The sequence below is a fragment of the Quercus lobata genome, chromosome 6 (genome assembly GCF_001633185.2).
Source record: "Quercus lobata isolate SW786 chromosome 6, ValleyOak3.0 Primary Assembly, whole genome shotgun sequence".
NCBI classification, from domain to species: Eukaryota; Viridiplantae; Streptophyta; class Magnoliopsida; order Fagales; family Fagaceae; genus Quercus; species Quercus lobata.
This window is the reverse complement of record NC_044909.1, coordinates 27,376,717-27,448,805: the sequence shown is the minus strand read 5'-3', so window position 1 is coordinate 27,448,805 and position 72,089 is coordinate 27,376,717. Positions and strand designations below refer to the sequence as shown.

Here is a 72,089-nt window from a genome sequence, read left to right as displayed (position 1 = left end):
AGAGTTCATCAAAGAAAAGTGATAGTTTACCCCATCAAGCTAGGTAAGAAAAAAACCCATCAATAAGAGATAAGATTTTGAGAAAGCACCAAACTGTGAGAAAAAAGAGAAGGCCATCAAGCTAGAAAAGACTTCAACCAAAAAAAAAAAAAACAGAGAGAGAGAAGTGAATGCAAGAATTTTCATCAAGTTGTGAGAGAATATTGATTCATCAAAAGACACAAAAGACATGAGATTCCATGAAAGATCATTCAAGTTGAGAAGGATGAGCAAAAATGAAGATTTATCAAAAGCAAAATTCAATCAAATTGAGGAAGATGAGGAAAAGAAAAAGTAAGATACACTTCATCCAAAAAGTGTGTTCAGTCAAGTCAAGAAAAATGAAGGTGCATTAGAAAGGATAAGTGGGTATCTAGGAGAAATGCAAATTCATCCAAGAAAGATGGAAGTCTGTCAAATTGAAAGAACTAAAAAAAATGCAATTGAGTGAAAGCTAATAAAATTCCAAAATAAAAAAAAAAATAAAAAATAAAAAAAAATAAAAAAAAAACCTCGCTAGGCTAAAAACTCGAAAGGGTGGTCTAGGCAAAAATTAGAGCAAAAGAAAAATAAAAAAGAGAAAAGCTCGCTAGGTTGAAAACTCGGAAGGGCGGTCTAGGTAAAAATTAGAGCAAAAAAAAATCTTTCAAACAATGAGAGAAACAAAAGTGAGAGTGAGTGATCCGACCACAAGATAAGATGCTAAGAAGACCAAAAAGAGGAAGTTGTCAAGCTAAAAAAAATCAAGACCAAATGAAAGGAATCAATGAAGATCAATGAGAAGATGATGAACATGACAAGGATTTTAGCACAAGAGTCTGTACGTTATTAGACCCCTTAAACACAACCAGATTAACCTAGTTATATAGCCTAGTGATTAACTTAGGTAAATTATGCAGATCTAGGTTAACACATATAAATCATATCATTGACAAGTGTGGAAAATAAAGAACACAACGATATGATAATCTAGGAAAACCAAACCAATAAAAAATCTGGGAAGGATTTAACCTAACTATCCTCAAGGCAAAACAAATCCACTATGAAAGAATTGAAGTTTACATAATAGCAACTTAGACCACTAACATCCTATTACTACATCGAGTAGGAAACTTACTACCGACCACGTGACAGCTCCGAGTCCACGGACTACTTCTTTCTTGGATTCACAGCAAGCACAAGCACTCCCACTTGTATATCTTTAAGCTCTTGAAGTAGCAACTGAATTGATCACCAAGCTCTCGACAACAATCTTGAGTTTGGAAACCCTAAGTGTGTATGAAGGCAAACAACTCTAGATCTCACAAGAGATTCACACACATAGCATAAAGAGCAACCTCAAAACGTGGCTAGGGTTTTCCCTTTTATACTTAAGGCAAAACATAAAACCCTACACGTTAAAATGGGTTAGGGCTGAGTTGGAAAATTTTGCAGAAAAACAATCTACACGAGCTTCGATCGATTGAGTCTAATTCTTGATCGATCGAGCCAGGCAGATTTACACAGTAAATCCTGCAGTACACTTGATTCCAACTTTACACTTAAACATACTTTGAGCAAGTCTAAAACAATACTAAACGTTTTGATCATGGTTTGCCAACATTACAAAGTGAAGTTCTAATACATTTAAACCTAAAGTCTTAGAACCCAACATAGTCAATGATGGAAGATGTGGAAAAATCTTCCAATGCTTGAATTCAAAGTGTTCATTTTTAGACCCCTTAAAACCACAACCAGATTAACTTAGGTAATTAGCCAAGTGATTACTTAGTCAAATTATCAAATCTAGGTTAACACACATATATCATATTATTGTAAAGTGCGGAAAATAAAGAACATAACAATATGTAAACCCAAGAAAACCAAACCAGAAAAAACTTGGGGAGGATTTAACCTAGCTATCCTCAAGGTAAAACTGAATCCACTATGAAAGAATTGAAGTTTATACAATAGCGACTTAGACCACTAACATCCTATTGCTACCTCGAGTAGGAAACTTACTACCACGACCACGTGACAGCTCCGAGTCCACAGACTACTTCTTTCTTGGATTCCCAGCAAGTACAAGCACTCCCGCTTGTGTATCATTAAGCTTTTGAATCAGCAACTGAATTGATCACCAAGTTCTTGACATAATCTTGAATCTTGGAAACCCTAAGTGTATGTGAAGGCAACCACCTCTTGATCTCACAAAAGATTCACACACACAGCATAAAGAGTAACCTAAAACGTGGCTAGGGTTTTCCCTTTTATATCTAGGGCAAAACATAAAACCCTACAATCTGCATGACTTTCAACCGATCTAGTCTAATTCTCTATCGATTGAGCCAGGCAGATTTACACAATAAATCCTGTAGCAACTCGATTTCAACTTTACATAAAAAGCATATACTTTGAGCAAGTCTAAACAAGACTAAAACGTTTTGATCATGGTTTGTCAACATTACAAAATAGAGTTCTACTACATTAGTTCTTAATTCCTTAGAACCTAACAAACTCCCCTTTTGGCAATTTGTGACAAAACACAAACTTAAAGAAAATGCTCAAAGTTTACAAAAAACAGCCCATTACAAAAATATTGCCTATCACAAAAAAAAAAAAAAAAATCCAACCTAACTACTATCTATCAGTTGCAAGTGTAGATAGCAGCACGATTTAATCAACTTGTATATTTCCTAAAACACTCAACAAACGCATAAACAAATGTGTGGAAAATACAAGTAAAACATAAATAACTTCTTGATTTCACATAACACAAAATAAAGACATATATCATGAATAACCTCATAAATATAAATCAATAAGTAATGTGAAACAAGAAACATACACAATCAATGTATCTCCCCCTATCATGAATAACCCAATCAAAACAAAGAATACATCATGAGCCAAAAATGTAAATACATGATGAAGTACCTAGATACAATCTAAAGCTCCACAAATACAAAAAATCTCCCCCTAACCCAAAAATCTCCTCTACATATGTACTCCCCCTTTTTGTGACGAATTTCCAAAGGTCAATCACTTATCATTGAAAGGAGGTGGCGGAGGGGATCGTCTAATATGCTCGAGATCCACTCACAAAGCACGAAACTCATCAAGCATGTCCACCAAAAGCTGACCATGAGCCGCCTGAACGGTCATGATAGTCTCCAACATATATCGAATGTCTAAATCATCCAAAGTAAAAGGTGGAGGAATAGCAATAGCAACAGCAGCAGGATCAATAGACTCCTCAGCTGTAGTATCACCTGTAGAAAAGGGAGGAGGAGGTGCGACACCAGAAGACTCAACCCTAGGACGTTTAGAGCTAGCTCTCATCTGAGCAGCCCTCTACCTAAGAAAGGTGGCACCTATAGGAGCGATAATATGGACAGGCTCAGAAGCCGGAAACTCATCTAAACTTAGATGTAACAAAATACGGTGAATAAAAACAGGGAAGAAAAGAGCATGAGCAGTAGAACTACACCTATGAACCTCAATCAAAGAACGAATAAAAAGATGAGGAGAGCTTATAGGAGCATCACAAACAAGGGCATACAAAAACGTACATCTCTCTAAAGGAATGGTGTGCAAATAAGAGATAGGCCAGATGGAATGGCAAAAATCTGAAAGAAAAGATAATGAGTCTCGATCAGCTCGTGAGAGGTGATCCGAGGATTGGACCCCACTGGATAGAAGTACCAATAATAAATGACATAATGCCATCAAGGGGCGGAGACTTATCGTATGGGTAGACAGGATGCTGGACCACTAGTACCCCAAGAGCAACAGCCACTACTGAAGGAGTAATGGTGTACTCATTACCCCGTATCCAACTTCTCACAAGAGTGTTGGAATCATAGGAGTGGACAAAGAGGTTCGAATAGAACTCTCTAATTAAGGTAGTCAGAGGAAAATGATCAACATCCAACAAAGGTAACCAGCCCCTACGCTCAAAGTTTCTCCTAATCTCACCATCTAGCTCATCTAACAGAACCTTTCTCTCAGCCCAAATAATCGTCTTAAGGTTAAGCTTCTCATATGCTTCCTGGTTTTTCTCACTCAGGAACCTCTCACTATCAAAAGTGGGGGAAGAAGAAGAAAAGGGTTTCCTATTGGCTCTAGTCTTCCTAGACATGATGCTAAGGAAAGGACAAGACAAACAGAAAAGAACCAAAACGGAAACAAGAAAAACCAAGGGCAGATTGCAAGTTAGCACAAAACAATATAAAAAATAACAATCTATATGATGCATAAACAGTATAATCAAATGATGCATGCTCTAATGCAGTGAGAATAAGTTCAATTTAACTTTAAAATCATAAAATTGGCTTGAGCATAGAGTTTATATCAAAAACCCAAAAATTTTTGAAAGACCACTTGTACAATTTTCAAGAAATTGACCAATTGATCATTACACAAGATAGATAACACATTATATGATCATATGAATCAATCCAACAAGCCAATTTCATCAAATTAAACCCAATTGAACAAAATCCCCAATTTGGGTAGTTTTAAGCCCTAGAAATTCCAAATTTACCCAGTTCAACAAATTGATCAAATTAATTCACATAGAACAGTTGTATATCATCCCACAACAAAAACCCATTGATCAATTGTGAAAGAAAAGGCTTAAATCATCAAAATCCCCAAATTTTCATAGTTTCGAAATTATCCCCAAAATACATGAAAAAAAATGCATGAAACTTGAAAATAAATGAAAAAGGAAGGGTATAAAGGTCTTACTGGCCTTAGACCGATATGATAACCCAGAAAAACCAAACCGGTAAAAACCTGGGGAGGATTTAACCTAGCTATCGTCAAGGTAAAACTGAATCCACTATGAAAGAATTGAAGTTTACACAACAGCAACTTAGACCACTAACATCCTATTGCTACCTCGAGTAGGAAACTTACTACCACGACCACGTGACAGCTCCGAGTCCATGGACTACTTCTTTCTTGGATTCCTAGCAAGTACAAGCACTTCCGCTTGTGTACCATTAAGCTCTTGAATCAGTAGCTGAATTGATCACCAAGTTCTTGACATAATCTTGAATCTTGGAAACCCTAAGTGTATGTGAAGGCAACCACCTCTTGATCTCACAAAAGATTCACACACATAGCATAAAGAGCAACCTAAAACATGGCTAGGGTTTTCCCTTTTATACCTAGGGTAAAACATAAAACCCTACACGTCAAACGAGCTTGGGTTAAGTTGGAAATTCTGTAGAAAAAACAATCTGCATGACTTTCGACCGATCGAGTCTAATTCTCGATCGATCGAGCTAGGCAGATTTACATAGTAAATCCTACAGCAACTCGATTTCAACTTTACATAAAAAGCATATACTTTGAGCAAGGCTAAACAAGACTAAAATGTTTTGATCATGGTTTGCCAACATTACAAAATAGAGTTCTAATACATTAGTTCCTAATTCCTTAGAACCTAACAAACTCCCCCTTTGGCAATCCATGACAAAACACAAACTTAAACAAAATGCTCAAAGTTTACAAAAAATAGCCCATTACAAAAATATTGCCCATCACAAAAAAATCCAACCTAACTACTATCTATTAGTTGCAAGTGTAGACAGCAGCACGACTGAATTAACTTGTATATTTCCTGAAACACCCAACAAATACATAAACACGTGTGGAAAATATAAGTAAAACATAAATAACTTCTTGATTTCACATAACACAAAATAAAGACATATATCATGAATAATCTCATAAATATAAATCAATAAGCAATGTGAAACAAGAAACATACACAATCAATGTATCTCTCCCTATCATGAATAACCCAATCAAAATAAAGAATACATCATGAGCCAAAAATGTAAATACATGATGAAGCACCTAGATACAATCTAAAGCTCCGCAAGCTCCACAAATACAAAAAAGAGAAAGACTCATTTCAAAAAAAAATCCATTTTTCAAAACTTTTTTTTTTTTTTTGAACTATGTCTAGACCTAATCCTCTATGAGAAAGGTACGTAGGCAACCTTTTCAAATGCCCGGTCACAATCACCCAAAAAGAAACTTCATTTCAAAAAAGAATATTTTTCAAAACTTCATTTTTCAAAAAAAAAATTCGAATTACATTTGGACTTGATCCTCTATGAGAGAGGTACGTAGGCAGCCTTTCTAAAGGCCCGGTCACAATCACTAAAAGAAAAAATTCAAATGCTTAAAATCAAGACATTTCTTTGTGTGAATTTAGGCTAGGAGCATTTGTAGTGCATTAAGCATATTATCAATTTTCTATGCAAGCATGTCTAAACTAGGGGCATTGGCCTAAAACATTTTTATAATAACTGATTTCTAACCAGCTTATGGAAAGAATCTTTTGCAGGAGGTGGACATGTATCTTTCATCTACTCAAAGTTCACCATCAATCTTCAGTTTAGATACTACCATATGTCCTAGAAAAAAGGCTGAAAACACGACAACTGGATAAGGTTCAAGATGTGCCAACTGCACTCCAACAGTGCTGATTGGCCCATCATTCCAGCAATCTTTGTTTTACCCAGTTTTGTACTTTTGATCTAGTTTTGCTCAAATTTTTCTCCATTTATGGTTCATTTACAATAAGATTTTTTAAAATTAACACTGATTGTTGAACTAGGGGCATTCGGCCATGCCTAATTTATTTTCTATAAAATAAAATAAAAGAAGATCATCATCATCATCTTTTCAAAAAAAAAAATCAAGATTTCCAAAAATCGTTCATCCATTTCTAAACTATGGGCATTCAGCCATGCCTCATCCATTTTTTTAAAAAAAATCATATTTTCCTTAAATATCAAGGTTTTCAAATTTCATGCATCAATTTGCAAACTAGGGGCATTTGGCCATGCCTCATTCATTTTCAAAAAAAGAGAAAATCATCATCATCTTTTAAAAAAAAAAATCAAGATTTCCAAAAGTCATGCATCCATTTCTAAATTAGGGGCATTCGGCCATGCCTCATCCATTTTGGGAAAAAAAATAGAAAAGAAAAGAAATAATATTTTCCTCAAAAGTCAAGATTTTTAAAATCATGCTTCAATTTGTAGACTAGGGGCATTCAGCTATGCCACATTCAAGTAAGATAGAAAAGCCTCTCAACTGTCCCAGGTTCCAAGGTAGAGAAGCCCCTTGGTTACCTTCCATTCAAATCAAGGTAGAGAAGCCCCTTGGTTACCACAATTCAAGATTGAGATAGAGAAGCCTTTCAATCGCCCTAGGCTCCAAGGTAGAAAAGCCCCTTGGTTACCTTCCAATCAGATCAAGGTAGAGAAGCCCCATGGTCGTTGCAATTCAAGATTGGGATAAAGACGCCTCTCAATCATCCCAAGTTCCGAGGTAGGGAAGCCCCTTGGTTATGTTCCATTTAGATCAAGGTAGAGAAGCCCCTTGGTCCCCACAATTCAAATTGAGATAAAGAAGCCTCTCAATTGTCCCAGGTTCCAAGGTAGAGAAGCCCCTTGGATACCACAATTCAAGATTGAGATAGAAAAGCTTCTTAATCACCCTAGGTTCCAAGGTAGAGAAGCCCTTTGATTACCTTCCAATCTGATCGAGGTAGAGAAGCCCCTTGGTCACCTCAATTCAAGATTGAGATAGAGAAGCCTCTCAATTGTCCCAAGTTCCGAGGTAGAGAAGCTCTTTGGTTATCTTCCATTCAGATCGAGGTAGAGAAGCCCTTTAGTCGCCGCAATTCAAGATTGAGATAGAGAAACCTCTCAATCATTCTAGGTTCTGAGGTAGAGAAACCCCTTGGTTACCTTCCATTAAGATCAAGGTATAGAAGCCCCTTGGTTGCCACAATTCAAGATTGAGATAGAGAAGCCTCTTAATCACCCATTCACCCCAGGTTCCAAGACAGAGAAGCCCCTTGGTTACCTTTCATTCAGATCGAGGTAGAGAAGCCTCTTGGTCACCACAATTCAAGATTGAGATAGAGAAGCCTCTCAATCATATCAGGTTCCAAGGTAGAGAAGCCCCTTGGTTACCTTCCATTCAAATCGAGGTAGAGAAGCCCCTTGATCGACCCCCACAAGTGGATTGAGATAGAGAAGCCTCTCAATTCACCCCAAATTCACACTAAGATAGAGTAGCCTCTTAGTCACCTCAGATTTCAAGATTCATTTCAAATTTATTAGTTATCAAGTAGGTTGAGTATTCACAATTTTAATTTTGTCAAAATAGCAAAACACTAGTTCTGTGTTCCAAGTTTTTAGGTTCTAGGGCTAGGTAATCTTTGAAAAGTCAACCTCGATTAAATCACGGCCGCTAAAATCAGTGTCTTTTTTTTTACATTGACATTCGCTTTACAAGCTCTGTTAATGAGGGGTATTCTATAGACACTCGATTTTGCACCTATAATTTAATCTAGGAAGATAACTAGAGTGATTATTCATATACCCAAAATTTAGAGATGCATTACATGCATTAATTCATTCATTGCATATCATAAAAACGATCTTGAGGTTCTAACGATCATGATGGTGTGTCCGATTTTCAAATTGGACCGTCGGATTGAAAGATATCACATGATCAAATTTGCACGGTCAACATGCATTTTTTTTTGGTGGAACCAACCGTGCATAATTAATTTAAATTAATTCTGATTGGTTGAACAATTAAAATTAATTAAATAATTTTGTGATTGGTTGTAGGTCATTGTCAAAAATAGACTTGCTTGTATGGGAATAAAGTGGATAATTTGATAACAAAGAAATTGTGGATAATTAAGACTTTTTTGGAGTGTTTATCTACAAGATAATTATCATTTTAAAAACCTGAATATCTAGAAAAGGGGATTAATTTTTAGAATACGAATTAAAAATGCGTCTAAGTGCAATTCCCGGCTAAAAAATCCTCAAAAAAGGAGTCCAAATTGGACCAAAATTCAAACGTTGGTTCGGTACCCAAGAGGACCATTCGGCACTCTTAAAGTGCCGATCAGCTGAAAAGTGCCGATTAGCCCAAATTGTCGGCTCAGCCCGAGGGCTCCAGGATTAAGATAAACCCTACCCTTTTCGATTTTTTAGAGATAAGGACGCGTCCCAGTTTGTATCTGATCATTCAGCTAATTTTTTGAAGCATTCCAACCTCTATAAATAAAGGATACCTCTCAAAATTCAGCAGACTTTTTCTGACCCCCCCCCCCTTTTCTGGCTCTTCTCTTCTGATTTTTCATATCCCCTTACGTTAAAGACATTCTGGAGGCTCTTGCCTTAGGAATTTCTTTTTTATAAGTAAAGTATTTTAGGCGTCAAAGAGTTGAAAAAATTTCTTTGAATCTTAAAATATTCTTTCGACTAGAAGAGCACGCTCATGTAAGAGATCTGAATTTTCTTGAAAAAGAGGACACATCCATAAGGTAAATTTATTTAAATTAATTTTGCCAAGTGTACGTCATGTGTGTTCAACATATCATTTAACATCATGCAAAAATGGTATATTGGTCATTAGAGTCTTGAAGACCAGACTCTGTTTGGGCGAAATTGGTGCCTAATACCATCCCATTCCATAACCTAGCTCCCAAGTTTAGGATTTTTGGATAGGTAGATTAGTGTTTTGTCTTTCTTTAATTTTGGTAGATTGTAACTAAGACCAAAAGCTTTGTATTCTTTTGCATAGATTGTAACTAGGACCTAAAGCCTTGTAAGGTTTAATTTACCAAAATTCTACTATTCTTTATTCAATCAATAACATTCAAAGTATTCTAAATATGTATTTTTTATTTTTTTTATTTCTTATTTTTTTGCATAAAAATAGGCATAAATGCAATTTTAGTCCCTACATTTTGTCATTTTTCCATTTTGGTCCCTACATTTTAATTTCACCACTTTTAATCCCTAAATCAATTAACGCATGTTATATTGGTCCTTTCCGTCAATCAACAAACGGAAATATCTGAAGTGGCTGATGGAAGACATATATTATTAAAAATCCACCATGGCACTCATCACCCATGCAACATCAGATTATAATTTTTAAAAATTAAAATCTCAATTTTAACAAAAGAAAAAGTATGAGTTAAAATAATAATTTCTCAATTTAACAAAATAAAAAATAGAATTAAAAATGAAAAGTAACATGAATTAAGATCAAAATAAGTTCTTCCCAAAGAACTTTCATATGTTCTCTCTCTCTCTCTCCCACAAAAGCCGATTTTCATTTATGGAATTTTAGTTTTCTGGGTTTTTTGGTGGTTGGTTTGGGTCTATGGATTTATGGGTCTTTGATCTTTCTCTTTTCCTTAACTGATTGAGTGCTTGAGAATGGGACTTCGTCTAGATCGAATCTCAAACTCGGGCTCACTTCAACCACATCGAAATCGAAGACTTCGACACCTCCACTCGAAGACTCGGCTTCTCAGGTTCAAAATGTCAGATCTTCGGTCATGGTTTTAGTTTTATATGGGTTTGGGTTCTCAGTTTCATATGGGTTTGTTTGTATTGGAAAGTTACAAGGATCGGTTGGGTTTGAAGGGATCTTGCTCTAATGGTCTTTGTTTGTTTCGAATTTTTAGTTATGAAATTTATAGGTTAATTTGTTTTCTAGGTTTGATATTTGTGGGTTTGCTCTAGATCTGTTGTTGGGTTTATGTTTGTGTTCTTGCTGGAGATCGGTTTGTGTTTGGTTTAAGTTGATTTTGTGTTGGTTTCTCGGAAAGATGACAAAAACTGGGTTTTGTGGTTTGAGAAAGAGAAAGAGAAATGAGGTTGAAGGAGACGGTACAGGGTCAACACCATTGGTGGGTGTGGAAGCTATGGCTTTGAGCTTCATCAAAAGCTTAGCTCTGGTTTGTGAAGGATTGGAGCTGAATTTTGGGACTGAATTGTCGTAGAGAACTAAGAGTGAGAGTGAGTTACACACCACCATTTCTTTTGTTCCGTACTTTTTTATATTTGACTGTTTGGCTGCCGAGAAAACAATGGGAGAAACTTTTAGATCTAAGTTGGTGTTCTTGTTCAAGAAACTTTTAGATCTTAATTCATGTGAATTTTAGTTTTTAATTCTGTTTTTATTTTTTTATTTAGTTAAAATTAATAAATTAATTTTTAAAATTTATATGCTAACGTGTCATGGGTGATGTGGATTTTTAATAATATTTAAGTCCTCCGTTTGACACCTCAGATATTTTCGTCTGTTGATTGACGAAAAAGACCAAAATAACACGCATTAATTGATTTAGGGACTAAAAGTGGTGAAATTAAAATGTAGGGACCAAAATGGAAAAAAGCTAAAATGTAAGGACTAAAAGTGCATTTATGCCAAAAAAAATAAGTGGCGACTCCATCACTTACCCAAAAAGATGGTGCCCTTAAAAGCACGCAAATCTCTCTTTTTTTTAGAGCACCCAAGTTTGCGGTCTCTCACAGAAACTCTTGTTTGTCAAGAGAGGAAATTCAAATGCTTGGTTTTTTTGTAAATTTAAAAATAAAAAATTACATATTAAAAAAAGGAAAAGAAGTAGGAGGAGGATTTTGAACCTCTTGTCTATCAAAAGTGGAGGTAATATTTTGGAGATGTCAATCATTTAATGTTATTTTCAAAATTTTCAACCATTTAGGGCATGTTTGGTATGTGAGGTTAAACAATAATTTTTAGTGTTTAAACATTGAAAACTTTGAGCCCAAAAAAAAGTGTGTTTGGTAGGAGTGTTTCAATTTATTTTGAACCTTTTCTCTATCAAAAGGGGAGGTAATATTTTGGAGATGTCAATCATTTAAAGTTATTTTCAAAAAAATTCAACCATTTAGTTCTTGTTTGGTATGCAAGCTCAAATAATAATTTTCAATGTTTAAACACTGAAAACTGTGGCTCAAAAAAGAAAAGAAAAACAGTGTTTGAGTTACAGTTCTCAATTTAGGGTGTCTAAACACTGTTTTTTGAGAACACATGAGGAATAGTTTTTAGTTTTTGAGTAACAATGTTGAGTGGCATTGTTGTAAATATATTGAAAACCATGGGACACACAAAGTTGGCATATGATTGATAGCACCTAACGATACACACGCGCACACACACACACACACACACACACACACACACACTCTCTCTCTCTCTCTCTCTCTCTCTCATTTACAACCTTTTCTCTCCTCTCTGATTACTTCACCTCATCTCTCTCTCTCTTCATGTCATTGTATTTGTTCTTTCTCTAAAATCAGATGAACCAATACCATTGTTACCAACAATAACAACAAAAGAAATTCAAACCCAAAAAGCTTGCACCTACTTGTAAGTTCCACGATTTGTACCCCTTCTAGATGACATATCGGCATGTCGATTCATTCTCACAAAAGCGGGGTGTGCGGTACTTTATCTCCCTAAAAACGGTTTTAGACTCAAACCGACGTGAGCCAAAGAGTACACAGCACCTCTTAAAAAGAAGCAAAGGAGTTGCCACCTGGTTATAGGTCCAGGAACCAAAGAATTGACTCTATGAAGGTCTTCCTACCAAACAAGGCCCAGAGTTAGTGTACAAAATGGGAAGAGGTTAGGCACCCCAAGCTTGCCCAACCATAGCTGGCCTTCATATATCATTACTTGATTTGCACAAGAGATTAGGTAGATTTATCATAGAGGTTCAAACGTTTACGCTTGCATCTAAACCAAGGTGTAGTCTACGGGTTATGTGAGACAAATAGGGAAAGCCACGTAGACATATGAGCATATATACATACAAGGAATCATGGAAGGAGCATCTGATTCATGGTAATGAACTCAAAGAAACAAGGCATGGCATGAAAGACAACATGGTATGGGCATGATAAGACATTCAAGTGGGCACATGCATGTGGATACCAAACGGAGTTACAAGTCTTACTCCAAAGAATGCTTAAGTCTTATGATGAGGGATTATTATTTGAAGTGGAATCTTCATTAATTGATGTGTGTTTTCCATTAATTTTGACTTGAGTTGTCTTGATTTGACATTAAGGATCTTGCACCTTTTGAGGTATAGAAAGATTCGATTAATTGGAATTCGATTGACTTCACTTCTGCTGTTACCACTTAAATTCAAATCAATTACCTTGATTACATGAAGATTCTCTTTATAATACTTTTCTTATATTTGAATAGCCAATTATCCTCAAATGAATTGAATACTAATTAGCTATTGACTTTAAGTTTAGAAAGTATTTAAGCCTTCTAAAGTTGGAATGTTTCCTTACATGTTTCTAAGACTTTTAGTTACCTTATTAAATTTGAATCAGAATTAAAGACTAGATGAGAGAGAAGAGAGAGAGAGTGAATTAGGGTTTTGAAATAGAAAAGGAAAGAAATAAGGTATTTTTGGTATTTTGCAATTAATATCAAACATAAAATAAAATGAAATAAGTCAGAGTATACACATTAAAATAAGATAAAAATAAATAAGGAAAGATAATAAAACATTACATTAATGATGATAAGACAAAAAAAAGGCAAGAAATCTGGCTGGGGCCCGAATTGGCTTACACCGTAAGAAAGGTGCGTACGCATTCTTCTATTGGTGTATTCACTTGAGATTCAAAGCAAATTTCCTTTAAAAAAAATAAAAAAAAACAACAACAACAACAACAACAACAACCCTAACCATCTAAAAAGTGTGTATGCATAGGATATGGACATATATGCATCTTAAGTTTGATTAGGGTTCTTAAATGTTCTCAGCACAAACAAGGGAAATGAGCAAAACCAAAGGCACATAACAAATTATGTACATGTAAAACAACATATTAAAGCTTAAAAACAACAAGAAACATCAAGGGAAATAAGAATCGAGGAGGAGAGTTTGGATCATGGAAGGATCCATATCTCTTCCTCATAGCACTTACAGTGTTGTTGTTTTTTAACTGCCCCTCTGCTGAAATTGACTACCGCAGGTGTGTGTGGGAGAATGTGTTGAACTACTTGATTTAAGTTGGATTGGGATGCCCTAAATGATTGTGTTTGCAAGTTTGGACCAATTAGAATTTCAACATGGATGAGAAAGAGATTACCTTCAAACCAAGAGGCCTAAAAATCAATCTAATACTCAACCTTTCTGCCCTTCTAGCCTTAAAACTCTAGGTTTAGGTATTTTAGGGGAATTTTGACAGAGTTTTGGTAAGGTATAATTTTCTGACCCTTTGGATGTTGAAAATTGAGGTATTTATAGGGGAAATGGTTGGCTAGGGTTTGATGACATGTTTGGGCAGCCAGTTGATCAGACCGGTTGCCCTAATAGTTTATCAAAATGAAAATTGAGTGATTTTAGTCTTTATGTCCGAAGAGTGAGTACACATCATATACCCGACATACGCACTCTTTGTCAACCTAGGCCAAATTAAGTCAAATTGTCTTTTGGGCTTTGGGCTTCTTACCTATTTCATAGTTGGACTTGGGCTTGGACTGTATTGGGTCATGTTTAATCTTGTCATCCTCATTAGGTTCCATACATGATGCTGATCATTTTGGTAGCGATTTGATTTCTCATCATTGGGACTGAGGGGCTTGGATATAGGTCGAAACAAAATGGAGCGTCTACACTACTTTTTTTTATCATTAACAAATGAAAGATTTATTGATGATAGATAGAAATAAAGAAGGCAATTCTCCAAGATCACCATATTAAAAAAAAAAAAAGCAAAGCTCATTTAGATTGGAAGTTCAAATTTGAAAATTAAACCAAAATGATCGATGGGCTTGGTTGTGTCTATGGCTATAGGAATGGGTAGGACTGTGGGAAGAGGGGGAAGAAGTGAGAGGCTTGGTTTTGTCTGTGTGGTTGTGGGAATGGAAATGGGTGGGACCATGGGAAGAAGAGAAAGAAAAAGATAAAAAGAAGAGGAAAATAAGAGAGGCCTGGCTGTGTCTATGTGGCTATGGGAATGGGTGGGACCATGGGAGTATCTCTCTCAAATTAAAAGCACTTTGTTGTCAAAAAAAGTTACACACTTTACCCACATTTTCTAAAAATTACATACACATAACAAATACACAATTTTATTTTTTTTCACATTTGAAAATATGTTTTTAAAAACATGGTACCAAACTCATTTTTTGCATTATGAATACTTTAAAACATGTGTTTTCATAATACTTTTTAAACTACAGTTTTCACATCATTTTAAACACTAATACTTATGTCACAGTTCTCAATTTAGGGTATTTAACAATTTGAGAACACATCCAAAGTAGTTTTCAGTTTTTGAGTAAAAATGTCAAATGACATTATTGTAAATATTTTGGAAAACATGGGACCCACATGATTTGACAATACACAAACCAAACACACTCATACCATTTTGAAAAGCATGGGACCCACGAAATAGTGTCCACTTAAAAAAAAAAAACACATATTCATACCAAATACATAATTGTGTTTTTTCACTTTTGAAAATATATTATTAAAAACTTGGTACAAAACACATAATTTTGTGCATTATGAGTATTGTAAATATTTTGGAAAACATGAGACCCACATGATTTAACAATACACAAGCCAAACACACTCATACCATTTTGAAAAGCATGGGATCCACGAAATAGTGACCACTTAAAAAAAAACACATATTCATACCAAATACATAATTGTTTTTTTCCACTTTTGAAAATATATTATTAAAAACCTGGTACTAAACACCTTTTTTTTTTGTGCATTATGAGCATTTTAAACATGTATTTTCATAACACTTATTAAATCACAGTTTTCACATCATTTTGAAAACCAATACTTGAACTCTCTTATCAAACAAACCCTTAAAATATACTTTCTTATTATTGCAAGAGCATGGGATTTTGGGCCCACAATGTTTGCGTCAAAACTTTGATGATTTTTACCTAAAAATACGTTGATGATTTTTTTGTAAGGAGCACTTGATGTTAATCACTAAAATAAAATTTTAAGTATTTTTTTTTTAATGAATCTTAAGAATTTCAACCATTTAAATTTCACATTCTTAATTTGATATGTTGGGAATTTTTGCAATTAAATATCTTTGGGCTTGGACCTATTCTTTATGTTGAATTCTTTTTTCAAACAGTTTTTTTTTCTTTTTTCCTTTTTTGGCCTTTGAGATCAATTGGATCTAAATTTTTTTTTATTGGACCAATTTTTAGAGTCTTGGTCAAAGGCCCAAAAAAATTTTAATTATCTCCTAATTTTTGGCCCAATGGGACTCTCCCCTTAAAAACCCCAAAGGGAAATATGAGGACTTTTAATTTTAATTTTTTTTTTCTTTCTTTATAATTTTACTTTTTTTGATCCTTCAATAGTTTGGGTGGTGGGATTTGAACCCTTAATATTTTCATTATACTTTTGTTTTTTAATTCTTTTGAAATTTAGTATATTTGCCTTCCAAATTTCTTGCACTTTAAGGGTTTAGGATCAAATTTGTTCATGAAGGTATTGGGGGAAAAATACATGAAGGTGAGTGTGTGGGTGGGTGTGACTTGAGTGCACACGTGAGCGCGTTAGCACGCATGTGTGTGCGTCTGCGTGCTTGTGGAGACAGGGAGAAGGATGATAAACCTGTATGTTGCCTTAAATGAAGCTTCCAAGTGGTATTATAAGAGATTGTCATGCAGCAACAAATGAACCTAATATTACACCATTTAAGGTATCACAATGATTTAGCAAAATTAGTGTGTTAGAACTGTGATTAAATCACCATTTTTTAATGGTTTAAACTTTTTAGACATTTAGTAATTTACCATGGTATCAAAGTAAGAAATTAAGAATTCAATATCTATTTTTGCTTTATATCTCATTTAAAATATTAAAAATTTCACAGATTAAACCTCATTTATTAAAGTAGAAATTTAGGCCCATGCGTAAAAGTGAGTGTTAAAATTGTGGATGAATCATAATTTTTTAACAACTTAAACTTTCGAACAATCATACTTGTGCGCAATTCCTACTTCCCAGTACATATCATCTTGAAAATGTAATTGGACAATGCATGTAGATACATGAATGTTTTCTTTTTCCCGTTCCCAATTAATAGAAGTGGTCTAAGCCTCTATGAAGCATAGGTGCATTTTCGGATTCGGGTGTGGGTACGGGACTTGGCAATTTTTGAAAAAGTAAGGTGCGGGTGCGGCGGGGTGTGGCGATTAAAAAATTATTAAAAATATTTTTATTTATATTTTCTATATATTTTTACTATTAAAATATTATTAAAAAACACATTACTATGCCTTGATTCACAAAAAAAAGAAAGAAGAAGGCAAGAAACACAAAACAAAACACAAAACAAAAAAGAAAACACAAAAAGAAGCAACAAATATTCAGAATAAAATTGAGGAATGATAGATTTAGAATGTTTGGGCCTCATTCAAAGCCGATTTCGGCTGTTCTGGCATGGTTCAAGGCCGATTTCGACCATTTCAATCTGTTTCGGCTGTTTTGGTCGCTAGTCGATACGACCCAATTCGGCCAATACGACTTGATTCTAGCCGAATCAGCCCGGTTCGGCGTGAATAGAAGCCAAGTCAGCGCAAATCGAGTCGAGTTGACGCGAATCCGTGAAAAAAAAAGCTTAGACGCGACACCGACTTGTGGGCAGCCGCATCGGACGCCGCACCCTGCGTCGGACTTCGATGTGGCACCCTCCCAACCGCAACCGTGCTTCATAGCTAAGCCTTTCCTTTTGTTTGGAGCTGCTTCATTTGGTTAATTTTTTATTTGTTTCTTGTTTCTTTTTGTTTTTTTATTGGATTGTGATTCAGCTACCTGTATAATTTAGATTACCTAAAAACAAGGTCAAAGACTTCAATTCTATGTCTTTACCAAAGTGTTAATTTGGGAAATGGGAGAAAACGAACCCAAGTTATGTAGTTGTCTACAAAAAATTGCCATTTGATCCCAAAAGAATTGGAAATGAAAAAAGTCCCTTTTTTAGGGGGAGTTTTTAAGAAGAGAAATTCTCTAAAGTTAAATCCAACTCATCCACATGTTGGTATATTCCATAATGAAAAATCTTACTGCATACTTGATATTATATATTTTTAAATCAAAATTTTAAAAAAGAAAATCATAATTTTAAAACACGATTTTAGTGTATGTGGTAGTGTGTATACAGTGAATAAGTATGTACTACTAAGAAGTTTGTTACTATCGTTACCCATTGCATAAACGTATTCCCACTTCAACTTAGCAGGAGCCCAAAAAAGTACTGTGCTTCATCGAGCATAGTTGGTAAAGACATGCTTGCATGAATGAATGAATGAATAAGGTCAAGATCCAAACAACTGCTACTCATTCAGAATTAAAAAATAAATAAATAAATAAAAACACCAACTGCTACTCCTCTCAGTCGCTGTTTTTATGTATTTTATTATTGATGACCAGTTAAAGCCCTCCCACCGCCCACCATTTATGTTTCAAACTTAGAGTTCGAGATGCCTCTTTCTCCTCTCTGAATGTCGGTTTAGTATATCAATTAAGAATAAACCCAAGAAAACCCTTTGTTTTATCTAACGTGACCTTCAATCATTAATGCACGCATTCTTATGCACTTTCTCATTTGATCTTCTTCTTTTTTATATTCCTCAAGACACATGTTCATATTTGATTTGTTAATGGGCACAATATACGAGGTTAAACATTTGTTAATTTCATTTTTATTGTCAAAAAGTCTACCTAAACAATTTTAGAACTCTCTCTCTCTCTCTCTCTCTCTCTTCTAATCAAAGCATTCTAATCAAAGCATGGGTGGAATCCTTTCTGACAAGGGATTTCTTTTTTTTTCTTTTTTTAATTTTATTGAGAAATTCTGACAAGGGAGTTAATGATTTGGATTCGCCCTTTTTTTTTTTACTGCCCACTAATTGTGAAGTAGTTATGTCTGATTTTTATTGCAAGATTCTTTTAAAGGAATTTTAATCTTCGTTTGATTCCTTTGCATGGCTTTATATATGTATGTTGATCAGTTGACCGAACAGCTATTTTGAGCCAAATTGTCAGAAATTATTATTTACTATTAGTTTTTGATTTAGCTAATTTTCCCACAAAAGTTGCATCATAGATAGGAAGAAACGAAGAAATTTTTTTTTTCCTTTTTTTTTTTTTCCTTTTGTTACTTTTCTATTCTTATTTCTCACTTTTTCCTTCTCATTATCAACAAAATTAATAGTATGAAGGACATCTCTATTAATTAGAACCAAAATTTCTCTAAACTATTAAGAATACTTTATTTTTCGCCAAATTGCATTATGTTAATTTTAATTATTTTTTTAAATTTGGCTATGTTAATGAGTGTCTTACTTAATAAAGGTGTACATGTTAAGAAATTTTATATATTTATTTGGGAATTCACTTTTCAAAAAAAGTATATTGTCAATATTCCATTGGTTTGCAATGATTGTGTAGTTTTCTTGATATTTATGCATGATTTGCCCTTATTTTTTAAATAAAAATATTATTTATTGAATTACCAATTGTACCTTATATCCTTAGAGTACTAGTTAATAAAAGTCATTAAAAAAGAAAAAAACATTGTTGACCATTTGAAATGAAATATCATTACTTAGGAAGAAATGATATGTCTATTATGTTTTCACAACAATTCATAAGTGGCAAATTATTATTGGTTATTACAAGTGGGCAACAAAGCAATTTAAATTGTAGATTCAAATTAGAACCAATTACAATTTATCACCTATGTTTTGTTATAAAATTGTTATGGATGTAACATTTCTCTTATTTAAATGTCAATATTTATTAAAATCTTATTCTTATTCAAAAGCCAATATTTTTTAAGTTTTAACTAGATGAGTCATGCATAAAAGCACATCTTCAAGACTCCAAATATGGTTAAGAGAAATGATATGTCTACAACATTTTTACAACAATTTTACAAAAAATCTTAAGTGGCAGGTTGTTACTAGTTGTTATTGTTGGGACAAAAAAGTAATCTTAGCGTTAATTTGAAATTTGAACCAATAACAACTAACCACCTATAATTTATTGTAAAAATGTTGTAGAAATGTTGTAGACGTAGCATCTCTCTATGGTTAATATGACCAATTTAACAAATAAAAATTGAGATAATACAGGTAAACAATTAAACTTTGATATATAATACAAGTTAGATCTTAGAAATCGCAGTTGCTCCAAGTAACTATCATCTATTTGTGATAAGTTTCTACACTCTCATTAGTTATTAATATAGTTTACCATAGATTTCTCTATTACCAATAATCTACTCTACATTCCTATAAAAAAAATAAAACTATAATCTACTCTATATAAAACTCTATTAATTTCAAGAAACTTAAAATTTTACTACAACTAAAATTCCAAATTTAAAATATATTTTAATAATTCTTTTAATGATTATATATATATATATATCACAATTTTATATTTTAAAATTTGAGTTTTAGAAGCCACGGTTGCACCAAATGGTTATCTTTTCTACATGTCTCTACGCGCTCTCTCTTATTAATTATTAAGATAGTTTACCTTAGATTAAAATCTTTTAACAAAAAAGTACTCTATGTAAAACTCTATTACATAAGTTCTGAAAATTTTAAAATTCTACTCTAACTAAAATTCTATTATGAAAATTTTTAAGTAATTTAAAATACATTTTAATTGTTTAGATTATATATCATAATTTTAAATTTTAACATAATAAAATTTAAACACTACAATTGTATGCTCCAAGTGTCTCAATATATGAATCTATTGGATGTCTTAAAACTCAAATGTCAATAGTCTCACTAATTATTATTGTAATTTGTTTTATTTGCTTAATTAAGTTGTGAATCACACAGGCATAACACCAGTGTATATATAAAATATTTTTTTACCTAATAAGTAATGAAATGCACACTCATTGAAGCATAATAAATTTGAATTGAATATTTTTATATTTTATAAGTTTAGATACATGAATTTGCATGTAAACATGATTATCATACAATTATAATATAATTGAAAGGACGCTTGGCATGAAATTAGAGTGCATTTAAAAATATAGAGACACTTGGCATAAAATAATATGATAACTAGAATGACACTTGACACAAAATTGAAGTGCAAATAAAATTTATTTTGGATTCTTTTATATATATATATATATATATAATAGAATTAATTTAGATTCTTGATTGAACTTTTTCTCAATTTCTACTTTTATATGTAAGAACAGATGAGAGAATCTTTTAAATTAAAAACCATATATGGAGCTTTAAATTTTGGAATCTAAAGACTAAACCCAAGTTTTCCCTAATAAAACCATTTTATTTGCAACCCTAATAAAACCATTTAGTTTGTCTAGTTTTGTTCTTTTTTAAGGCATAAATGAAGAAGAATTTGCCTTTTATTGCTAAACTCATAACCCAAAGCTTAGAGTATTACTTAAGAGCCTTGTAACTTAAATTGAACTTATTTCGTGTAGAGTAGTTGTCTAGATCATAAAGCCCAATATGTGCAGTAATGATATTGATTATTATTTTTCTTGATTAGAATATAAGCATAAAGTCCATCACATGTGGATTAGAAGCTTGGGCATGCAGCTTTGAGTCTTGGGCTAATGTGGCTTCTAAGTGGGCATTTCCCTACAAATATTGGGCTGCCCTTCGTACATAGACAGAAAGAGGCCCTCCTAAACACTTTTAGGCGTTAAAAGGTTATTGGGTTCGGGAAGCTTCCAGTAAGAAGAATAATCACTGATCAATGATCACACAATGACTAGAACAATGTTTTATTTTGGTTTCTTTTTTTCTTTTTCTTTTTTGATTTTTTTTTTTTGAGGAACTACTTTTTGTTTCTTTGTTGAATATGTATACATAATTTACTATTTTTATTTATCTTTCAAGTTATTTGCATCTCTTTGGATAAAAAAAGTAATGCAATTATTTATGCCATGCATTGATACCATATTTTGTCCGCTCTCGATTTGCACGTCGGACCCTGAAAAATTCAAAAATATTATTTTCTCTCCATGGGGCCGCGAGAACATCTAGAATGATGTGGCGCAACCCGTTCAAACATCGGAGCACCCGAAGTACCATTTTCAGCTAAAATGACTAAAATGCCCTAGGTCAAACCTAAATTTGATTGAAGGTCAAACAAGGTCAAAATCCTCACTAAATAACATTTTTTGTAGTTTTACATCAAACCCGAGCTTCTCGGAGACTTTTAACAATTTTGACTAAGTTTGACAAGGTTTGACTCAAAGTCAATCTTAAGTGGCCCAAAAACCCTAATTTTGATCCAGCCATCAGAGCTGGTTGAAACTAATGCCATTACGAATATTATCAAATTCTCATTCCAACGACTATTCATGGGTCGAAATTGGAGTGAAAACGATTGAGATGTCACGAAAACGGGGATAACGCACCGATCGATGCACCGCTAACTTCCGAGAGCCATAACTTTCAATCTGACCATTGGATTTTCAAGGTCCATACCTTTTCAAAAACAAGAAGTCAAGATCTTTCCAAGGGTGTTAAGATCAACCCGATCAGAGGAGGTTTGAGGTGTAGGGAAGGGGAGATCACATTTTTTCTGAGTTTTGCTCTCTGCCTGGTTTTTCTAAATGATTTTCTCTCTTCCAAACACCAAAAAACATACAAAAAAACATTTTTTTTAAAAAAAGAAAAAAAATACATCCAAGTTTCTTGATTCTTCTCTCCTCACCAAAAACATAGGGCATTGTTCTTATACCCAATCTTCTTTTCCTTGGTTCTATACTTTGGATTTGGGGTTTAAGGGTGTGGATGTAGCTTTTAGCTACCATCTGTAAGATTGAATTTATTCAACCATGTGTTGGCTTTATTCCATGCAAAATTTGCTTGTAATTCAACATTTAGAAACTCTGTATTTAGGTGGGAATTATGTAAGGGTTGTGTGTGAGAGAGTGTGAAAAATTGATCAAGTGTGTGCATCAAAGAACATCTCGTGACTGACTCACGAGTGGTGACTCACCAGAAGTGTCACGTGTGAAGCATGCAAGAAGTTGAATGGTCAGGATAGCTAAATCACTATAGGACAAAAAGTACTATTTAGCCATTCTGTTATTTGGCGACTGGAATTCGCGACTCATCCCAGTTGTGAGTCACTCACCAAAACACCCTGTTTTGTAGAAAAATGACTTTTCACATTCTTTCTTATACCCTACTATAAATACCCTTATACCCACAAAATGTGGAGAACTTCCAGAGAGAATTTGAGAGATAAACCCTAAAGAACAACAAGATTGATTCATCCATAATCTTATACATTTGATTCTCCAAATTCCTCTACTCTTATCCTCTCTATTGTCATACCCTTGAGAGAATCTTTAGCCAAATACTTACCTCATTCATATCAGTGAGAAGGTTATTTGGTGCTTGGGAAGCAGTTAAAGAGTGAACCAATTCATTTTGGTTGATGCAATGGGCTTACTGCAGGATCCAATATGCTAAAGAAGACAAGGTTAGGCTTAACCTTGGAGTAAGAAACTTGGAGGGTTTAGGTGTATCGGGTAGATTAGGTTTGGAGGGTTTATTGCTATTCATATATCTCAACTGATTTTCTAGTGGATCATTTTACCACTTGGAGGGCGGTGGAGAGGTTTTTCGCCGAGTTCTTTGGTTTCCTCTTCGATAACACGTGCCAGTGTTATCTTGCGTTTGCTTCTCTCTATCCCTTACTCTTTGCATTTAATTACTGCTGTGTTGTAATTAAATTATGGCTTAGAGTAGTTTGTTTATTTGGGTATAGCTTATATTTATCATTCTACACAAATATTGTTTAAGTATAAGCTTGTGTTGGTTATTTGAAATTGGGGGTCTAAACATTAACTAGTGTTTTACACACTAAGTGAGCTTTCAACTGGTATCAGAGCAGGTACACTTTGATGGATTTCTATATCTTTAGTGTGATCCTTGACCCCTAGGATGGATAGGTCTTAATCCCTCAATGCACCTCCCTTTTTTGATGGGAGTAATTATGCATTTTGGAAAGTGCCTATGCATGCATTCTTGTGCTCCATTGATGAGAGTGTGTGGGATGCTATTGAAGTTGGATGGACAAAGCCAGAGGTTACCAAATCTACTTGGGATAAGGCAGCCCTCACAGTGGCTAATACTAATAGCAAAGCACTTAATGCTATATTTTGTGGTGTCTCACCGGATGAATTTCACAGAATTTCTCATGTGTCAATTGCCAAGAAGGCATTGCAAATTTTGGAGACTACTTACGAAGGCACTAAGAAGGTGAAGGATACAAAGCTTCAAATGCTTATCACTTGATTTGAAGAATTGAAGATGAGTGAAGATTGATAGTTTTTAGACCCCTTAAACAATTGATTAAACCTAAGTAATTAGCCAAGTTGTTACTTAGTCCAATTAAACAAGTCTAGGTTAACACAAAATAAAAGATCAAATCATGCAAAGCAGCGGAAAATAAATAACACAAGATATGATCACCCAGGAAACCAAACCGGTAAAAACCTAGGGAGGATTTGACCTAGCTATCCTCAAGGTAAACTTGAATCCACTATCTTGAAAGAATCGAAGTTCATACAATAAGACTTACAAGCCCCCACACTCGACTTCTTATTACTACCAACCAGTAGAACTTACTGACACGACCACGTGCAAGCTCCGAATCCACAGACTCCTTCTTTCTTGGATTCCCACCAGTTACAAGCACCCCCGCTTATGTTTTCTTTAAGTTTTAATGGCAGCAACTGAATTGATCATCAAGGTGTAGATAAATCTTCTCCTTGAAAACCCTAAGTTTGTGTAAAAGAAAGCTCCTCTAGATCTCACAAGAGATTTACACAAACCGCAAATATGAGCAACCCTAGAACGTGGCTAGGGTTTGCCTTTTATACTTAGGACAAATAAGAAACCCTAAAAACGTTTTAAAACAAATAGGGCTGAGTTGGACGAATCTGCAGAAAAGCATTCTGCCCGAGTTTCGATCGGTCGAGCCTAAGTTTCGATCGATCGAGCCAGGCCGAAAGGCATAATGCCTCCTGCTTTAACTCGATTCCAACTTTACATTGACACACAACTTTGAGCTAGCTTAAAACACTTCTAAACACATTATTTTGATCATGGTTTGCCAATAATACACATTAGAGTTCTAAATACATAAAATCCTAAATTTTAGAACCTAACAAACTCCCCCTTTGGCAATCCGAGACAAAACACAACTTAGAAGCTCAAAGTTTACAAAATAAAAAGCCCTTTACAAAATAATGCTCATAAAACAAATTCAATCCTAACTACTATCCATCAGTTACAAGTGTAGACAGCAACTCAATTGAATCAACCTGTATATTTCTTGAAACACTAAACAAAATGCATAACCGCATGTGTGGAAATAATACAAGTAAACAAAATTACTTCTTGATTTCAAACAACACATAAATAAAGACATATATCAATGAATAACTCATAAATATAAATCAATAAGTAGTTTAAAACAAGAAAGAAATAAAGTACCAACAAAACATAAAACTCCCCTTAACATGAATATCCCATCAAAAACAAGGTAAGAGCTAAAAATGCATAAGTACAAAGTGAAGCACCTAGATACAATCTAAAACTCCACAAGCTCCAACCAAAAACAAATAAACTCCCCCTGAAAACAAAAACACTACAAAGTACTCCCCCTTTTTGTGACGGAATGCCAAAGGGCAAACAAGATATCCATCATCAAAAGGGAGGTGGTCTAAATTGCGCCAACTCCGCACACAAGGCACGGATCTCATCAAGCAGGTCCACCAAAATCTGTCCTTGAGCCGCCTGAACGGTCAAGACATGATCCAACGTGCGACGAATGTCCGAATCATCCGAAGCAGTCGGTGGAGGAACATCAGCATCAACAGCAGCACCTGAAGTCTCAGCAACAGTAGTACCTGTAGAAGAGGGAGGAGGGGGAACACCACTAGATGACGCACCTCTAGGACGAGAAGGAGCAACTCTCAACTGAGCAGCCCTCTGACGAAGAAAGGTGGCACCTGTGGGAGCAATCACATGAACAGGCTCACCAGACGGAAAACCATCTAAACCTAAGTAGAGCAAAATCCTATGAATGAAAATAGGATGAATCAGTGCATGCCCTACGACAGAACTCCTATGAACCTCGTTCAAAGAACGAAAGAACAAGTGAGGAAAACTGATAGACGCTCCAGAAGCAAAGGCGTACAAAAACACACATCGCTCTAAAAGGATGGTGTGGAAGTGAGAGATAGGCCACAAGGAATGACACGCAATCCTAAAGAAGAGATAGGCCATCTCGGTAAGCTCAGCGGACGTGATTCGAAGATCAGAACCCCACTGGATAGATGACCCAGTGATGTAAGACATGACAACATCTAATGAGGGTGACTCATTATAGGGATAGTTAACATCCCGAACAACCGGCACCCCAAGACCCTCAGCCACTACCCTAGGGGTAATGGTGAACTCTACACCTCGTATCCAACTCCTAACTAGGGTGTTGGAATCATAGATGTGGCAAGAGAGGTTCGAGTAGAACTCTCTAATCAAGGCGATCGGGGGTGGATGATCTATCTCTACGAGAGGCAACCAACCTCTAAACTCAAAATTGGCCCTAATGGCCGGATCAAGTGCATCTAACACAACAGCTCGCTCAAACCAGATCTTACACTTACAGTTCAAGGTGTCATAGGCTTCTCTATACTTATCATTCTTAAACAGCTCAACTCTAGTGGGAGACTCAAAGGAAGTGGAAGTGGTCCTATGAGCTCTAGTTTTCCTAGGCATGGTGCTAAGATAAGGATCAAAACACAGAGCGAAAGAACAAAAACCACAAAACCAAAACCAAGGGCAGACTGCAAGTTAGCACAAAAACAAAATATAGAATCAAAATCTATATGATGCATGAACAAGTTTAAATGACATGATGCATGTTCTAATGCAGTGAATTAAGTCCAAAAGGTTCAAATTACAAAATTGGCTTGAACATTAAGGTTTTTAACACAAAAACCCCAAAATTTGGAAAACCACTTGATTAATTTGAAAAATATTGACGAATTGATCATTACACATGATATAATAACAAAAATAATGACCAAATACATCAATTGGATAAGCCAATTTCATCAATTTAAGCCAATTTGACAAAATCCCCAATTCGGATCAAATTCAAAACCCTAGAATTTTCAATTTTTCAATAACCACAAAATTGATCAAATTAAACTATAGGGAACATCATTATAGCATCATAGCACAAAAACCCATTGATCAATTTCACAAGAATAGTTTCGAATCATCAAAAACCCCAATATGTTTGAAAGTGCTGAAAATACCCATGATAATGCATGAAATCAAGAAATAAACTTGAAAAAGAAGGGCAAAAAGGACTTACCGACTTCTAAGGACAAAAACCTTACAAAAATCTTGAAGGAAAACAACAAAAATTGAATGGTGGAGCCAAGAGCCAACTCGGAGAGAGAGAAAAGAAAAGAACTATTTGAAAAGTAAGTTTGAAAAAGTCCAATTCTGCCTTTTGAAAAACCTAATTCACGAGTTTCGATCGGTCGAAAATCAACCTCGACCGGTCGAAACAGACAGAGACTCCCTCTCTCAAATTTTAAAAATTTTAAAAATTTCGATCGGTCGAAAAACAGAATGGACTGATCGAGTTAGGCAGAGGCTCACCATATTTTTGAGGAAAAACACAATTTTTGAAAAACAAGTTGACTTAACCCAAAGCATTGAAATTTAAGAACAAAAATGCATGAGTATGAGATGATATGATTTTCGAACAAGAATTTTAAGCCCAAAATTCCCAAAAACAAAATTTCTTGCATTCTTCACAAATTTTCAAGCAACAAATTTAGTTTGCACATAATTGAAGGTAATTGCAAAAATTTGGTTGGTCAGACCATAAACACGCACAATAACATGTACAATGTTTAGCAAAGAGTAACTCGTGTAGTGTGTGCGACTAGCAAAAACTTGAGATACATGTGAGGTGATATGTGAATAGTAATCAATCACAAAATCTACAAAATTCATCACAAAGAATTTAAAAGAGACTATCACCTAAAGAGTTACATCATATAACTCCCACATCTCCTAGATCATAAGCTTGCAATCATGTAAGTTTCTTGTATTTTTGTCTCATAATATACATTACAATTTTAAGTTATGTGAGTTTGGCATCAAGCCTAATAGTACACACCAATTTTGATTTTAAGAATTAAGCACTTTAACCGAGGCTTCACCTTATGTTCTTTTTGTGCATGTGCTACACTTTCTCGAGCACAAAATCTTATGATATGCACTAAGGTGTTCATGATTGGCTAGTGAACAGTGGTGAGATGGTTATTTATGCCTTTCTCTAAAAGTTCAAGTCCAACATTTAAAAACATGTGACTTCAAGATTAAGACATAGTAATAAAAAACCATACACATCTTTCCCACACAACATGCACTACAAATCTTCAACTAGTAAAGTGCAATAAATAAACTCATCAAAGCTAAACAAGGTACAAAAGACATTTTATGTGAAAATAAATTGACCAACCTTGTTCTCAAAAACCAAGAAGAATAGTCCAAAACAAAATGTGCTTCCTTTTTCTTCCTTTTTTTTTTATTTTAATAAAAATAAAAAAACACCTAGAATGAAATGCATGAATGTTATGCTATGCAAATCCTAGAAACAAAAAAAAAAAACAAAACAAAAACCAAAGAACAATGGTCATAAAGGGTAGAGTAATGAAGCATAAGGACCATGTCAGAAAGACTCAGTTAAGTCGAGTCTTTTGCATCCAAAACCTTTTAGATGCACCACGAGCATTGGAGTTTTTATTCACTTGAGAATGATTACTATAAGGTTGAATTTAATCAACCATTTTATTGGCTTTATTCCGTACCAAATTTGCTTGTATTTCAGCATTTAGTAACCCTGTATTTAGGTGGGTTTGTTGTAAGGGTAGTGAGTGAGATAGAGTGTTGATTGCTCAAGAGTGTGTAAGAAAAAAGAGACTCGCGGCTTGTTCTCGCGGGTGGCTCGCGGCTTCAAGCCGCCAGACGCAGCACACGTGCCAAGCATGCCAGAAGGTGAATAGTCATGCTAGCTGGAGCACTACAAGACAAAACAGGACAACTGGCCATACGGTTATCTCGCGACTGGATCTCGCGACTCAGTCAAGTCGCGAGGTCAAGCCACGAGCCACCCCTGTTTTGTAAATCCTGACGTTTCACATTCCTCTTTTACTCCAGTATAAATACTCCTTTTACCCACAAATGAAAGAGAGCTTCCAGAGAGAATTTTAAGATAGAAATCCTAAAGAAAAACAAGATTGATTCACCCACAATCTATACATTAGAGTCTCTTCAAATTCCTCAACTCTCTTCCTCTTCATTGTCAAATCCTTGAAAGGCATTTTACCAAACCTTGTTCTCACCATATTCATCACTGTGAGAGGGCTGTTTGGATTTCTGGGAAGCAATTAGGAAGGAACCAATCTACATTGGTTAATGCTACGGTCTAGTAGCGGAATCCGGGAAGTTAGAAAAGAAAAAGGTTCGGGGCAACCTCGTTGGAGTAAGAAACTTGGAGGGCTTAGGTGCACTGGGTAGATTAGGCTTGGAGGGTCTATTGCTGTCCATGTATCATAACTATATTTTCTAGTGGATTGTTTACCGCTTGAAGGGCGGCAGAGAGGTTTTATGTTGAGGGCTTCGGTTTCCTCTTCGATAACACATCGCGTGTTGTCTTTGTGTTTGCATCTTCCTTCCCTTTTATCTTTGCCTTTTATTATCTGCTGTGGGTTGAGATTTTAATTTGGCTTAGTTAGTTTTTCCAATTCCATATTATAGCTTATGTTAATTTTCCGCACACTAGTTGTTTGACATAATGCTTGAATTGGTTAAGTTGTAATTTGGGGGTCTAAACGTTCAAGGGTGTTTATACACATATTTGAACTTTCAATTGGTATCAGAGCGGGTACACTTTTATTGGTTTCAATACCATTGTGTAATCCTTGACTCCCTATTGAGATTGATCGGTCTCAATCCCTAAATGCACCTCCATATTTTGATGGTAGTAATTATGCTTTTTGGAAGGTTCGCATGAGAGTATTTCTTTGCTCAATTGATGAATCTATTTGGGATGCTGTTGAGATTGGTTGGACCAGACCTGAGGCAGCCAAATCCACATGGGATAAGGCAGCACTCGCTGCATCTAATGCTAACAGTAAAGCATTCAATGCTATTTTCTGTGGTGTGTCTCCAGATGAATTTCACAGGATCTCCCACATTACCGTTGCCAAAGAAGCATGGGAGATATTGGAAACCACCTATGAAGGTACGAAGAAAGTGAAAGACACCAAGTTGCAAATGCTGACCACTCGGTTTGAGGAGCTCAAAATGAGTGAGGATGAGTCCTTTGACTTTTTCTATGGGAAGCTAAATGAGGTGGTTGTCAGCAAGTTCAATTTAGGGGAGAAAACGGAGGATTCTAAAATTGTAAGGAAGATTCTTCGATCATTGCCGGAAAGTTTTCGTGCTAAAGTGACAGCAATTGAAGAGAGCAAGGACCTTGATGACATCAAAGTCCAGGAGCTGGTTGGTTCTCTTCAGACTTATGAGATGTCGCTGCCCAATCAACGGAAGAGTAAATCTCTTGCTTTTAAGACCATTAATGAGAAGGTGGAAGATCAAGACTCATCAGGAGAAGATGTGGTTGACAAAGATGTTGCATACCTTGTTAAAAATTTCAGAAAGTTCTTGAAATTCAAAAATAATGGCAAATTTGATGATAAAAGAAAATTCCAAAGTTCAGGAAGGGAGAAAATGGAATTCAAAAAGAAAGATGGAAAAGAATCCCAACCTACACAAGGTGTCACTTGTTTCGAATGTAACGGGTATGGACACTTTAAGAAAGAATGTCCGAATTATTTGAAATCGAAAGGAAAAGTGTATGCCACAACATTGAGTGACTCGGATTCATCCGACTCAGAATCTGAAGAAAGCTGTGATGGAGAGGGGAACTACTCAGCTTTTATGATTATTGCTCATATTGAGTCTTCAGACGAGTTGAATCTACTTGTACGAGACCTTGGAGAACATAGTGATGAAGAATCACCAGGAATTGTTGAAGAATTAGATGCTGAAGAAGATGAAAGCACAACCAATCTTCAAGAGAATTATAACTCACTCCTGGAGAAGTCGGGTGAGTACACAAGGGTGGCCAAGGCTGCTGTAAGAAAAATGAAGAAGGCAGAGGAGGATTATAAAAGTCTCCTAATCCGATATAGGGAGGCCAAATGTGAGATAGAGACACTGAATGGTGAGCTGTCAGAAGCTTACACAAAAGTGAGATTTCTTGAGCAAGAGGTTGTGCAAACAAATGCTAAAATAGAGAGGGTCACCACCAAGAAGCTAGATGATGTTATTTCATCTCAAAAGAGTTTTTCAGACAAATCCGGATTGGGATATACCGGAGGAAGTAGCTCACCTGGAATTGCCACTAAAGAAGTGAGGTTTGTAAAGGCTAAAGATCCAGTTGAAGTTGACCTTACTGCTGAGAAGCTAAAGATGGAGGAGAAGAAGAATGTGGAGAACCAACGGTTGTTGAATCCCCGCAATCAGTATGTGGGCAGGTCTGAATCTCGTGCCAAGTCTCGTCCACGACCACATAGAGGTCCTAGATCAACTTATGTGTGTTATCATTGTGGACTTCAAGGGCATACTCGACCGAATTGCCAAAACCTGAGAGTAAAGAATAGTGCAACTCCTCAAAGGTCAGGAGGACCTAGAAATGATAGAAGAAATTGGGCAGGTGAACAATCTAGAGATCAAAATGGTGATCCCGGAATGATGAACGTGATAAAGATGATTGATGCATTCACCAACTGCTTGGAAAGCTTCTCACGAAGGTTTGAAAGCCCTAACTCCCGTACCCAATCCTATAAGGAAATCACCCCAAACGCAAGTGACGTGTGGGTGAAAAATGGTACTCATGCATAAGCATTACAACATGTCCATACATTAATACTTCTTATACTTTGCGACGATGTTTGTTTGTTTACTTGTTGTTTTTGCCGATGGTTGTTTACTTGTCTACTTGTGCATACTTTTGATTTTTTTGTTTTTGATCAATCTTTTTCTTCTAGTGTCAAAAATCCAAAAATCACATAAAAATTAGAAAATCAAAAAGTTTGATTGACATTGTTGAGCTTTTGTCTCAAAACCTGTTTTGCCTTATACCTTTGTGCTAATGACTTTGTGCATTTTTGAGCATTGCTTGTTTCTTTGCACTCATATCACTATGGGAGAAATCTTGAAATCTATGTGATTGTTGTAAATAGATCTTCAAACTTGTCATGAATGATTAGTGAATGATTATGATGATCTTGAGACATGCATAGACTTGTGTCTATATATCTTCCCACTCTTTATTTTTGTTTTTGCTAAAAAGAGCTCACCAAATGTATATCTCAAAATGAAAAGAGATATTGAGCTGCAAAAGTCTGTCGCACATTTTAGTATTCGACTAGGAAAAATGGTAAGCGACCTTATATTAAAGTGAATGTTTATTCAAAAAGCCAAAGGCTAGTTCTTTAAAGTGAAATATCATATATCACTCTCACAATGAGAGGTAATTGTCTCAAAGGATCAAAAAGATCAAATGTTATGATTAAAAGTTGAGTCAAATGTAAAGCTCCAAGATATGTTATCAAGTTATGTGGGAGGTCATATATACATATTTCTATAATTGAGATAGATCAAATGATCTAGTGCTAATTGTGTATGCCTTGGTTGAATTGATCATTGAAGCTTCACATTAGACTAAGGACTATCTCATTGTTGATATCCACACACAACACACAAGTTTATGTTCAATAAATGCCATAATCGTTTGTGTGATTGTACTTGATGAAATGTGTTTTTACATGCTCAATCCTTGTTAATTCAAGCACAAAATGATTTTTGAGTGATTTAGGTATTTTTGGAAAGTATTTTGTTTAAAAAATCTGAAAATTTCAAAAATCCATTTTTGCCCTGTTTTGGCGACTCAGTCGCCGGTAAGTCAAGTCGCAAGCCTCGGTCGCGTCTTCGCAAGTCATTTTTGGCAACTTGTTCGCGAGTGGAAGGTCCAGTCGCGAGGGTTACTCAGAGATTTTCGCGGCTCAGCTCGCGACTCTCTCGCGGGTAGACCTTCTAGTCGCGAAAAACACTTAGAAAAATTTTTCAAACTTTTGTCGTTGAGTGTTTTGGCGGCTTGAACTGGCGACTTTGTGACGACTCATTTTAGTCGCGTAAAATGCGTGTTTGGCAAAAATAGGGGCAGTTTTTAAATCTTTTTCAGTTTTCCCTCGAACTTTTGTGACTATTCATCTTCTCTCTCAACTGTCTCCTTCCCAAACACTCTGTGCTTCCATTTCCAAACTCCATTGTTGCTTCATTTCCTCTCAAAATCATTAAGATAAGGTATGGGTCTCGTTTTCCTCATCCTATTTTCCCTGCTTAATGAATGTTTCTTGCCATTTGGATAGATACTATGTTCGAAACATTCCTCTCTTTGTTTGATGGGTATGGCTAGTTGTGTTTGTTGTTGATCTCATCCGTTTTCATGTTGATTGGTTACAATGTGTTTAATCTTTGGTCTGATATTTGCCTGTTGTTAATTCTCAAACTCTTTTGTTAAATGGGTTTGGTATTTTTGTGACTTGCTCCTTTCACTTGTTTGAGTGTTGTAGTTGGCTTACGGCATTGGTTTACTGTGTTTTTATGATAACATAACGTGTGGATGATGGCATCTTGAAAGTATTCCTTTAAAACAACTTCTTTTTCTAAATGTTATGTCTCACAGCCATGTGCTATAGTTTGGGTGCTCTGATCCTTCATTTTGAAATTTTATGTGGTCTGTTTTATGCTATCCGTTCTTAATGTTTGAATGCTGTCTTTGTATGCATATCATGGTCATGGTAGACTGTCTAATTGACAGTTATTTTAGAATTTGTGTCTCTCTATGCTCTATTATTCTTTCACCATTTTGCTGCACCTGTCGTATTGTGCACTTTAGTACTGTTGGTGGTTTGTTTGGGTCTGAACTGTCTTAAGTTAGCATTTGTGTATTAATTTCTCTAGTTTTCACTTTTATTTGCATCGAATCATGTTGATATTTATCTTGTGTGGTGCTGTTTTTGGTTCTTTGCTGTGGGCCTATTCTCTTGCAGATGTCTCGTCGATCCTCTAAGGGTAAAGATATTGTTACTGACGATCCAGCAACCCCAGTTGCTAAAAGGACTCGACTCTCATCACAGTCATCTCAAGACTCCAATGAGGAGAGGTTTAGAACCCCACTTACCTCACACATCTACTCAAACATCTTTGACAAGTCAACTCCTATAGTGGAACGGGTGGTGGAGTTTAACACCTTAGGGACCACTTTTATCCCTCGAATCTTTGAGCAACGAGATTGGGCAAACTTGTTTAGGAACTTTGTCGATCCAATGGATGAACTGGTTAAAGAATGCTTCTCCAATGCAAGTGATCTTGGAGTTGAACTTATTTTCTAGGTCAGAGGAAAAGAGTTTGGCATTTCCCCAAACTCCATCGCAGATGTTCTCGGCATCACTAGACCTCAGAATGTGGATCTAACTCCGTACGATGATCGAACTCCAGAGATTCAAGACATTCTACAAATCCTAGGATCCGATCATGAAGTATCCAATACAGGAACATCCATCAGCACCGCAAAGTTTGCACCAGAGCTGACCACACTGAAGTTGATCATGTTCACTAATCTCTACCCACTGTCCAACACTACATTCATTAATCTTGGGAGAGCTCTATTCCTTTGTGATCTTATTACAGGAGCCCCCATTGATATATGTGCTCACATCTTTTACACCATGAGGAAGACCGCGGTTCGAACTGCAGCTCGAGGAATTATTCCATTTTGTAGTCTCATCATGAAACTCATTCTTCGTGAAGGCATTGTTCCTCCCATAGATGGAAAAATGTTGACCCGTCAGCGTCCTATTTCCATGTACACTCTTCAAGTTAGCAGAAGTCACTCCTCTAAAACACCAAAAAGTGCACACATCTCTCCGGTTACTCCATCTGCCCCTGAGTCAGAGACACCTGCACATACCACACCTACTTCGCATGCTATTCCTGAAGTTCCACAAGCTAGCACTGCGTATGCACAGACTGATCCTCAAACTAATAGAGTGAGTAGTTTACTTGAAAATATTCAGAAACGCATTGATGAGATGGTGACACTTCTCTACTCCACAAACAACCATGTTCAAATGCGTCTCGAGACTATGGAGAATCAGCTAGACGCTATTCAACAAAAGTTGGACGACAGCCTTTAGCTATTCGTGCCAAAAAGGGGGAGAGCATTCAGTAAGGGAGAGAAAGCTCAAAGGGAAGTGTGCATAGTGATAGGGGGAGTACACACATACTCTTGTTTTAAGTTTTAACCTTTAAACTTATAGGTTTATATTTTTTTGTGTTTATATGAGTTGATACACTGTGGTTTTGGTGTATTCTTGTCTCTAACTCATAACTTACAATCTTGGTTTAATCTTTTATATATATATTGTTGATGTTTTTCAAGATATATTGTGTTTTGTACCCATATGCTTATGTAAGTTTTTAGGGTTAATGTTTTTATGCATATTCTGTAGGCTTTATGGTTTGTACCTTACTTAATACAGCCTTTTATGCTATGTTGAAATCAGTACTTCTATCTAAATGTCTTGCATTTTGATTTATGTACTGTTACTCTTGTGCCCTTGTAGGATTGTTCCTAGATGCATATACTTAGTGTATTATGCATTGGTTGAGTGTTGAGCATACAAGTATCTTGCCTTGTTCTTGTTAAGTTGTATGTTCAAGTGTTCATTCCAAGTGTGAATGAGCACTGTGATCACTACCTTGTGGTGATTACTTGGTTGATCAAGCCTTGATTTGAATCTTCACTTCATTTTTGCTTGATCACCTTAAGCTTGTTTCATATGCATTTCATGTTTTTCTGCATACAATGATCATGGTGTATTGTTGTGTTTCAGGAGTTTCATGTTCTTATGATTCAAGTGCTTCACAGCTTCTAGAGTTAGGTGTGAGTGAGTTTTGTTCAACTGTTCCCAACTCACATGTTAAGTTTAGAGTATGTTTTAGGGTTTTGTCACGGAATAGCCAAAGGGGGAGATTGTAAGGTTGAATTTAATCAACCATTTTATTGGCTTTATTCCGTACCAAATTTTCTTGTATTTCAGCATTTATTAACCCTGTATTTAGGTGGGTTTATTGTAAGGGTAGTGAGTGAGATAGAGTATTAATTGCTCAAGAGTGTGCAAGAAAACAGAGACTCGCGGCTTGTTCTCGCGGGTGGCTTGTGGCTTCAAGCCGCCAGACGCAGCACACGTGCCAAGCGTGCCAGAAGGTGAACAGTCATGCTAGCTGGAGCACTATAGGACAAAACAGGACAACTGGCCATACGGTTATCTCGCGACTAGATCTCGCGACTCAGTCAAGTCGCAAGGTCAAGCCGCGAGCCACCCCTGCTTTGTAAATCCTGACGTTTCACATTCCTCTCTTACTCCAGTATAAATACCCCTTTTACCCATAAATGAAAGAGAGCTTCCAGAGAGAATTTTAAGAGAGAAACCCTAAAGAAAAACAAGATTGATTCACCCACAATCTATACATTAGAGTCTCTTCAAATTCCTCAACTCTCTTCCTCTCCATTGTCAAATCCTTGAGAGGCATTTTACCAAACCTTGTTCTCACCATATTCATCACTGTGAGAGGGCTGTTTGGATTTCTGGGAAGCAGTTAGGAAGGAATCAATCTACATTGGTTGATACTACGGTCTAGTAGCGGAATCCGGGAAGCTAGAAAAGAAAAAGGTTTGGCGCAACCTCGTTGGAGCAAAAAGCTTGGAGGGCTTAGGTGCACTGGGTAGATTAGGCTTGGAGGGTCTATTGCTGTCCATGTATCCCAACTATATTTTTTAGTGGATTGTTTACCGTTTGGAGGGCGGCGGAGAGGTTTTACGCCGAGGGTTTCGGTTTCCTCTTCGATAACACATCGCGTGTTGTCTTTGTGTTTGCATCTTCCTTCCCTTTTATCTTTACCTTTTATTATCTGCTGTGAGTTGAGATTTTAATTTGGCTTAGTTAGTTTTTCCAATTCCATATTATAACTTATGTTAATTTTTCGCACACTAGTTGTTTGACATAATGCTTGAATTGGTTAAGTTGTAATTTGGGGGTCTAAACGTTCAAGGGTGTTTATATACATATTTGAACTTTCAATTACCAACTCCAAGATTGGAATAAAGGTTTAAAGCCTTTACCAAATCACCAATAAGTACCATAGGATCAAGTGCTTGAGGCATAGGTACTTTTGGTTTGTTTGCTCTCTTAGCAGCTTGCAGCTTGTAGCAATTTGGATGGATGTGTCCAGTCTTTCCACAAAAGTGACAAACCCATACAGGCTTATCATGTGTCTTGTCCTTAGATAGGGTAGGCTTCTTAGGCTTAGATTCTTTTAGATCAACCCTAATCTTCCTAGATGATGAACCTTCTAAGGGTTTAGCAATCTCACTCACAGAGGGTTTAACAGTTTCACTCACTATCTCACTCACTGAAGGTTTAGAAGAAGAAGATGAAGGAACAAACTTAGTGGAATGGGGAGCGGACACACAGATGCTATCAACATAACCTAACCTAGTTTTGTCAGAAGATGACTTTTGAACACTCAGCATTTGATCAAGTTTAGAACTAGCAGATCTAGCAACAGATAAATCAAGTTCCAAAGATTTAACTTTATCAAGTAAAAGCATGTTTTCAGTTTTCACATTGTTCAAAAGATCATTAGCATCAAACAATTTAACAATCAAAATTTTCTTTTCAAGCTCAAGAGATTCAATTTTCTTCAGGCCAAGTTTAACATTCATAGCATCCTTTGTAGCAACTTTGCAAAGTTTGTTATAGGCCTCTTGAAGATTTGCATCTTCAGAGAGTTCCCCATCAGAAGGGTTCTCTTCAACAGATATGCTCTCATCAACTATAGCAGTAGCAGTGAAAGCAATGAAGTTTCCATCCTCATCACAATCAGACTCATGATCAGAAACTTCACCATCACTAAAGGTTACAGCCATAGCCTTACCCTTAGACTTCAAATAGGTTGGACATTCAAATTTCATGTGTCCATACCCTTGACATCCAAAACACTGAGAGCCCAAGGAATTATTAGAAGCTTGACCTACTCTTTCTCTAGGCTTATCATTGTTGTTAACCTTAGTGGGATCATGCTTCCTAAAATTTCTAGGTTCAACAGTGTTTGTGCCTCTTGCCTTTCTATTGCTATTCCTGAGAAAGTTTCTAAAGTTCTTGGTAAGATAGGCAATCTCTGTAGCAGAGAGCTCGTCATCAAATCCACCACCTTCAACATCATCAACTGACTTAAGAGCCATTGATTTGGATTTGGTAGTTTTGGGTAGATCTAACTCATAGGATTGAAGAGATCCTACAAGCTCATCAACAGGGATGGAGTCCACATTCTTGGTTTCAGTAATGGCAGTCACTTTGGGTCTAAAGTCTTCAGTCAAAGATCTAAGAATCTTCCTAACAATTTTATATTGATCATAGATTTCACCCAAGTTAAAAGCAGAATTAACAATATTATTCAGTTTAGCATAGAATTCATCAAAAGATTCATCATCAGACATCCTAATACTTTCAAATTTTGAAGTCAGTTGCTGCAATTTGTTTATTTTGACAGTCTTTGTGCCTTCATGCACAGTCTGGAGGATATTCCAAGCAGTATGAGCAATCTCAACATTCGAGATTCTCTTAAATTCCTCCATAGAAACAGCGTTAAAAATCGCATTCATAGCCTTGCTATTAAACGAAGCTGCTTCTTTCTGAGAAGTTTCCCACTCACTAACAGGAGTAGTGGGCTTCTCCCATCCGTATTCAATGGAGTTCCACACCCTCTCATCAATGGATTTCAGGAATGCTTTCATCCTTACTTTCCAGTAAGCATAATTATTCCCATCAAAGTGAGGAGGAATAACTAGAGAGTATCCGTGTTCCATGACAAGAGGGGGTCAAGGATCAGCTCAGTGATCAAAGGATCAACAACAAAAGAGCTACCCGCTCTGATACCACTTGATAGTTTTTAGACCCCTTAAACAATTTATTAAACCTAGGTAATTAGCCAAGTTGTTACTTAGTCCAATTAAATAAGTCTAGGTTAACACAAAATAAAAGATCAAATCATGCAAAGCAGCGGAAAATAAATAACACAAGATATGATCACCCAGGAAACCAAACCGGTAAAAACCTGGGGAGGATTTGACCTAGCTATCCTCAAGGTAAACTTGAATCCACTATCTTGAAAGAATCGAAATTCATACAATAAGACTTACAAGCCCCCACGCTCGACTTCTTATTGCTACCAACCAGTAGAACTTACTGACACGACCACGTGCAAACTCCGAATCCACGGACTCCTTCTTTCTTGGATTCCCACCAGCTACAAGCACCCCCGCTTGTGTATTCTTTAAGCTTTAATGGCAGCAACTGAATTGATCATCAAGGTGTAGATAAATCTTCTCCTTGAAAACCCTAAGTTTATGTAAAGGAAAGCTTCTCTAGATCTTATAAGAGATTTACACAAACCGCAAATATGAGCAACTCTAAAACGTTGCTAGGGTTTGCCTTTTATACTTAGGACAAATAAGAAACCCTAAAAATGTTTTAAAACAAATAGGACTAAGTTGGACGAATCTGCAGAAAAGCATTCTGCCCGAGCTTCGATCGGTCGAGCCTAAGCTTCGATCGATCGAGCCAGGCCGAAAGGCACAATGCCTCTTGCTTTAACTCGATTCCAACTTTACATTGACACACAACTTTGAGCTAGCTTAAAACACTTCTAAACACATTGTTTTGATCATGGTTTGCCAACAATACACATTAGAGTTCTAAATACATAAAATCCTAAACTTTAGAACCTAACAAAGATGAATCATTCGACTCATTCTATGGAAAGTTAAATGAAGTGGTAATCGGCAAATTGAACTTGGGTGAGAAGACGGAAGACTCCAAAGTTGTAAGAAAGATCCTTAGATCATTGTCGAAGAGCTTCCGAGCCAAGGAGACTGCCATTGAGGAGAGCAAGGATCTTGATGAGATAAAGGTCCAAGAATTTATTGGTTCTTTTCAAACTTATGAGCTTTCTCTACCATCTCAAAGGAAGAGCAAATTCCTTGCTCTTAAGACGATCAATGAGAGAATTGAAGCTCAAGATTCCTTGGATAAGGATGAGGTTGAAAAAGAAGTGGCATACCTTGCAAAGAACTTTCGCAAGTTCTTAAAATTCAAAAGGGATGGGAAGTCTTTTGAGAAAGGGAAATTCTTAAATTTCAAGAAAGAAAAGAGAGACTTCAAGAAGAATGATTCCAAAGACTCTTCTCCATCTTAAGCAGTCACTTGTTATGAGTGCAAAGGGCATGGTTATATGAAGAAAGAATGCCCCACTTATTTGAAGGCAAAGGGTAAAGTCTTTGCTACAACCTTTAGTGACTCTAATAGCTCCAACTCCAATTCGGAAGAAAGTTGTAACAGAGAAGAAAACTACTCCGCCTTTATGACCATTGCGCCCGTTGACTCTTCAGAAAATTTGAGCACTCTAGTGGAAGAGCTCAGTGAGCATACTAAAGTGGAGTCTATGTGGGTTGGAGAGGAATTCGATGAGGAAGAAGAAGAATGTGTCTATGAAAGAACCAATAGATTGCAAAAATCCTACAATGCTCTTCTTGAGAAGAGTGGAGAGTATGCTAGAGTGGCTAAGGCAGCAATTAGAAAAATGAAGAAAGCAGAACAAGATTACAAAAGCATACCCGTGAGGTGTAAAGAGACAAAATGTGAAGTTGAAGCACTAAATGAAGAGCTAACGAGTGCCTATTCTAGGATAAAGTTTCTTGAGCTTGAGGTAATTCAAGCTAATGCCAAAGTGGAGCGTGTTGCTTCCAAGAAACTTGATGAGGTGCTTGCTTATCAAAAGCCCTCGTCAGATAGAAATGGCTTGGAATATACTGGAGAAAGTAGCTCAAGCACTAATATGTCTAAGGAGATGAAGTTTGTTAAAGCCAAGGAACCATTGGTACCAACTCCTCTTGTTGAGAATGTGAAGGTTAAAAAGAAACCAAATGTGGCGACTCAAAAGGTTTTGACAAAGCCTCCAAATCGAATTATGGCTACGCCCAAGGCAAAAGGAAAATCTCTTCCTAAGGCACAAAGAGGTCCTCAAACTCAACATTTTTGCCATCATTGTGGAATCTGAGGACACACTAGGCCAAATTGTCACAAGCTTCAAGCATTGAAGAATGTGGGTCCTCAAAGGCCAAGAAGACAAGGAAAAGGCAATGGGAACCCCAAGCAATCAAAAGGGCAAGAAGTAGAACCCGGTATTGGTGATGTGATGAAGATGATAGACATCATCACCTCATGTTTGGAGAACTTCACCCTAAGGTTTGAGAATCGTAACTCAAGTACCCAACTTCTAAGGATATCACCCCAAACACACGTGCTGTGTGGGTGAAGAAGGGTACTCATATATAAGCAATATAACATGTTCATGCGCATGGCACCCAATACTCATGTAATCTTTATTAGATACAGATCTAATCTTTATTAAGCATATGTGGATTTTTGAAATAAAGAAAAAGATTAAACATGATTGTGTTTGTGATTGTGTTTGTTTTATTTAATTCATGTTGCATAAATTTAAATTATGAGGGAAACTTTCTTCTTAAAAAATCTTTTTCATTCTTTTATAAAAACAAATCTGATTTTTCTGTAATAAAAAAATAAAAAATAAAAACCATCTTTTTTATTATTATAAAACAAATTTAATCTTTTACAAACCAAAAAACATTTTTTTTAGTTCTTAAAAAACAGATCTGATACTTTTCAAATCAAAATACATTATTTTATGTAATAAACACAGATCTGAATTTTTTATCTCCAAAAACCACTCTTTTCTACATACTACAAAATAGATCTGATATTTTGACAAATCAAAATCAATTTTTTTTACCAACCAAAACAAATCTGATTCTTTTCAAAAGAAGAGACTTCATTCATAAATAAATTTGTATAATTTGATTCTTTTCACATATTCAACATATCATTCATGACATGCATAGAAAGGTACATTGGTCACAAAAGTCTAGAAGACTAGACTCTGTCTGGGCGGAATGGGTGCCTAACACCTTCACATTCCGTAATCTAGCCTCTGGATTTAGGACTTTGGTTAAGTAGATCTAAGCCTTTTCTTTACTTTTTATTTTAGGTAGAATGTAACTAGGACAACAAGCCATGTAAATATTTGATAGTTTGTAACTAGGACCCAAAGCCTTGTAATTTTTCAATTTTCCAAATATGTAATTTTTTTTTATTCAATCAATGAAAAGAATAATTCAGTCATGTATTTATTTTTTCTTATTTTTTGTATATAAAAAAAAAAAAAAAAAAAAAAAAAAGTGGTGACTCCATACCACTTACCCAAAAAGAGAGGTGCCCTAAAAAGCACTCCAAAAATCTCTCTTTTTTTGAGAGGCAACTTACGAGATCTCTCATAACCACCAATCAAGTTGAAAACAGTGCAACAATCACTAGTCAAGCTAGAAGTAGTACACCCCCCAATAGTACAACATCCAATCCAAGCAAGAACACACATGAAAATCCAAAGAAGTGAGAGAAAGGAAGTGTCACAAGTGAGAATTTGAATGAATCAAGAAATGCATCTAGGTACAAAAAAGCATTGAGGTTTGCTGAGAGCCAGTCATCTATGCATGGGCCAATAGGACAAGCTGGTGGAGATTGAGCAGATTCTAGTTCTTTGTTTGTTTGTTTCTTTTTTTTTCTTTTTTTTTTTAATAACTTTTTTGTGGTAGTCAATGTGAAAGTATGTCAGTGGCAGCAAAAGGCCTTTTTGTTGGTTTTAATGATTGCTGAAGTATGGCTGAATTATGTACATTTCGGTAATGCTGAACTATGGCAGTTAAGTACTGTAGTTTATGGTGCAATCACCTTTTGTTTTTGTTGCATGAATAATGGCTAAATTATGTAACTTGAATTGATGCAAAATATCAGTATCTGATGGTTTTTTTTGGCAAATAATATTGTGATTTGTGTATTATGGCAGGGATTGCCTATATGGTTTGTGTATTTTGATTTGTGTATTATGCCCATATGGTTTGTGTATTGTGATTTGTGTATTATGGCAAGGATTGCTTGGGATTTGTCAATGCCTATATGATTGGTGTGTTGGACAGATTCATGTATTCTCCCAAATGGATAGTTCTATTTTTGTCTGTCATGTATATAGTGCAGCCTATTTGCTTGGTATCACATGGTTTGGCAGAATTGGTAACTTTAGTTTAGTGACTTACACAAAATGACCAACTTAAGTTCATTCATTCATTACAAAACCAGATAACATTGAACAATTTATCTAAAACAGCATAACGCTTTATGTTCAATCCATGATAACTTCATTTCATTGAAACTAAAATTACAAAGGCAATTGGGATATAGTTTTCCACAAAAAGCTCCACAATGCAATATGGTTAAACAGTGACAAGAAGCATGCCAAACCTTCATACAAGGCATTTCATTTCTCTACCTTAACCCTGCATACCCCATCTAACCCAGAAAAACTAAAATCACACAAAGGCAGATCCCACATATCAGCAATCCCAAAATCAAAGACACTATCAAACACTTCTCCCTCTTTTTGCAGGTTGAAACCTCAGCCTCGAGTCTGAGAATGGTCTGCCTCTATTTTGGGATAAGCACCTTACCACGCAAACAAATCTCATCATCAGCCCATTGAAATAATTTTCACTTCCGTCCAACCTGAAATTCAAACCAAAATTTCAAACCAAATCAACCCAGCCCACTAAAAAAACGAACTAAAGAATAAAAATTTGAAGCAACTCAGACTTTACCTAGCAATTTGGACACCCATAGAACCTTCTTCTTGGATTGTTCTCCATCCAGGACACCACTAGAACTGATTTAGCAAAGCTGGAGAAATACCCGAGGATGATAAGCTTGATTTCATCTCTTCAATGTGGTTTTGATGAGTGAGTGAAGCAAAGTTATTTTCTATAAGGGATTTAGGGTTCTTCAAGTGTGTCTGTCTAAGGGGTGGCTGAAGGTAGTTGATGAGCAGGGACATGTGAGGGCTAAGTAGGCATGAAAATGAGGTGGGAGGGTCACATGAGGGGTCACGTGGGTGTAAGTGAGACACATTGGATTTTTTATTAATATTTTAATAACTGGGTTTGACACCTAGGACCTCCGTTTGCCACCTCAATTTTTTCTGTTATTGGGTTGATAGTAGAGACTAAAATAAAAACGATTTTTGAAAACATGGATTGACTTAGGAGCGAAATCAATTTAGGGACCAAATTGAGAACCGGCTCAAAATGTAAGGACCAAAAGTGCATTGTTGCCTTATTGTTTTAATTTTTAAAAAAGCTAAATTCCCAAATAGTTTGAAAAGAACAAATATAATAATATTTTGTAAATGTTCTATAACACTCGAAACTTATATCAAGGATTTAGATGCATGACATGTCTTATAAATAATCAACATTTGCTATAATGGAACAGAGTGTAATTAAATATCCACAAATAAGAATCAAACCATCAAATATTTCTTATAAAATCTATCAAACTAAAACTTTAACAATAAAGTCTCCAAATACAATCTCAAATAGTTTCACGAATACTAAACTCACTATCCCAAGAAAACATAATAAAACAGTCCATCAACTAACATAACTCCAAAAGTAGTCTTCAATCTATGGCTCCAATGATCTACCACCAAAAGACATTCCACTGCTCTAATCTGAAAAGGTGGAGAAAGGGGGGGTGAGCTAGAAGCTCAATAAGAGACTACATAACATGAGGATGTCTCTCAAAACAAAATAATAGTATCAATGGCAAAATATAATCTTTACAAAACACTTACATATAGTTTTAACAGTAACATAATATATTCTGTAAAATTGTCAAGAAGAAAACATTTAACTATTATACTATAATCAATAAATAAAATAGTAACCACTTTAATTGGCCAAAATACACTAAATAGGTAGAAGCAATATAATATAGTAATAAACAATTTTTCCACTTATAAAGGCCAATAACAATAAATAAATAAAAAATAGTTTGATATGGAAAATATTAGTCAAACAAAGACATAAACTGTTAAACACTCGGTGGGTGATTCCCATGGGAAACAATAACAATAACCTCTAAGGCAACATTGGCTCCAAAGAGCAAATAATAACACTGACTTTGAAGAGCAAATGATAAAACTGCACCACACCACAATAACACTACTTCAGTCGAAGACCAACACTTAACCCTGTGTTAGTAAAGGTTGCAAACTATCTAGCTGACCATTTGAAAACATTCTTACTTTATGCAATATTGTCAATACTAATCATATATCATATAATGAATAATTTCTATAAAAAAAAAAAAAAATAGTTTTGAGTCATTCTTAACATATACAGTTTCAAAATAACGCATAAGAAATAATAAAATTCAGGTATGTATAAAGCATTGACAATGATATAAGTTTTTTAAAACTTCACTTTTGGAAATATGTATATATATATATATATATACACGTCTTGAGAGACATCATGTTCTAAAGTTCACTTACCTTTAACTGCTAATGCTCGTAGTCTTGATCCAAAATCAAATGAGCTCTTCCTCCACACCTAAAAGTAAAGGAGTAACACAATCATATAATTAATCCACCTTGCCGTATACCATAAGGATGTAAGGGACACTTCCTAATAATTTACTAGTCTTTAAACATCTCTATAATCGTCCATAATATATTATTTCTCCTTACTACTATTATGTCTTTGGGGCTAATAGAGGTATTACCACCTGTAAAGATATAACCTAATGAGAATATGCTTGCTAGCGGTTCACCAAGATTTTCATCAAGTCCTAGTAGGTTAATACTAATACAACCATTATCTAGCTAACTGTCAGATTCATATTTTCTTTAAGATTTCATATAACACTTCAGTGCCACCATGAAATACTCTATAAGATCCAAATATACATATAGCATCCATAGAAATTTACCTGTAGGACTTAGCAACCTATAGCATGTACTGACTAAAATTTTTGAAACTTGAAACAATGATATAGATTACAAACGTTATAAAGTCAGCACCACTATCAAGTAGAGTAAACTCTAGCAACTAATCATTCAAAAGCTTATCACCTATTCAAGAGTTTATATTGGATATTCAAGAAAATCTATTAAACAACAGTAGCAATATAGATTATTCCCATGAATCTTTGAGATAGAGATATACCTGACCACTCTACCACACTGATGCAGAACTTTGTTTCTTGTAATCTCATAGTCTCTCTCTCTCTACCTTTCATGCAAGAAACCTTAATGGCCTGTTTGGAAGTTTAGAGAGGGAGGAGAGTAGAGAGGAGTAGAGGGGAGGAGAGTAGAGGGGAATGATTCCCCTCTACCTTGTTTGGATGTTTTTAAAATTAGTAATGGGGAAAGGAGTAATTAGCCCTTTCCCTTGTTTGGATGTTTTAAAAATTAGGATTGAGAGGAGAAGAAATGATTAAAATAGACAAATTTACCCCTATTTGAAAATAGACTTGCAATATTGGTCTATTATTAATTTAGAAAGGGTAAATTGGGAAATTTATCTACTCTACTCTCCCTCCAAATCTCTCCAATTTGGGGGAATTAAAAATGAGGAGTTAGAGGTGGTTGAAACCCCTCCAAACTCCTCCCCCTCATTTCTTAAAAAACTTTCAAACAAGGTAATTAAATTACTCTCCCTCCCTCTACTCTACTCCCCCTCCATTTTTAAACTTCCAAACAGGCCATAAGACTACTCTTCAACTTTACATATTATTCTATTCTTTTCAATGTAGAGAAACCCTAATTCTCTACTCTTAAGCTTTAATATGCTAAGCACTGACTTCTTCTTTTCTTCTTTTCTTTTTTTTTTTTTTTTTTATTCATCCATATAAAGGAGAGACCCAGGTCCCAATAGCTTAAATATGCTTCCAAGACTTTAATTCCCAATTAAACTCAAATTAAGGTTGTTTAGATAGGCTAGAACTCTAAAAAATTCCAATAACACTTAAACTCCTAATCCAAATAGGTTTTAATCTCTTATCATTTCTCTTAACTGATAAGGAGACTAAAAGTTTAATATGAATAATCCACAAAATAACTCTCCATGTTACATTTTCTTTTATTTATTTTCTTTGTAAATATCATAATATAAAATAATATCACCTTCAAAATAAATTAAATAATTCATCAACTCCACTCTAGAAACAATTAAATTAAATTTAAGTGAGGCGGGTGTTACAATGTTCAACAATAAATAAGCTTTTTTTTTTCTTTTTAAAGAATAAGCTAGCTGTTGTTGTGGATGAATTATTGGCTTTTATGTGGAAACCCTAGAAATGCACTGTGGTCGACATACGAGGTTAGTCTCGTCATTTACTATGTCTCTTAACCTAGGTTGCATGGATACCGACACGGGTACGGGGGTACGACAATTAATTAATTAATTAATATATTTAGGTATATTTTTAGACAATATATGTTTATTTTAGGATTTAAATTAAGTAATGACAGTCAATAAGTTCAATAACACCAAAAAAATATTGTCCAAAATACAATTTTTGTTCCATTACTAAACCTATAAGACAGAAAAAAAAAAAAAAAAAAAAAAAACCAAACTAAACCTATTAAATAAGTAAACAACACACATAAATAAGTAGACCCAGTATAGCACGCGTATAAGTGCCAAACTTAAAAAATAAAAAAAGAGAAAGAAAGAGTCGAAAGACCAAAAGATAGAGAACCCAAAACTTGCAAAAAGAGAAACGACAGAGGGAGAGAGAAGGAGCTTTGGGATCGCCAAAGGCCGAAGGGGGTTCGGTTGTCGTCGATCTATTTCGAGAAGGCACACCGCACAGATCAGATCAAACAACTAAGGGAAAGAGAGAGGTGTTGGTCCAAATCCTGTTCTCTCTCTCTCTCTCTTTAATTTTCTTTCTAAGTTTTTCCGTGTCTAGGAGGTTCCGACGTGTCACAACCGTGTCTGTGATGCACTCAGATTTTTTTCAAAAAAAAAAAAAATGAACACTCATCAAGTACAAATTTTAGGGGTGTCTTACTAGTACCCATGTCAGACATGGATATTTAGCCAAAATCACCGTTTCCATGCAGCATAACTCTTAACACTTAACAAATAACAACATAGTATACTATACAGTGTGAGTGTGACAATCTGACCCGATTTATATAATTCAATAAGCTAGTTGTTCTTGTGGATGAATTATATATATCGGGTCGGAATGTTACACTCACACTGTATTTATACTACTATTTAATGGGCTTCCCTTATTTGGGATCCTCATTTTTTTAGTTCAAAAATACCCCTACACCTCTATATTTAAGTACAGACAAAACTAAAGGACAATTCGGTAAAAATACAACTCTAACTCTCACTAAAACATTTCCTAAAAAATAAGGTCACTCTTTTGTTAATCTTCAAATTGCTTTATCTACTTATAAATTATATTTCCAAAATAAAAATTATATATAAAAAATAACAAATATTTTAAAAAAATCAATCTAATTGAGGCACCTTTTTAGTTGTCTCATTAAAAATAATTCTTTTAAAAAAGTTGATATATTTATTTAAGAGTAGTTTTATAAACTTATACATTTTTATAAGATAGACAAGACAATAAATTATATTTTTTTTTAAAATTGACTTTTTAAAAAGCACAAACAAATTGGAACGAAAAGGAGTATTTAAATAAAGAGTATCCTAAAATTTAGGAAAAAAGTTTTTTGGGTAATTTTTTTTAATTTTATTGATTTACAATTTTAACATTATTTTTTATTTTTTAAAAATAAAAATTATTTAATTAGGTTGAGAGTATTTTTGAAATCTTATAAAACCATAACTAACTTTGAGAATTAGTGGTAAATTACGAGACTAACCTCGTATGTCGACCACAGTGCATTTCTAGGGTTTCCACATAAAAGCCGATAATCATCCTTAAACACACAACAGGAGGTGCTGTTGTTGTTGTTGTAGCATAATAGGTACCGAGCCCAAAGAAGAAGTCGTTCTCATCCTCTGCAACCAACAATGGGTAATCCTCAAATCTCTCTCTCTCTCTCTCTCTCTCTCTCTCTCTCTCTGTGGTGATGGTGATGATGGAAAGTTTTTTTGTGTTGTGTTTTGATATATGTTGATAGGTATCTCACGTGACTCTATGCACAAGAGGCGTGCCACTGGAGGCAAGAAGAAGGCCTGGAGGAAGAAGAGAAAGTATGTATATTACTATTACCATCACTATCACTAACCCATTTTTCTCTTCTTCTTTTTTAATTTTTTTTTCCCTTCTCATAGATCTTTTCAATTACTCTCAAAACACCCTCTAATTAATATCTCTTTCTTTTTGGTTCTTTGTTTCTTCTTTTGCATTTTTTTTTCCTGGGGCTTGGCTATGTGAAACTTTTGATTCTTTGCTTCTTCTTTTTTTTGGTGTCCAATCTTTGTGATGTTCTAACACAATACCCAAAATTTCAATAAAATAATATATGGGAAGAAGATCCAATTATTGTTTTGCCATCGAGACATTCCTAAGAGTGTCTAATGTGTAATGTCAGCTAAATTAGTGTTTCTCGTCTCCCTCAAAAATTAGAATATTACTAGTAAGCATCAAACATACTGCACGCTGAATTTCAGTGCTAATGAGATGTTTGAGTTGGCTTTTCTACTTGTGTAACTTGAAGTTAACTTGTTCCTTTTTCGTCACTTTTTCTCTTGATGCAATGCTGATTACTTTTTTTTTTATTTTTTTATTTGTTTGTTCAGGTATGAGCTTGGTCGTCAGCCTGCAAATACTAAGCTCTCAAGTAACAAGACCGTAAGGCGAATCCGTGTGAGAGGAGGCAATGTCAAATGGAGAGCCCTCAGATTGGATACTGGAAACTACTCATGGGGTAGTGAAGCTGTCACCCGCAAAACGCGTATCCTGGATGTTGTTTATAATGCTTCGAACAATGAGCTTGTCAGAACACAAACTCTGGTGAAGAGTGCTATTGTTCAGGTTGATGCTGCCCCGTTCAAGCAGTGGTACCTTCAGCATTATGGAGTTGACATTGGTAGGAAGAAGAAGACAGCTGCTAAGAAGGAAACCCCAGAGGTACTATTAAGTGATTTATATGAAATTGTTTGCTTTGATTTAGATCGATTATCAGTTGGTATAAAGCTATCTGTGTTTATAAACATGTGACAGCACAAAGTGAAATATTCATTATAGTAGTTCTGGTTTAGTAATTTGTGGTGTATATTATTCAGTCAAATACTCTTCTCTGACTGTTTTTGTTTTTGTTTTTGTTTTTTTTAATAATTAGCAAATTTGCTATTAGAAAATGCTAGTACATTCAGAGCATGTCCCTTGTTATCTGTTTGTAAGTTGCTTCCAAGGAACTCAAGCTAATAGAACCAATAGGATAAGAGGCTTTTCAGCTTTTCCAAAAGTTTCAGTGTCTGACCCTCTCCTACTGTTATAGAAAGTGGTATGTAAATGGTGTAAGCCAATAAAGTTTCTTTTTATGGTTTTGAGTGTTGCACAGGGCTTTCTCAACTATGAGACATAGGGTAATAACCTTCTGTTGGTGATGATGTGATTTAATTCTGTGATGGTAGCTCAAAGGTGGAGATTTGACCATTCTGGTTCCGCCTTGATTGATAATTCCTTTTATTAGATTAATGTTTACTTATGAAAAAAAAGTACATTTTATGTGATAACACTTTCTTTATTTCCAGTATTAATGTAATAATGAAGAAAATATAACATTCTAAGTGCCTTTTTGGGAGGTGGGAAGGAGGTGAGTTAGGCTGATTATGGTGGGCGTGGTTTAATGCTCTGGTGTTGATTCTAAGCTAAGGATCAATACGGCTTTCGTGATTGTAATTTTCTATGAATCATAAGTTTTTAGTTTTGCCTATCAAATAAAAAGTTACGGTATTTATATTCTCTTTTGCACATTTGACTAGGCATGCTCTCTTTACTAGCAATTGTTTGGTGGGGGCCAGAGATTTAAAAAAAAAATTGATGTAATTACGAGTATCGTGGGATGAGCTTGTCTCATTTACCTGATCTGTCTCACAATATTGAATCTCTTTTGGAGGAATCTCCTCTAACCCACTACTTAGCAATTTATAAGGAATAAGAGTATCCACATTATTATTTAAGCAAGTCATGTGACTCATTATAAAGGTAATGTGATTAAAAGCACAAATGAATTGTCTTTTTATTTGCTGCATAGAGGGTTGGAAGAAGTTTCCTTCAAACTAGTTTAAAAGTAAACTTTTTCCAAATAGATGTGCCTATTTTTAATGAGGCTGTTTGAGATAACTTATAGGTCAAATGATATTTTTTAATAATTCCAACTGAGACGTGTGGTTATTAGTTATCATTCCCTCTTAATCCTCTATATTTTGGTATTGAAATCTGTTGAGCACTAGCATTGGATATGCTAAATGCTAAATTGAATGTTAGGCAAAGTAGGACTAGATTGAGCAAAACTGAAGTTACACTTGCAGTACTGAATTGGATTTTAGGCAAGTTAGAGGGTTCAATTTGTAATTTAGCGCAAAAAATTTGCTATGGGAGATCCTTTACCGTATCTTTAATTCTCTTTGATAATTGATTTAATGGTAGTACATAAGTACAACCCATGCTACTTGTATAGAATACAACCTTGCCATTTCATTGTTGTGGGAGATATTCTTTTATGAGGCATGAAAGGGTGTATACTTCTTTTTCAATATCCTCATGTATGGAGATGCAATGGAACTCTAATGATCATTTGTTTATGTACTGGAAATTTGTGTGCTGTTAGCAGGGTTAATTTTCTCAAGCATAGTGTCACTTTCCCCCCCCCCCCCCTGAATTTAGATTTATTTAATTTTATTAATAATAACAAGTTTCATCATGTCAATAAGCAGGAAGGCGAAGGAAATACGGAGGAAAGGGAAAAGGAAACAAAAAAGAGTAACCATGTCGCCAGGAAGCTTGAGAAGCGTCAGCAAGGTCGTACACTTGATGCACATATTGAAGAGCAGTTTGGGGGCGGTAGGCTGTTGGCGTGCATCTCTTCTCGACCGGGACAATGTGGTAGATCTGATGGGTGAGCACAAAAGTTTTTACATTTTTTCTTTTGTATTCAGTTTTGGGACAATGTGGTAGATCTGATGGGTGAGCACAAAAGTTTTTACATTTTTTCTTTTGTATTCAGTTTTGTGTCGTCTTATTCTCTTTCCAAACCAATTTGTTTTTTCTATCAGATACATTTTGGAAGGAAAAGAACTTGAGTTCTATATGAAGAAGATCCAAAGGAAGAAGGGGAAGGGTGCCGCTGCTTAAGTAGTTTATTAGTCATAGTTTTGGTCTTTTTGCAACTTGTTTTTGTTACACCTGCCTAGATGGGCCAATGTTTATCATTATTGATTGAACACTGAGGATTGTGTAGCATGTTTAGTTGTTTCAAATTAGATGCTTTAACTAGTTTGTGATTGACAAGTCAGACTTGAGCTAAAATAGCACTTGTTGGGTCCTGGCCTCTTTATCCATCACTCTCTTGTAGTAGAATTTCTTTGGGTAAATTCCACAAACCTACCCTGAGGTTTGTGGAAATACCAATGAGGTCCATGACACTCTAAAACCTACCAATTTAGTCCTTAAAAGACAATTTTGTCCCTAACTTTCTTTCTCTTTCTCTAATTTGTCTCCGTTCCTCTCCCCATCTCTCTTCTCTTTCTCTATCTCTCAGATCTCTCTCTCAAAAATCACTGTTTGGCTCCTTTCCAATACCTGTTCCGCCATTCCTTTCTTTTCTTATAAATTCTTTTTTTACTCTATTAAAACCAACACAAAATTATTCAACACCAAAACCCCATCTCTAATCTAACCCAGAAACATACCCTATAAAACCAACAAAATTCAACACATTTACACAAACCATTCACCACCAAAAACTCATTTTTAATCAAACCCAGAAACCTACTCTACAAACCAACAGAAATCAACACATTTAAACAAAACATTCACCACCAAGAACCCATTTTTAAATCAAACCCAGAAACATCCACTAACTTTTCAAGAAACCAATACATATACACATGATAAAATTACTGAACAATCATCCATAAAATTGTAAGATTTATTTATATCAGCTCAGACAAAAAAAAAAAACTTCTCTTTCTATTCGATGAGGTCCGATTTGGAGATTGTGAATCGAGCTTATTCGGCGATTCAGCATGCGATGTCTCGGCTTGAGGATAAGTTTCAACATGTTTTGATTCAGAACACCGTTCCTCTTGACGCTAAGAGACTGTACGGCTCGATTTGCCGGAGTAGCCTTTCGTTCCCGGTCAACGGTGCTGAAATTATTGCCGGAGAAGATGGTATGAGTGTGGTGGTCAGTGACTTTCCTAGTGGCTGTGGGTGATATGGGTTTGTTGGGCGGTGGGTTTTGAGAGAGATCTGAGAAAGAAAGAGAGAAGAGAGAAGGGCAGAGGAACGGAGAGAGAGAGAAGCAAGATGAGGAAGATTGGTAATATCACCGAAGGGTAGGGATAAAATTGTCTTTTAAGGATTAAATTGGTAGGTTTTAAAATGTTGTGGACCTCATTGGTATTTCCACAAACCTCAGGGTAGGTTTGTGAAATTTACCCAATTTCTTTTTATTGTTATAGCTGTGCTCTTTTCATGGTATTGCCAGTTCCTGTAACAGTTATATTGCAACTTTTTCCCTATAGTAAAATTTAGAACCCTGACCTCTATATCCAATTTTAATGCTTTTGTTCATCCCCTCCACATTTTGGCAACTATGGCTTAGTTCTTATCGGTTTTTATACTGCATAATTATCAATTCTCTTCTTTAGGCTTGAGTGGTGCTCGATATTTGTAGCATTAATCTGATTCCTTTCCATCTTGACCACAAGCATTTTACTGATTATTGTGCACCTTGTTGTCGTTCTTTGTAGAATTAATAAATTAAACTTTGGGAATGGCCATATATTCTAGATGTAACATTATTTTAACTTAGGGGTGTGATTTGGAGTAGGAATTGGAGTTGAAATTGCAATTGGATTTTCAATTCCAGTTTTAAAATGTTTAGAATTGGATTGGAATTTGATTCATTTGATCCTTTTGGATGTCTCATGGTATTAGATACCATATTTGATTCAAGTGGTTCACTGTAAGTATTGCATTTGCTTCATGTGATTCAATGTAAATAGTAGATATTGACAATATGCTTTGACAAGAATTTCAACTTCCTCTGCATGAGATGTTGTTCCAAACGTGAACTCTAAAGATCTGTAAATTAGATTCCCTTCTTATAGGTTTCACACCAACTAGTGGATGTTCCACACTATGCGCATGATCAATTTTAGTTATTTTATAATACTCGTGTTATAATGCAAGTAGACCATGGGAAGCATACAATAACCACTTTTATTAGAAGGATAATACATCTCACTGGTTAATTTGGTACCACTCCACTAATCTACATTCCATAACTGTTCACTGAATCTAACACAACCTCAATTCTTAAACTGTAGTTGTCTAAACTACAAAAAAGAGAGAGGAGGGCAGGTTGGTATCACACCTTGCTGTCAATTAACATTGGCATTGGCTCCTGCTTTCGCGGTGTATTCTGCTCATACAAGACACAAAAGCAATCACTAATGAATGACTACAAAGACATAGCAAACTAGAGTATTAAATCCAGACAAAAGACAATGTTTATAAAGGCTGGGGTTGGTGAACTTACTGCTGATCTTGCTTGCTCTAATTTGTTCATCTTTGCAAAGATGCTGCCATAAAACTGGGCATCCTTCTTGTTATACTCTCTCACTTTCTCCTTCAAAATCTTGTACTCCAGCTTCACATCCCTGACAACACAACCAACATCCTAATGTAAATGAATAAAACCCTGAATTAAGTGAATTGTACTGAAGATAACACAACCTTTCCCAGTTGACAAGAAAACATAGCCCATTATTGACCAAATTAGTGAACATACCTGTTGTCTGGGTCTATCTCAAGAGCCTTTTTGATATCCTGTTCTGCCAGCTCCAAATCAACAAGTTGTATGTATGCCTGTGCTCTCCTGTACAGAGCTTTTACATTCTTACTGTCGACTTCTAACACCTACATAAATAGAAATCTCTAGATGTCAGCACTAAATCAACATATACCACTAGTTGGAAAAGACATAATAAAACCTTCAGGCTAAATAATGGCAGACCTTTGTACACAGCTTCTCAGCCTGCTTGTAGTCTTTGAGTCTCAGCTTGCAGGCTGCATTGTTAAGATTGCAGGTAATCTTAAGTACCTTGGCCTGCTGCTTCTCCACCTCACTGAAAGAGGAGTCATACTCAATAAACCTTACAGCCTGTGCAACAAAAGGAAAGGTTGTAAGCTGGTCCATATCACTAGTAGGCAACGTTATAAGTTTAGAACAAATCACAGATATTAAACTTTTATATGTACCTTTTCATATCTCTTTGATGCTCTTTCATATTTACCAACCTTGAACAATGCATTCCCTTCTTCCTTCTTCTTTCCAGCTGCCTTAATCTTCTCCTGTGTGTTCATATCCCAAGATTCCTTCTCCTGCAGCATTTTATTCATTATTTCATAGATTATTCTCTGAGCAACTTTTCATGACAATAAAAATTCATCTTAAGATGAGAAACACATCACACAGTTAAAATGTAATACACCACACTTACCTTCTCAAATGAGAGCAGCTCAACTTCATAATATACAGTCGAATTGGAAGGGACAATAGCCAATTCTTGCTGTTTCTCAGATTGGCCAAAAGCATACTCTGGTTGAATAGTCACCAAAGCAATTTCCCCTTTCGTCATGTTTTTCACAGCTCTATCGAGTCCATCAATAACTTGTTCTGGATACAAATCACAACCATAAGTGAAGGTTAGTTTTGTCAATACCATTTGAAAATTATGAGAGAAGAAAAACCCAAATTTGACTTTGGAAGATTAACTAACATCGCAGCAAATAGAAGTCACAAAATTGGGAAATAGCCGTTACCACCTTCATCTATTCTGAATTCAAATGGCTCCGTATCATGACCCTTCTTTGTAAAGATGGTCCCGTCATGTAGCTTGCCGATTAGTTTCACTGAAAGAAGACAAGAACATAACAAAGGGTAAGTGGTACAAACAAATTAAGGAACTTGAAAAGCCCCATTTATATAATGTTTGTTTCCAGCAATAATACCTTGTACAACTGCCCCATCATTTGGACGCTCATATCCCTCTCCCTCCTTCAAGATCTTTTTCAGAACCTTCTTGTCCTTGGTTATATCAGAAACAGCCTTCCAAGAGACCAACTCAAGAGTTGTAAGGAGGGTAGCATTTGGAGGCACAGCACCCTCGTCATGAGAGCCTGGTCGACCCATCTCCCCAAATGCATCTACAAAGCATAACAAAAAATACCCAATGAATTATCATTATCAATGACAAATTAGCAAAGATTAAGCTATATTAAGGAAATTTTAAATTTAATTATTTAACCATTACTTTGATACCACGATCCAATTATCTCAAAAGCTTAAAACTGTTAAAAAAAAATTGGTGAATTTAATGATTTAACCATTATTCTTACAATCAAAATAGAACATTAATATTTAGCTGGTAACAAGATCTGAAATTACATTGTGGCTTCACTGTTAAGAGGACTTTCTCTCCTTTCTTCATTGTTTTCACAGCTTTTGCCAAGGCAGGGCAGAAACAGCCTGCACACCAAAAGACAAAATAAATATTGAGGTCACTTGAAGAAGTTCATTTACATATGTAGGTGTACACACACGCATATATGCACACAAATGTCGAAGAGGAATGGAGACAGACCATCTTTAACAGTGAATTCCACCCCATCAGATTTCGAAATGAGTGTCCCATCTTCAAGCCAAGCTTCATACTTAACTGCAGTGAACAGAATGACCAATTGTTAGAAAACAATGAATCATATTCATCGAAGTTATATCAATCATTCAAGAAGAAGTGCCTGATCAATATTTTACCAAAAACTTCATCCAAGTCTTTTGGATTTTCCCATTTCTCCCCTTCAGTAAGTATTTTCTTGAAAATTCCCCCATCCTTGCATATGTCTTTGACACTGTTCCAAGACAGCAACTCCACATCAAACTGAAGAGTGGCATTGGGTGGAATAGTTGGAGGGGATCCAGACTCGCCATAGGCCAACTCAGGAGGGATGGTGAAAACGGCTTTCTCGCCCTTCTTCATGGTTTTGATACCTTCATCCCATCCTTTGATCACTTGTCCTGCAATACATAAAACTTGACCTTGAAAACTAAATCCACAACCCAACTCTCAGAAACTCAAGGAGATCAGACATGAATTTTATATCCGTTACTGTAATAACTAAATGCTAAATACATCCAGTCCTAAAATTTTCATCTTTACAATATACAAGAGGAGAAACGTAATTAATATTGGAGATCATTAATCCCATATCGGGGAAGATAGTTTCACATTATTCTTATATACATTTAAAAAAATAAAAATAGATATTCTCATGTGCGTCAAGAGGGCCTGAGTGTTGCCAATAAGGGTAGGCGATATGGAGCCTAGACTTGGAGTCTTTTTCTTTTATAAAAGCTTAATTTCTTGATATGGAGATTTCACCATTTGATATAATTTTAAAGTTCTTGTTTCCCTTGTCTGTAATCTACGCAGTGATTCATAGAAAAACATAAAACCTTGCTCAAATAGCATCTTATTCAGTCTTGTAAGAGAAAGAGAAGCCCATTGGCTACAAACTCAAAGTAGCTGCTGTTCCTTTAAATGCAAATAACAATGACCAAGGACAAGGTTACATGTGACGTGATCAGTCAGTCTCAGATATTATTAAGAACTAGCATACCCAGGGAAACAAATTAAGCAAATGCAGAAGACGTAAAATTAAGGATAATGAAAAATAATTACCTTGGCCAAGCTTGAACTTGAACGGGGTCCCCCTATCACGGCTTGAATCAAACTGAGTTCCATCAAGCAACGTCCCAGTATAATGAACTGCAAAACCAACACAAACACCTTCTCATTCTCAATCAAAAATGAAGAGGAATGAAAGAGCATGTTACAAACAAACCTTCAACTTCGTCGCCAGTAGCAGGAGTGTCCCATCCTTCACCCTCCTTGAGAAGCTTCTTCTTTAGCCCTTTGTTACCAATCTCCTTCTCTTCACGGTCACCCACCTTGAGAACTGGATCATCCTCCATGTTCACGTCGAACTCGAAGTCTTCATCCATGGCTTAAAGGCAATGCTAGCTAGCTTTTTGTTGGTCTTGGAGGGGGGTGAGAGTGAGAGGTGTTAGATATATAGGTTGGAAGAAAGGGAGGGATGACTCTAGAATCTAGAGAGTTCTGAAATCTATAACAGTCTGGATGGTTCCAGAAATATGAACTGCCTGTCTGTCTGTTGGATTTGGTTTGGGTGGCTACTTGCCGCTCGTAATGAACTTTTCAAACATTGGATATTTTATATGACAATGAAAAAACCAAGTCATATAATGGTATTGGGTTCATACTCGAACTTGGGCCGCCTACTGTTTGTTTTCCTAAGAGGTTGCCTAGTTGATAAGTAATAAATTTTAGGTTTAATCATCATTCGAGTTCATAACATTTGCCTTATATGATAAAATAGTCACTACCTTTTTAAATATGTCAATTTTTTTTTTTTGAGGGAAAGTTTCAACCTATGGCATCCGCTTCTGATAATAACTCTTTATCATCATACCAAGACACCAATCAGTTTTTGGTGTAGATGGGGATTGAACCCCAAATCTCTTATAGAACCGTCAGAGACTTTACCAGTTGTGTTAATTTAATTATTAACTTTTTGGTAAGTATGTATTTATTTAATAAATTATATGTTTATCAACATAACATTTTAAATCCACATATTTTATAAGCCTAAATATTAACCTAAGTACATTAACCTAATATATTAGCTTAAATAACATATTTTTTAACAACGTATTTTTTTTCCAATTTAACCTTTTTTTTTATTGTACCAGCCAAAACACTTGAAATATGCCTGGTACAATCGATACAACTTGGTATTTTATCCATTTTAGAGGAATACCAGTAATGACCGGTACAATATATTTCCTTGATAAAACCAGTACTAGTACCATATTAATTTTCTTGCTAGCAATAGCTTAGCAAGAAAACCTATTATAATCATTCTTGTTGGTATCAAGCCTATCAGTGGTTGTATTTGTGATTATGGGAGATGAGTTGAGTTTAAAGGGATGTATTTGGTATGGAAGAAGTGAGACTAAAATGTTCGTTTGGGAATTTCTACTAAAAGTACTATAATAAAAGTTAAAAACTAAATAAAATAAGTTAATTGATTTTTTTTTTACTAAAAGTGTTATAGTAAAAAAAAAAAAAAAATGTAACCCATAATAAGCAAAAAAGTACTTTGCATTTTGAGAAAAGTCATCATATGGGACCCGCATTAAGTTAATTGTATTAACTTTTTGACCAAAAACATTATAGTGGGACTTGCAAAAAATAAGCTACCAAAGTAACAAAAAAAAGAAAGCTCCTTCATTGTGAGATCAGCGTGGGATTTGTAACTAGTAAAAAAAAGAAGAAGCTAAAAGTCTGCTTATTATTTAATCCCAAATGCACATTAAGTAAGGATGTTGCAGCAAGCTTTGTTAATGGTGGTGAGTTCCTGTTTTTGGGTATTGCGGGCTATTAAGTTCCCTTTTTTTGGCTTATGGGAAAAGAAAACACTTGACCAATTGTCTTTCACATTTATATCTATAATATATTATAAAAATTAGATCCCAAAACTTGTAAATGCATGCTACAATAATACTTATTCATTTTCAAAGCATATCTCAGTGACTCATGACAACTTTCTATATTTAATTGGTATAATATGGACAAACAATGTCATGTGTCAAAAAATTATTTGTACATGTTAATATTTTTGTCATGATACTAGACACGTGGCATTTAATTTAATTTTTGAATGGAATAAATACATTTTTTCTAGTATGGTATTTAAGTTAACATTTTAATTACCACCAGCTAGTGTGGTGTAGTGGTTGCCCCCTTCTTGATGGCTGTGCCAGGTGCAAGTTCGAGTCCTCATACCCCACAGGTGTGGGCTTGGACTTTGGTTTCTAAAAAAAACAAAGCACAAGGGTAGAGTCCAAGTCGCGAGCACCATTATGTGCTGGTGGTACCCACACGCGATGTATCTGTGGGGTGTGGTCAGCTATGATAACACATGTGAGCCACCCTTTTTTTGATTCTCAAGTTAACATTTTAATTCTTATTTATGGCCACTAATTCTTAATTTGTCATTTGCCTATTTATTTTCTTAACAATTCCCCTTTTGAAGGCTATTTAAGTATTTTGGTATAAAAAAAATTAATTAATTTGTCGAAAAAAAATACTTTAATTGAGTAATATGAGTAATCTATTTATCTATTGAGATTTTTTAAATATTGATTTTGGAACCATAATTAAATACATCACAATTAGAAAAGAAGCCTAGAAGTCATTTTGCTTCTTTTTTTCTTTTTCTTTTTTTCACTTTTTCGACATATGAAATTAAAATTGTACACATATAACAATAAAATGTATACAACATTTTCCCAACTTTTAGATTTTGATTTTTTTTTTTCTAATATACAAAAGTATATATGTATATATATTCTTAGTTTGCTTTGGGTATTGATAGGAAGTATTTTTGCTTTTATATCACACCATAATTTTAGTAATTAAATTTACTTCAATTATTTAAATGTATAATGTTTCATCCTCTTCTCTAACTTTTTATCTTATTCATCCCCTCTTTTTTAGTGAACAATTTTCCCCCTCTTCCCCTCTATATTTTAGATATAAATATGTTCTCTATTTATTCATCTTTTAACCAACAAACTTAGGAATATCGATGAGAAATTTGTATCACAATTGCATTTTTGTTTTTGTTCTCTTGTATTAGAGGTACCTCTCTCTCTCTCTCTCTCTCTCACACACACACACACACTTACACCTACTTTTTGCTATTAATCTCTAACTTTATTCTCTTATTGAACAATATTTAAGGCAAAATATTGATTTTTGTATTTTTATTTGTTTAAAAATCGTTTTTATTATTTTAATGTTAATGTGAATATTTTTTTTTTCTTTTGGTGCTTTGATTAGTGGGTCTTTTTTTTGTTGGGAGAATCAATTGATGGGTGATAATCAATTTTGTTTTTTCTTTTAACTTTTGTCCAATTGTAATCCAAATGTTTATTCGCATTTGCATGATTGTGGAATTCAGTGTATTTGAAAGTATCTAATTGTTATGTCAACATCTTTGTATCCAACATTTGGGTTAGAATTTTTTATGTTCATCATAAATTATACAACCCTTTCCTTTTCATGTTTCAAATAAGAAGTTTATCTCCGTTTTATGCAAGTGCAACCTCCTGAAAAATGGATACATATTGTTTTATATAATCTTATTGAAACTCACTGCTAACATAATTGGTAAAAATTAATGCTCTACATTTAAAGGAAAACATTTATTTTAGACGTTTCATTTTTCCCATAATTTGCATCTCATTATCAAATAAATTCTAGTATCATGTTTTTCCTTGGGCTGGCTGAGGAGCAAGAGTTCTTAAGAAATATAGCTCTCGAACTACACTGGTCTCTTTCACTCTCTATTTCTCTATTTCTCTCTCTGAACTTTTTTCGATCCCCTCCCAAGGATGATCTTACTTCCTATTTATAGCCGCTCGAAGTGCATACCAGCCTTCCACTTGGAAGGTTGTTGATCTCTCTTTGGATACTTGTCCCTTCACTGCCTTGTTGGTGGTGGTAGAGTAGGTTACAAGCTATGAAAGCACTGTTCAAGGGTCATTTTGCCATTAATGCGGCAAGCTGAGTTGGTGCAATGCATTGAATGCGGAGGTGATAGATGCTTTATCTAGAAGCTTCATCCCTCTCTTATTTGTACGTCTCAATGGTCCTCCTCAGTTTCCAATCTCATAGCCTTTATGGCTTCTCTTGCTTTCCGAGAAGCATCTGTTCCTCGGCCTCCTCGGGCAGATTTCCGTCCTCGGTTCTTTGATCTTCCTTGCCCTTTGATTGTCCTGGTTGGGATGGCTTGATTCGATGAACAGTTGGGCCCAACTATGCCTCCGGTGGATCCTGCTAATGGTTCCTTCTCTTCGGGCTTCCACTCCCCCCCCCCAAACAATAGTATAGTCTTAAATTTTATAATATAATCTTTCTAAATGTTATATAAATAGTGTTAATATATTAAGATTGAAAATCTTCTCAAAAAAAAATTAAGATTAAAAATGATATAAATATATTATAAAAAAAAAGAATGATATAAATACTATAATATTAAAATTTTATATATCATAATATAATCTCAAATTTTATATAATAATTTTTCTAAGCGTTATATAAATATTGCTAATATATTAAGAGGTAAAAGAAAGAAAGAAAAAAAGAAAGAAAACCCTATGGGCTAGCATGACAGGAAATGGCAGTAAGAAGGCCCATACGCAAGATAAGAGGTAAAAGCATAGAAAATGGGCCATGAGAGCTCAAAGGAAGAGGTAAAAGCAAAGCAAATGGGCCAGCGGGCCTATAGGCGTAGTTAGGGGTAAAAACAAAGCAAATGGGTTATAAGGGCCCGAAGAAAGAGGTAAAAGCCTAATGGGCCAGCAGGCCCACAAGTGTAGTAAGAAGTAGAAGCAAGGCAAATGGGCCATGAAAGTCCAAGGAAAAAGGTAAAAGCCCAATGGGCCAGCACGGCAGGAAGCCATGCCAAGCAGACTCACAAGTGCAGGAAGGGACAAAAGGAAACAAGGCAAACCCAAAAGCTCATGCCCTCTTCTCCAAGGGATAAACTTGGGCAAAGGAGACACGCACCAGAATGAAACAAAACCAATTTACAATGGTAGAAACGGCATAGGAATGAAAGAAAACAAAAATAGAGGATAGTGGAGCCAGCATATAATGACTAGGGCACCACTAACTTGTACCTAGCCAATATAAGGGAAGTGGGCCCACAGTCAAGGGATTCAGAGGGTGTGGTTTGGTTGAGGGTGGAAAGAGCCTATTTTGGTTTCCAGCCAGGGCTTCCTTTAGGGAAACGCTTTGTTGTGATGACATTTTACCCAAAAGAAGTGGTAGAAGGTTAGGATCACTTGATGCATGTCAGAGAGGTAGGTAGTGAGAAACCCTAAGGCCGTATCCATTAAAATGGAAAGGAAAGTCTTATAGCAAACCCACTCTTTGAAATCCCAAAAGCAGCAACAAGTAGCCATCTAGGCCTATTCCCCAAAATGCATAACTTGAATGACATAGTCCAATAGTAAGGTTGTTTAGGTTGGGGTTCGGGTTTTCTTTGGTTAACTTCCTGCGGGAAGATTTACCATCTCGCTTTTTTTACAAACCTTTATCTACTGGAAATGCATTATATTTTCCTGTATCGATTGTTCTGCCATAGAATCCTTATTATATATATATATATATATATATATTTTTTTTTTTTTCTTGTATTAGTTGTTCTACCATAGTATCTTTATCATATCTACAGTATTAGTTGCTCTACTATAGTACCTTTATTATATTTGCTGCATTAGTTGTTCCGCTAACTGAGTGTCCTTGTTGTAACTAATCCATTTGCTACAACTAGTTCCTTGCTATAAGACATTTACTCTTAAGTTTATAAAACGTGTGTTAATCTCTGCGAAGTAAAGTGCATATGTATTTGTTTATCTTTGTTGTCTCTGTTTTTGGATGTTAGGCTTGTGCATAGACTGGCCTATAGCAAGGTCCTGCTAGAATATTGGGCCAGACCCAACTTTCTAAACCATAGCAAAACGAGCCTGGGCATAGTAAAACAGGCCTCAACCTGTTAACAAAAAATCTACCTACATTAAATTGGCAACTCCACTAGGGTGTTGGAAAACAAAAAGGGGATAGCAAAGCAAGGACCATAGAACCCTCACAAGCCATGCCCCTAGAATCGAAGACAACACGGAATATGAGTGTCATATCCTCTCAGGCAAAGTCTCAGCCAGTCAACCCTCATTGTCCTAACCAAGGAGAAGGTGCAATCGGTGCAGGGGGTGGACCACAACAATACTAAAGAAAACCAGGAGACAATGTCAATCTCTTTATTGAAATGATGCAATTGATGCATCATACTCAGCAGCAGCTGATAGAAGAAATCTGCCAACTAAAAGCTAACAAAACCAAAGAAAAGGGTAGCCAACACAATCCCGAGAACATAACAGATAGGGAGGAAACTTCGAAAGGCGGATGCCCGCAAAACAAGAGCCATGGTTTGTGACCATGGCGGATGTTGTAACAATGCTAGAATGGTTAAAGGCCAAAATGCCAAAGGAAAGACTATTCTTGAGAAGACCACCGTACCCGATGAAGTTGCTCAACAAGCCTTACCCTTTTTGTGTTAATGGGCCAGGGCCCATTCTGCTATGCTTAGGCCCGTTAGGTTATAGGTCGGAGAGCTGGGGCTAGCCTAATACCTTAGTAGGACCATGCTAAAGGCCAGTTTGTGCGCAGGCTGAGTGTTCCCAATATGCAGACAAGGAAAAGGTTGAGCTTTCCCAATATGCTACAACAAACCAGGTGTTGTGGCAAATGCAACAAATTCATGGCAGAATCATTGCCACATCAAAAACAACTGATACAACAAATGTGAAAGATACCACAGCAGAAACAACTGATACAACAAAAATAATAAAGGATGCCATGACAAAAATAACTGATACAACAAAAATAATAAAGGATGCCACAGTAGAAACAATTGATACAACAATTATGAAAGATACCATAGCAAAAACAGCTAATATAGCAAATATGATAAAAGATGCAATAGTAGAACGATTAATACAGCAAATAATAAATAAAAGATGTCATGACAAAACAACAATTGCAATTTCTAGCAAATGAGATTACACATATCCACAATCAAAACCATGAGTCAGATCTTTCAGCAGAAAGTAAACCAAGAAAGAACCCGAACTCCAACTTGGCTAAAAGGCCTAAAAGGCTATTCGTTACCACTTGTGGGACTCTAGAGAGTGGGTTTGTTAAGAGTGAGGGAAAAGATGGTTTATTGATGCAGGCCTTTTCCTACTATGCTTTCCCTCTTCTTTCTTTATCTTTTTCTTCTTTCTTTCTTTTTCTTAGTCTTTTTTCTTATTGTTATCTCACCATCCTCTCTCCTCCATCTATGGCTACTACCCCTCATTATAGTGGGTTGATTTCATGGGATTTCTCCCTTTTACCCCTGGGGCTTTATCAGCTATTTTTGGTTTATTATGGGCATCCCTTCAGGATTTCCCATCAACCCATTGGTTGCCCAGCCATTACCACCACTAGGTAAGCCCAGTGTATTCTCTTTCTTCCACTACTCATCCCATGAAAAAATCTCTTTTTGTTTGTTCTTACTATCTGCCTCTCCCTCCTTACCTGAATAGATACGGACTTGGGTCTCTCACTACCTACTTCTATAGCATGCATCAACTGGTCTAGCCGTCTGCTACCTCTTTTGGGTAAAATACCATCCCAGCAAGGCATTTTTCCTAAAAGGAGTTACAATTGGAAACCCAAAATAGACTCTTTTCCCCCCACCACCAAACCACACCCTCTGAATCCTTTGATGGCGGGCCCACCTCTTTTATATTGGCTGGGAACAGGTGGGTGGTGCTCCAGCCCTTGTGTGCTTGTTCTACTATCCTCTACATTTGTTTTCTTTCATTCCCACATCATTTCTGCAGTTCCTACCGTGTCTCGTTCTACTGTGTGTCTCTATTGTTCGTGCTTATCTTCCATGAAACGAAGGGCATGGGCTTTTGGGCTTCATTATTTGTTCTTATTTACTCATGGGCTTGCACATTGGCTTGACATAAGTTTCTGCCTAACCAACTCGTTGGGCTTTTGCCCTCATTTCTTATTTCTTCGAACCCAATGGCCCTTTTCCTTTTCTTGCTATGCCATGGGCCTATTGGCTGCTATTTTTGCCACATAGATGCATTGGGTTCTTTTACCTCGTTTCTTGGGCTTTTATAGCCTATTTACTTTACTTTTACCTCTTGTTGTGCCCATGGGCCTACTAGTTGCTATTCTTGCCACGTTGGCCCATTGGGTTCTTTAACATCTTTTCTTGGGCTTTCATGGCATATTTACTTTACTTTTACCTCTTGTTGTACCCATGGGCCTGCTAGCTGCTATTCTTGCCACGTTGGCCCATTGGGTTCTTTTACATCTTTTCTTGGGCTTTCATGGCATATTTACTTTACTTTTACCTCTTGTTATGCCCATGGGCCTGCTGGCTACTATTCCTACCATGTTGGCCCATTGGATTCTTTTACCTCATTTCTTGGGTTTTCATGGCTCATTTATTTTACTTTTACCTCTTTCATCTTTCTTCACTATTGGGCTTTTTTGTTGTTGGCCTCTTTGTCAAAAACGAGTATCAACAATGTGTATAGGCAACATGATTATGGAATACATAGGTGTTCTAGAAAACTTTGAAATTGCACAATTTTCCCAGATACTACAGAAAGCCAAAAAAGACAACTCAGTAAGTCAAGCCCAATTCAGAGAAGCCAAAAGAGCAGAAGTCATTTCCATAAGCCATGGTAGTATCCACGGGCAAAAAGAGAAAGAGACCAAAAGGGAGGAAGTATGAGAGTCCCCCACCGATACCTTGCACACCAAAAGAACTAGAAGTGCTTTAAGACAAATGGATCACAGATGGAGTCTTCAAGCCTAACCATATGTCTAGGGAACCCACAAAGGAAGAGCAGAGGGACCCTCATTTCTATAGTTTGCATTGCTATGTACAGCATCCTACCGCAGAATGCTTGGCGCTTCACAGATTGGTCCATTGAAGGATCAAAGAGGGTATTCTCGAGCTCCCTTAGCCAGAAGTTCAGAGGAATCCATTCCCCAACCATAAAGTAATGGGGGTGGCAGCGGTAATTATTTGTGTAGACCTTAGTGATGATGAAGAGAAAAGGCCTTTGTTACCATCCAGTGCTATCATGACCTTGTAGAAAAGTCCTCGATTTAAAAACCTATTTGATCAACTCGAGTTCTCACCTAGTTAGAGAAAAGTGGCCACAAAAGCCTTGGTTAGTATCGCTTCAGGAGCGAGGGTTGAATGCCTTGCCATAGAAACTCGGCCTAATAGAGCCTTTCTTGAAGATACCAATGAAATCACCTTCAGTGACGAGGACATGGAAGTAAAACACCCAGACCATAGGAGGCCACTTTATCTAGTGGCCAAATTCCTATCAAGCAAGCATTAGTGGACACTGGTGCCTCGGTGAATCTCATACCCCTCAATACTTTACAAGTAGTAAAAATACCAGAAAGCAAGATCTTAGGATTCCCAATAAAGGTAATGGGGTTCGAAGGAAGAGGCGAGTACACGGTTGGGTACATACAGCTGTGGTTGAAGGTAGGCCCCATAGCCTCCCCGACTTGCTTCCATGTAGTGAAGACAGAAGTTTCGTATCATATCCTATTGGGATTGCCATGACTACATAAGCACCGCCTCATCCCGTCGACATACCACCAATGTGTAAAAGGAATGCTTAATAGTAGAACAATTTAAATAGCTACAAATCCATCTCCTTTTGAACAAGTAGAAGCCCATCTAGTAGAGACTATGTTCTATGACGAATGGGCACCATCAGGAGAAATCTCAGTATCTAGGCCTTCAAGTACCTTCGTACCTAGATGGGAAGACATTGAGAATGACCTAGAACTAGATTTGAAGGAGCTGTTAGAGCAAACAAGGAAAAGAAAGGAAGCGCCGACCGCAGAATCAGAAAGTTTGCCGCGCTGCGTTAGGATCAAAGCACCTAACATTAGAATAGTATACAAATTGTAAGGTGCGTGGGACCCACTTGCGGTCCATATGAGGGTCCTAGAAAAGGGCCTGAGCATAAGTCCTCAGTATGCTATGTGGCCTAAGAAAGTGTGAAGGAAGAAGACAAGTCAGAAGAAGGGAAAGTGATGGTGACAAAAAAGGAGGTGCAAGTGTCCGTAGAAGAAATGCTTGAAGAGGTAGATTTGAGTAATGGCTCGCAAAAACCCAAGCCCATCTCAATAAGCTCGAAGCTAACCAAGGAAGAAAAGATGAGCTTGGTCTAGCTACTGATGGAGTTCAAAGATGTGTTTATGTGTAATACGGCGAGATGCCTGGACTAGATCCTAATCTGGTTATGCATACACTTAATGTAGAGCCCGGGACCATGCCAGATAGGGCTGTCCACAGGTCGGGTCGGGTCGGTGTTAGACCCAACTCGGACCCGACCTGCCGGCGTCGGGTGAAAGGCGGAGGGACCCGAAACCGACCGCCGGCGTCACTCGGTCGGGTCGGTTCGGTCGGTGTTGAGAGTCACCGGATCCTGCAAATGTCGCCGGAATCTTCAAAAAATTCGCCGGAATCTGCAAAAACCCAGTAGATCTGCACCAAAAATCACCGAAATCAGCTGGATCTCCTCGAATCTCACCGGATCTCACCAAATATGGTCGAGATCTCGCTTGGATCTCCTCGAATGTCGCCGGATCTCACCAAATCTCACTTGGATCTCCTCAAATGTCGCCGGATCTCACCAAATCTCGCTTAAATGTCGTCGGATATTGCCAGATTTGTATATAACGTCGGTCGGGTCGGTGGCTTAGGTTTTGGAGAAGAAAACCCGCCACTCGACCCGACGGCATCGGGTCTTGGGTCAGAAACCCGTCACCGACCGTCGGAGTGGTTGATTCGGACGGTTGCCGGTTCGGGTTCGGGCGGGTTGTTCGGGTTGGTCGAGTTCCGGGTTGGGTTGGACACCCCTAATGCCAGTTGCCCAACCAACCAAAGTATTCCATATCAACATAGAAGCACATATAGTGCAAGATGTGTAGAAGTTACTAGCAGTCGGGTTCATTAAGCCAATCCAACATCCGAAGTGGTTGTCCAATATTGTGCTTGTCAAGAAAAAGAATGTGCAAATCAAATATTGTGTAGATTTTATAAATCTTAACCGAGCTTGCCCCAAAGACGAGTTTCTCCTGCCAAACATGGACTTGCTAATAGATTTTGCTGCAGGACATGCCATGCTTTCCTTTATGGATGGGTTCATTGGCTAAAACCAAATTTGGGTGGCACCCAGGGATGCAGAGAAGATTGCTTTCAGAACACCCATTAGAAACTTCTATTACACGGTGATGCCCTTGGGCTAAAAAACGTAGGTCCAGCTTAACAATGCATTATGACTATGATCTTCCATGACATGATGCATCACGAGATAGAGGATTATGTGAATGACATTATGGTGAAGTCAAGAAAGCACGAGGATCATGTCAAGGTCTTAAGGAAAGTATTTGAGCGGTGTAGACTCTTCAAACTAAGAGTGAATCCATTGAAGTGTGCCTTTGGAGTTTCTGCCAGGAAATTCTTGGGAGTCCTAGTCCACAGCAAAGGTATAGATGTTGACTCGACAAAAGCCGTAGCAATAGCAACCATTAGGCCACCGTCCACTATCAAGGAATTGAAGAGTTTTCTAGGAAAAGTCTTATATATCAGAAAGTTCATACCAGGCCTAGTATCAATCACTTCTACCTTTGGGAAGTTGCTAAAGAAATGGCATAGATTTGAATGGGGGTGGTGAATAGCAAAAATCTTTCCAAAAGCTATAGCAGATCATAATGAACTTAACCACAGTGTAGGCACCAGTCCGTAAGAAGCCACTATTGCTTTATTTGGCATCAAGCCCATTAGCCATTGGGGCGTTAATAGCCCAGGAAGATGGAATGGGCATTGAATAGCTAGTGTATTATGTTAGTCATGCTTTGAAAGATGCTGAGACACGCTACCCCCGAGCGGAAAGGGTGTGCTTAGCTATTATTTACACATCGCAAAGGCTCTGTCACTACTTTCTAGCCTACGAAGTGCATCTCATAACAAAGTCCCATGCTATCAAGGCACTTGTATGACAACCAATTTTATCTGGCAAAATATTGCAATGGCTATTGCAGTTATCACAATATGATTTGAAAGCAGGAACACCCAAAGCGGTGAAGAGCCAAGCAATAATAGACCTACTAGCCCAATTCCAAGGGGAAGAGGAATTCCTATTGGATGATGAAGTACCTGGAGAGGTGGCTACAGCAGAAGAGTGGATCATGAGATTTGATGGTTCTTCCACAGAAAACTCAAGTGGCGTGGGAGTGGTTCTCTATCATGAAGAAGGAGAAATTGTCACGCTGTCATTCAAGTTAGAATTTATGTGCTCAAATAACACCGCGAAATACGAGGCATGCCTAATGGGGATAACAGTGACTCTTGAGATAGGAAGCTAGCACTTAAGGGTCGTAGGTGACTCCAATTTGGTAGTCTGCAAGGAGAAAGGAAGCTTTTCCTTAAGGGAGTCATCCCTAGCCCTTTACAGGACGCTAGCCCAAAGGATGGAAGAGAAGTTTTGTATGTTTGGGATAGAGCACATCGAGCGAAGTGAAAACAAGTACACAGAAGCATTAGCAATGTTATGAATATCGTTCCATGTCAGCTAGAATGGCCGGAAAATATCGTACCAATGAGCAAACCAAAACAACAACCACCCTTGTTCCACCTCGAATCAAATTTCGAGCTATTCCAGGTCATTTCGGGCATTTCGAGTCATTTTGGTAAATTTTAGCCGAAATTCAAGATTCGGCCGACATGAAGTTTGGGCTGTCTATTTGGAAAAAAAAAAAAAAAAAACCATAAACTACTACGTTTCTTTCACTGAACTACTCTCAAACTCTTTCATCATAATATCGCGTACCTGTACAGCTTGATGCTAGTGGTGACAAGTTGCTTAGGATGAAATTGAGAATGATAACTGGAGAAATGATCACTGGAGAAGAAAATACAGAAAAGAGGAAACAAATAGAGTTGAAGATAAAAGAGGAGAAACTAAAAAGTGAGAAGTGGGAGAGTTAGAAGACCTGCGGAGGAGAAAGACATGAGAAAAAGAGAAAAGAAAAATGAAAAGAATGTCAAGAAAGTGAAATGGATGGGTGCCAGGTGGGAAAGAAAAAAAAAAAGGAAAAAAGAAAAAAGAATAAGGAAAATGTTGGGATTTGAAAATGTTGATGGCTTGGGCAGTGTGGTAGCCGAACTCTGCCAGCCATTTCCTTTGAAATTGATTAGACATGATATATATAATAACAATTTTAACCAATATAGATATATGATAATAATAATAATAATAACAACAACAAGGATTATGAATGTAACAAAATACAGTAGTAATTTTTATGGATTTTTTTCTTCTCATTTTTTTTTAGAGTTATTATTTTTTTCTTCCTGAAGCAATAGTGTGTATATAATATTATATATATATATATATTGAGATGATTTGCATTTGGTTTTATTTTATGTTAATTTTTTTTGTTTGGGTTATTTTTAGTGATTTTTGTTTTTATTTTTAGTTAAAGTTTCAAAAAAAAACAAAAAAACAAAAAAACAAAACAAAACAAAGTGTGTTGCTTTAGCAAGAGTTTTAAGTCGAAGCTCTTGATGCTACTTCTATCTAAATAATTCCATTATTTTTCATACTCAACTATTATGCACATGCACTTTAGCCATATGAACATATTTCTTGGTTGAGAGATAGAGATGACTTTGAAAATCTTGAAAATAAAGTGTGGAGACTTTAACCCAAGTGAGTTCTTGACCCATTTAGTTTTTTAGAGGGTTATTTTCTTTGAATCTCATTTTTCATTTGGAAGCGCATAACTTTGTTGTTGCTTAGTCTCGTTATTCTTTGATTTGGTCAAATGCTAAGAATACATCAATTTTATGCCACACTTGAATATGTTAAAGTCATGAATTTTGAAGAACTAT

General features: G+C 36.0%; 2 protein-coding genes across 3 annotated transcripts; one reads left to right on the top strand and one right to left on the bottom strand.

Moving 5' to 3' along the window:
- The first annotated feature begins 49,105 nt into the window (after window positions 1-49,105).
- On the top strand, window positions 49,106-52,705 carry LOC115995493 (40S ribosomal protein S8). Of its 2 annotated transcripts, none has more exons than XR_004093348.1 (5): window positions 49,106-49,211; window positions 49,318-49,390; window positions 49,940-50,270; window positions 52,082-52,331; window positions 52,421-52,503. XR_004093348.1 is itself a non-coding variant. In XM_031120080.1 (5 exons), the coding sequence occupies exons 1-5, from the start codon at window positions 49,208-49,210 to the stop codon at window positions 52,497-52,499; spliced, it is 669 nt and encodes a 222-aa protein (XP_030975940.1). In that variant the 5' UTR covers window positions 49,106-49,207; the 3' UTR covers window positions 52,500-52,705. The 2 variants fall into 2 exon arrangements, 1 of the variants encoding a protein (XP_030975940.1); XM_031120080.1 differs by having other exon boundaries at window positions 52,082-52,263; window positions 52,421-52,705.
- A 1,888-nt stretch (window positions 52,706-54,593) lies between these two features.
- On the bottom strand, window positions 54,594-58,565 carry LOC115950541 (peptidyl-prolyl cis-trans isomerase FKBP62-like). Its single transcript, XM_031067730.1, has 13 exons — window positions 58,281-58,565; window positions 58,118-58,204; window positions 57,193-57,453; window positions 57,020-57,094; window positions 56,824-56,904; window positions 56,388-56,582; window positions 56,202-56,288; window positions 55,877-56,052; window positions 55,635-55,757; window positions 55,390-55,536; window positions 55,165-55,292; window positions 54,913-55,033; window positions 54,594-54,795 (listed from the first exon to the last, which is right to left on the bottom strand). The coding sequence occupies exons 1-13, from the start codon at window positions 58,438-58,440 to the stop codon at window positions 54,742-54,744; spliced, it is 1,695 nt and encodes a 564-aa protein (XP_030923590.1). The 5' UTR covers window positions 58,441-58,565; the 3' UTR covers window positions 54,594-54,741.
- Between the last annotated feature and the right edge of the window lie 13,524 nt (window positions 58,566-72,089).

What these genes read in the sequence shown, in the direction of transcription:
- LOC115995493 (XM_031120080.1), top strand. An exon ending in GCCTGGAGGAAGAAGAGAAA is followed by an intron (nt 49,391 to 49,939) that starts GTATGTATATTA and finishes TTGTTTGTTCAG; the next exon opens with GTATGAGCTTGGTCGTCAGC. An exon ending in CAATGTGGTAGATCTGATGG is followed by an intron (nt 52,264 to 52,420) that starts GTGAGCACAAAA and finishes TTTTTCTATCAG; the next exon opens with ATACATTTTGGAAGGAAAAG.
- LOC115950541 (XM_031067730.1), bottom strand. Translation starts at nt 58,440, where the DNA reads ATGGATGAAGACTTCGAGTTCGACGTGAACATGGAGGATGATCCAGTT. An exon ending in CTTAACAGTGAAGCCACAAT is followed by an intron (nt 56,583 to 56,823) that starts GTAATTTCAGAT and finishes TATGCTTTGTAG; the next exon opens with ATGCATTTGGGGAGATGGGT. An exon ending in AGCTGCTCTCATTTGAGAAG is followed by an intron (nt 55,758 to 55,876) that starts GTAAGTGTGGTG and finishes AAAATGCTGCAG; the next exon opens with GAGAAGGAATCTTGGGATAT.